At 38.6% G+C, this 65734-nt stretch overlaps 3 protein-coding genes across 6 annotated transcripts; 2 read left to right on the top strand and 1 right to left on the bottom strand.

The window, feature by feature from the left end:
* Positions 1-7095: 7095 nt before the first annotated feature.
* On the bottom strand, positions 7096-59188 carry LOC144660725 (uncharacterized). Of its 4 annotated transcripts, XM_078521464.1 has the most exons (5): positions 59045-59188; positions 58855-58946; positions 10601-10914; positions 9945-10094; positions 7096-9268 (listed from the first exon to the last, which is right to left on the bottom strand). In XM_078521464.1, exons 2-5 carry the CDS (start codon positions 58941-58943, stop codon positions 8730-8732), a joined length of 1092 nt encoding a protein of 363 aa, XP_078377590.1. In that variant the 5' UTR covers positions 58944-58946; positions 59045-59188; the 3' UTR covers positions 7096-8729. The 4 variants fall into 4 exon arrangements, with proteins under 4 accessions (XP_078377590.1, XP_078377583.1, XP_078377607.1 ...); XM_078521457.1 differs by having other exon boundaries at positions 58855-59188; XM_078521481.1 differs by lacking the exons at positions 58855-58946; positions 59045-59188 and adding an exon at positions 19357-19436.
* Positions 20801-35950, top strand: LOC144660716 (uncharacterized). Its single transcript, XM_078521445.1, has 5 exons — positions 20801-21247; positions 22318-22577; positions 22781-22895; positions 23866-24015; positions 35341-35950. The coding sequence occupies exons 1-5, from the start codon at positions 21169-21171 to the stop codon at positions 35877-35879; spliced, it is 1143 nt and encodes a 380-aa protein (XP_078377571.1). The 5' UTR covers positions 20801-21168; the 3' UTR covers positions 35880-35950.
* Positions 59189-60813: 1625 nt separating the features above from the next.
* Positions 60814-64700, top strand: LOC144645368 (uncharacterized). Its single transcript, XM_078504927.1, has 4 exons — positions 60814-60879; positions 61723-61821; positions 62242-63294; positions 64257-64700. Exons 1-4 carry the CDS (start codon positions 60814-60816, stop codon positions 64407-64409), a joined length of 1371 nt encoding a protein of 456 aa, XP_078361053.1. The 3' UTR covers positions 64410-64700.
* Positions 64701-65734: the final 1034 nt, after the last annotated feature.

The raw sequence follows: 65734 nt of genomic DNA, 5'->3' as shown, positions 1-65734 counted from the left end.
GACAAGCCCCTTGAAGTGTTTACATGCCCAAACTAGTCGCAGATACTTGTCCAAACGTTTTTGCCGAACCTAATTTTTCATTCAGGGGCAGGTCTCAGGGACCAAGTTTGTTCCTGAGACTAGATTTTCGACAATAGTGGATTGGACTCTTCTCCTCGAATTGTTGCAGGAACAAGTCGCAGGGACTTGTTTGGGAATTTTGTACCTAAGTATAACGTCGCGTGTTTTTCCTAGCTGTAGGATTTTCGTAGACTCCGTGGCGCTAAGTCAAGACCGCACTGAAATAAATTTAATTGAACTTTGAGGCGTCATACTGGTTCTTGTGAAATAAATAAAGATGGAAATGCAAACAATCAATGAAGTTTTGCAAACAACCTCAAACTCATGGCGTGAAACTTACGTTAACGTGACTCTTGCCTTCGAGCGATGTTGTGTTTCAAAGATGCGATTACAAGGGTTTGTGTAAGAGCTTAACGATTTTGTTTCGAAAGGTACAAAATTTTACGAAATGAAATCGACGTTGCCAGGCAGCGATGAAGGAAAGTGATGGTTGGAGCAATAATTGAGCATACTCTAGGTGTAATCTTGAAGCGACGGGAGCTTTTGAAGGTAATTTATAGTTGTTGTTTTAGTACTTTGCACGTGGTCTTCCACAAGAAACAAACACGTTGTTTCGCGGGATACCAGAACCGGCTGCAATTAATCGCATTCAGGTTTGTGACTATGATGTATATGACTACGATGTATCACATCGAACAAAATCGAGCTCAATCGAACTAAATCGAACAATCATATGGAATTTACAACGAGGTCAACCCGCGTAATAGTTGGTTTATTATCGATAGCAAAACAACTACCATCTATTTCGCCGTAAAAAAACAAACAAACAAACAAACAAAAACAAAACAAAAGCCCGGGCCAAACGAGGAAGAAAGTTGATGAGAGTTCAAGCTCTCGCTCTTGTTTGGCATCGAACTCTCACGCACTCTCATCGACTCTCGTGTGCTCTCTTATACAGAGTTTGCAAGGAAAACAAAAGTATCATGTTTCAAACTAACAAAAGTAACGTGTTACGGTTGTAAAGAAAAGAGTAATAAGGAACACTCGGGAAAGAACACAGCTGGTGACCTCTTAAGTGATCGATGCTGTTATTCTGTCGAAAAACACATGCGAAGAACTGGTGTCTTGGTCTTTACGAAAATTTAAACATTTCCAAATTAAAAAATAGTTCATATACTCAGTTAATTCGTATAGTGTGATCGTCCGGGTGAGAGTAGTTCTGAGAAGAACTGTTGTTGGTGACTGACGTTTCGACAACCTGAGCGGAAGTCATCTTCAGAGTCAAGTGAAAAGTTGTTGTCAGTCGATGATGTTATAAGTCTGGTCCGTTGAGGCTGATTGGTCAGTTAAGCCGTGATGTTATTGGCTGTAAGACTCGTGTAAAGTTTGTCATCAGTAATTGGTCAGTTTCGATCCGTCTATTGTTAGTCTAATTAAGTCATTCTGTTCCGTCTATTGTTAGTCAAATTAAGTCGTTCTGTTGGCGGTTCGTTTGTCGCTTTTGTTTACGTCGTGAATAAGTCGTTTGTAAGGTGCCGGTAGTTGTTGACATCTGTTGATAGGCGTCTGTTCTAAGTTTGTGTACCAGCTTTCCAGAGTCAGTCGTTGAAAATAGTTAGTACTGTAGGTTAAGAATTCAGCAGAGTCCCAGTCGATTTTGTGTTTAGTAAGTCGGTGGTGTTCAGAAATGTGATTGTTGACATCACCATTTCTCGTCGCTCGTTTGTGTTCAGTCAGTCTCGTGGTCAAGTTTCTACCGGTCTCTCCGATGTAGGAGGCCTGGCAGTCGGAGCATTTGATCTTATAAATCGCTCCCTGTCTGTTGTTAGGTTCGTCCCTGTCTTTAACGTTGGTCAGTAAATGTCGTAACGTTGTTATAGGTTTGTGAGCTACACGGATATTGTAGGGTTGTAGGATCCGCGCAATAGTCTCAGAAGTGCCCTTGATGTAGGGTAAAGTCGCTGTAGTAACAGATGTCAGATTTCTGTCAGTTTCAGTAGCTCTGTGAGTGTTGCGTCTAATAAAGTCAGTATTGTAGTTGTTCTTGTGGAAAACGCGGTCAAGGTATTTGTTTTCGTCAGATAAACTGTCTGGTGTGTCACAAACTAGTTGCGCTCGTCTCGTCAAAGTCTTGATAGTCGTAGCTTTGTGGGAAGTCGGGTTGTAGGATGTTTCGTCCAGTAATCTGTCGGTATGCGTCGGTTTTCTGTACACTGTAGTTCGTATTTCGTTGTTGTCGCGGCTTACCAGACAGTCAAGAAAAGGAAGTTTTCCGTTTTCTTCGATCTCCCTGGTAAACTGAATGTCGGCGTTCTGTTCGTTTAGGTGTTTGTGAAAGTCGTCGATTTCGTCTTTGTGTACGGCGGTAAAAGTATCGTCAACGTAGCGTAACCAGATCGGTATCGTTTGTCGGCAAGTTGCAAGGGCGCGTTCCTCGATGTTTTGCATCACAATTTCTGCGACAACAACGGAAACCGGCGACCCCATGGCTGTTCCGTGCATTATTATTATTATTATTATTATTATTATTATTATTATTATTATTATTATTATTATTATTATTATTATTATTAATACTCAGTTAAGTAAGAGCTGTATTTTGGTAGTTTGAAGACGCTTGATCGAGTTTAAAATCCGGATTCCTGTTTTGGTATTTTTTGTTCTAAAAGTATAATCTGTGTTAACAGAAGCCTTATAAACGTGTGTTGTTGTCGTAGTCTAAGCTACTGTGAGAGACGAAGTTCGCGTCTCTCTCACCCGAGGTAAGAGTTACGCCACGAGAAAACGACAGACGAGACGATTACATAAAATATCTTATATCAGTATCTCCGATTTTTGATCCTTCAGTTGTGCCGATCGTTTGACGATTGAACATACCAGTTTCCAGGGTTGGATAACTTGTTGAGTAAAAGTTTTGTCAAGCAACTTTCTCAATATGTTTAGTTTACTACTAAATAGATGTTGACTACTGTATCATCAGCTTTAAAATGAAACGCCGCGCCCTTAAATCACCCAACGACAAGAATTAAAGTTTTATCCATCAACCTGCACAATTCAATTGACGCAGTGCCAATATCAAAAGGAAACGAAATTGTTACTTTTGCTAGTTTTTAAGAACAGTTGCTTACCTTTTCAGAGACATTTTTCAGTGATAAAAGTACGGAGTTCCAAAAGCGTGTTAGTTATGATTTACCGCACCCAGTGAATTATTGCTGAGAGAATGAGAATATTTAATCTTCTTTACATCGAGAAAAGCATGAAATGACTTATTAAATATTTAGTGTTCGCGGAAGAACACTTATGAATAAATTTATAAATAAACATGCTAGAAAACGTGTTTCTTCTAAAGAACTGAATTTGGATAGTCTGATCAAAATATAGTCACAGCTTAAGAGTGGCGGAGTGATCCGCAGATTGTGGTGGTCCGCTAGATTATCATACTAAAATCTAATTCAAAGATAGTTGTCGATATTTTTGTTGACACACAGATAAACTTTGAGTCTATTTTAAGTTTTTTGTAATTCAGGTAAGAAGAAATGTAACAGCGTGATATTTCTTAAGCTCTGTAGTTGTTTATATTAGAGTTCGAGCAGACCACTATCGATTACGACTTTAGGTCTCCCGTTGCATCGTACGGACAAACTAGTGCTGTCTTTGGGCTATGCTCGTACGTTTGGTAGTTGAATTTCAGATTATTCAAGTGCAAGCTTTCGAATAATAAGACCGGATAAATTTCAAAGCGTATTTTTAGCTCTTAAGTTAACCTGTGTCCTATTCCATTTAGACATGAAATGCTAACAATTAACATGTTGGCGGGGGTGCAGGTGCACAAATACGAGACATTATCAAGAAGTAACACACAAACTGCGGTGATACGAAAAAACGAATTCTTGAAAGACATAGCCAGAAATTCCGAACCATAGTAGGCGTGACATACGTCATTATATCCAATGCGCTGATTGGCTCACGGCTGTCAAGAAAACAAGTCACGCCAGCGCCGGCGCTGACAAGCCAACTTTCAGCCGAGAAAATAAAGATTATCTGGCAAATATTATCACTTGTCTAAGAAGATTTCCCTGAAATAAGCTCTGTAGAAACTCTACTGATACGTTTCTGTTATCTCCGGTCTGATTTCGTACAATGAGAAGCCTTTCCAAGCGGTTTTGAGCCGCCGTAAATCAGATCGAAAATCATTTTCGATCCGTGACCGATATGTCACGCAGCACGAAAACCCTCAGGGGAATTCAAGTCCCAGGCTCTAACTCTTCCCTAAAAACGCCGAAAAGAGCCTGGAGAACAGCTTGAACTATTTTTCAAAATGGTGGCTAGATTTTGTGATGAAAACGGTGAAGAAAACAGCTCGCGTTCGTCAAGAGTTTCATCCGAGCGATTTTGAAAGTGTGCAGTCAAGACGGACAATTTTTGCGAGATTTCGGGAGTTTTAAAAAGCAAAAAACCGCAATGAATTCAACTCGAAGAGAACCAAAAATTATCGAAAACTAAAGTATTGGATGTGGTCTTCAAGTTCTGCATTGGAATGGAGATTCTAATCTTAAGCAAGAGAGAGCAACCCAAAGCAAAGATCAGTGGTTTGCATAAACAAGACATAATATACAAAGGTTAGTATGGCGGATCCTTGTTAGCATTCGTAAAATTTTCAAGTGGATAAGCCGAAAGAATTTTACTTCGCTAAGCTACAAAACTCTTTCCAATTCAAAACTATCATCACAACTGAAGAAATTTTTATCGGAACAGTGAAATTCAAGCACCTCGGTCTTTGCAGCGATCGACTGAAATACGATATCTATATATTTTTCTTTTAGAAACCTGAGAGCACATGCAAACACAATTGTCACGCTTCGTGGGGGGTCGCGGTTCGGTCGTGGTTCGGAATTTCTGGCTATGAATTTCTATCTTTTTACTTGACTTTTCGTATACTCTTAAATAACATCTTCAGAAGTGGCCGTTAAAAATGGAAGTAACGTACAACTAAATTTAAATAGACAATCATTTCTTAATTTGAGGAACAATAGGAATGAGAGATGACATATACAACAGTAATAAATGAGAAATACAGTTCATCAATCTCAGAATTCAGTAACATCGTATGTTGCAATACAATAATTATCTGATGAAATATTTGTTGTTCCTAGCAAATTTTGACTTAACCAAAACCAAACTAAGTCTTCAAATGATACAACATTGAACACAGCTATAGATTGTATTACGTGTAAATAAGTGAAAGGAGAAAGAAACTCATATAAAGGGAAAAAGGTGCTATGGTTTTGGGGGACCCTACAGTATGTCAGAATAACAGAATGTCTCTATTTTGGCTTGCAGCTAGCTTTTACTCTGGTGTGCTAGCAGAAAGCTGTTATTTTTGGTATTGGGCAATAATTAACAATTATTCACCGAAGTGGAGATGAATATTGGTAGATATTTACCGAGCCGCGAAGCAGTAAGGCAAATATCCACCACATTTACCAACGCTGAGGTAAATAATTGTTTTAATATGTACCACACAAGTAGAATAACTAGCAGACTAAAACATCACTTTTGGTAAACAAAGCAACGCGCGAAGGCAGTTTGTTTCTCTTTTGAAAAGTACTTTGCTAATCACCACCGAGTTAACCAACCAGCGCGCGCGAAAAGCACTACATTGTATTCACTTGTGTGGTATATACTTAGTAACCGTTCTATAACATAGGGTGCCCTTTGGGGGGGAAGGGAAGCTGCATGTAAAACTTTCCAGTTGTATGTTATGTGTACAGCTGTAACATACCAGCGGGAACTAGAACAACACTTTCTTTGTACTATCTCCTCTTTGAGAGTTAAAGCTCGGACGTACATCATGGGGGGGGGGGGGAGTGGATGCTTCCCCCCCTCCAAACCTTTTTTTCAAAATTTTGAAAAGAGGATTCAACGTATTTTTTGATTAAACGCGCAGGCAAGGGCGGCGTTTATATGAGGGCGGCGTTTATTTCAAATTCGATTTTATTCGTGCTATTAATAGTATTGTAACTGAACATTTAAATTTTAAAAACAGAAAGATGTTTTTAGTGCTCGTCTGAAAAGACATTAATCAAGGAAAATATTTCTTTTGAGGCTTGGTTCAAACTTGATAACTACTGCATCTGCTTTTTGACTCTTTTATTGGAATAAAATTAAAACGCCACGTCATGATGCAGCGTGTATTTGAGAGCGGCGTTTATTAATATTTGTGCCCTTATCTGTGGCGTTTATTTGAGGGATGCGTTTTATCAGTACTCTACAATGCTGAATTTTTCAGTAGTTGTTCATTCATATCTTGCAGAAATTTTCATGTGTCAAATCATATGCTCATGATATTTAACGTTGCCATGGCAATGCATAATTATGAGGTCTGGCGAAAAATCGTCATGTTTAACATTTTTCCTTATTTTGTTTGTTTTGTTTTTAAACAAAATGGTACGATTTGAATAGTTCTGCATTCCATAAGCATTCTGGCTTGGTTTTGTATGAAGATGACAGCTATATTGACGTCACAGCCAACGAAAATTATGTCATCTTGTCGAGTACGCTACGGGCTTTCTACTCAGTGCTCAAGTACATGTATTTCACTGCACCTTAATATGATGAAAACTCTGAGGAGGGTCTCCAAGCCCCCCGCCCCCAATTTAAACACTCGAAGATAAATTTTATATCTCCGCGTAACCATGTATAATCCTCACAACCATCTGTCTCTTCGTATACTTAGCTATTCAGCTTCAAACTCTAAAAGGAATACACTTTATTGACCTAGTCGATCGTGACCTGTTTTGTTTTACTAATGTGTGCAGTGACCAACAAATAGTGAATGGAAAATAAAACTGTGAATTGAAGCTATGTAAAATAAGCTAATAACCATGATAGACAATTGATCACATAGTCAAAGAAGATAACACACAATACACGAAACAGGCAAGTTTTTTTTACATGAAATAGGTAAATTAAATTTACAAAACCAACTTCATACAACCTATCTGGTTTATACATTTCAACATCGTATGTATTTTTTAATTTCTCGTGCTGTCGTCCTTGGAGAAAAACTTGGAGTTAAATTAGTTGACGTCATTGAGAACGAACGCTTCAATGAGCGGCGGCACAGTGGCTCTACGCGTATTCTTAGCCATCCACTAGAAACAGCAGTGCCAAATAAGAGAGAAAAAAAAAAGCGTTTTATCGATAACCTGAAGAAAGTCAGCGAAGTTTCCCTATTTCCATTAAGAACTTAAGCTGTATTTACATATAAAGCCGAGGATATATCTCAAACCGATAGACAAGCTAGATAAATGGCGTAAACCTTCAGTAGAGGACTAATGCATGTAATGTTTTAATCGACGCTCTCCTAAGGGTCGGAACTGATGCTTTACTGGTGCTGAGGTAAGATTTAAGTTTTTACGGAGTAAACCCTCTTTGTCTAAAAGTATCTTTAAACTATAGTTACCGGTACGTTTCATTGAAAAATTGGCTCACATATTTAGTTAGTGTTTTAAGCGATCAATGATGTGGTGATCGGGAAGATAATCGTGATGTTTTCGTTCTAGAGGGATCATTTTATACTGAATCAGATTTCCTTTCTATGCTATTGTTGACACTAACCGACCATCTGTGTCTCTGTTTCAAGAAATGTGAATTCAACTATGTTTAGTCCAATGGAATGTTTTTTTTTAGTATTCGATTTTTATCAAATAGACCACGCTTTTCCATGGTCTACACTCTTATAGATCATAAAAAGGACGTCTGAAAATGTTTAAAACTCAAGTGGGACCATGAGCCGTTAGGCAAGTGATTTTTTTATATAGAAGGCAAACGCGTGCTCCTCATTTTGCACTCTACTGTTCTACGCGGCAGCGAGCGGTTGGCACCCTTCCCACCTTACCCACGAAGAAGCTGGGTTTGAAGTCTCCGCCATCACTACCTAGTGGTCTACTAAGCCTGGTTTGGGCTATACCTTATCTACATGTCATGAATAACGATACCCAGAGCAAAATATTATAATTATACTATTTTAACACTAACGCCATTAACAAATTTACATTTCACATGAAAAGACTGTTTAAACTCAAACATGGTGTGACCTTTTGGGTGTTGAACAACTAAGCTATGTTCTGCAGTTAACGTTTTGTGTAAACAAAGTTACTAGTTTGTAAAGAAACAGTTGTGCTGCGCTCGGTGGGAAGTGGAACACTTAGTGCATTTTCAACGAGAAATTGATAAAAGTAAATTAACCGCCGTATTGAGTCCGGAAGTCTGTTCACAGACCCTCAATTTTCTCTAGTTTATCGATAGCTTAAATTTCAAACCCCGGAGGATTTGAACGACCACGAACGTATGGGCTCCAGCACGCACATTCCCACGAGCTCGCTGGCTGTCACTGACTAAGAGTTTTTGTTAACAGTTTCTCCAGATGAATCACACCGCATGAAATAAATTAATAAGACGTACTACCGTACGTCAACGTAATTGTGAATTCAACTTTGTCCGACAAAACTTTTTAAGGACTTTCCTTTCGAATTCCCTACAAGGATCGAGGGATCGTTAAAATCAGAAACGAAAACAAGCCGTGCCGAGAAATAGCTACCTGTAAATTCTGATTGTAAGCTTGTGTTTCACGTAAAGCTTTATATAAAGCAATGTAAGTAGTTCACTCATCTTACTAAAATCTGCCATATGTCACCCAGGGACATACCAAGCCTATTCAATTCGTCGTCACAATAGAGAACGCTACCAGTAAGTATAAAGTAACATTTGTATGGCCACATAAATGGTCTTCTATAGAGGCGAAAATCATTAAGCCTTTGTTGATGCCCCCATCGGTTTCTATTCGGATAACCCCAGTTAGCACAGTTGTTGGCCAGAGTCGAGTTGTCATCAGGGAGGCGTGTAAAAGAGCCACAAGCTTCAGGTATGGTGTTAGAATTGGTGAAAAACTTTAGCACGTTAGCTCCCTTGGTATCTTTGTTTGTCATGATGTGAAGCACTCGGCCTCTCTCCTTCTTAAAACAATAAAACCGGATCTGAGAGAAGCCCATGTCGATTTTTAACTGATTGAAACCATTTCGCAACAAGAACTGGCTATTGGAATTGTAGTTAGGAAGAATCTCTCTATAAGAATTGGATTCGACAACCGTATCTTGTAGAGAATTTGCATCCCTCATTAGAAAACGAGTGATGAGTGTCCATCCACCTGAAAGATTAATATTAAAGCAAAGGTCAAGGCTGCATCGGGCCAAAGTGACCCATAGGCGTCTCAGCTAATCCTGGTTTACAATACAATACAATAGTTTCTGTAACATTAGGTGACAAGAGTTTCCATTCCCATCTCAGATTGGATGCTAGTCTGTCGCAGGCCTACCCAGGTATTTAAATTCTTCGGTGCTGATATTCACCAGGGTCGAAAGAGGCACAGTAAGAAGTGTCTTTCCCAAGACCAGTGCACAGTGACACCGGCCAGGGCTAGAACCCGAACGCCCGATCCGGAAACCAGTGCGCTAGCCTTTAGGTCAGCACGCCTCACACAAAATAGTTATGTAGGAGGATTAAACATGAATCCTACAGCAGTTAACTTTGATTCTCATTGAAAATTTATTCATTTTGTTTGATTATGACACCCGTACAAGGCCTACGTACATTAATCGCAAAATAAAACAGACATAAGCGGAAGCGAGTCAAAATGGTTATTGTCTTCACTTTTTTCAACACCAAGTGAATTCAACGTTCACTCCAGAATATTGGGGTGTCTCCATTCTTAAAACCTAACTATAAAATGTGAAAGAAAATGACGAGAAAGACAGTGAGCAATTCTGCGAGAGAAATAGAGACATGATTGCAACTAAACAATTCTTAATATCCGTTTAACGAACCTTGTTCAGTTGTCATGTCACAGAACACTGTGAAGGGCTCCCCTGAGGCGGCAGGGTCGATCCAGTACTCACCATCTCCCTCAGAGTCACCACTTAGCAAAATATCTTTGCAGGAAGAGCCTGGGACTGAGTATTTTGACCCTTTCTTTTCTGCAAGAAAACAATATCAAAGAATTATTCAATAAAGCAGAAACGTTGAGGTGAATTTCAATGTTTTAAACATGCAATCTACAGTCTTGCATCTAATCACGGCTCTCACAAGCAAATCACATATTTTGAAGGCTACCGGCCAGTGCTAGTTCTGCAATGAAACAAATAAGTACTTAAACAAATATGACTCAGATGCATAGGTAATTCATAGGCATCGGGTTGCGTGTTTGCCAGTTGACTGTCTGTAAAAAAGAGCATCAATAACAAGTGAGTCGTAACTCCGTCAGTATTAGTTGGCAAACAAAAAGCTTGGTGGCTTTCCAGATGTCCGTTAAAAGTTAAGCCGTTTAACGTTGTCGGTTAAAAGTTTGGTCATTTATTAGGTAACGTTGTCAGTAGTAAGTAGTCACTTAAAAAGTGTTGGCCGTCTGTTAAAACGTCGCATCAGTTGTCAGCTAATACTCTGCAAACCCTTTTTGGCTGAAACCCTGGCTGAATGAACAAACCTCGAAAGTTATTTTCCATATAAGTGGCTGCTGGATTTTCCACAAAATCTCCAGGTTTCGACTTTTTTGTTTCTTTCTTCATTTGACATTCTTTATCATTCCAGAGAAACGTCACACTTTTGCATGTTTCCTCTAGACTGCATAGAAAGTAGCAGCGAGCAAAATTGTCAGCGTGCAGAGTTCTCAAGTCATGCCCAACTAAAGAAAATCCAAATTCTTCTCTGTTGTCCTTGCATGCACCACCACCAAAGACGTGTACGGGGTGGACCAAGAAGTGGAACAGGGCACAAGGGATCAATGATGCGAATGACATCCTAAAACATACAAGACGATAAGTGATAACTTATTAGTTATCTCTTTGTAAGGGGTTAGAGGGTGGGAAGCATCTGTTGTGTGTTGAACTGGCTAAAAGGATCGACAATTTCCATGTAAAGTGTCCGCGAGTAGCCAACACGCGTTGGCATTTGAACATGAACAGCCCTGGCTTGCTTTGTTTTTTTCTTTCTTTATAGGCCACTACAGTTCAGTGAGACCAGGGTTGGTTAAAAAATAATTTTTCCACATTTCCTTTGAGGCAAGCCGACCCGGGCTAGTAGCCAACCCGGGATCGTGTAAAGAGGCCCTCAGTCTACGTTATGTACTTAATCCTTTAAGAACATGGCGTGTTTCGTCTTGCGGTAGCATTCCTGTAGGCTCCGTGGCGCCAAGTTAAAACCGCAAAATAATATGAATTAAATTAGACTTACACGTCACAGCGGTTCGTGTGAAAGACTGATTCTTGATGTGAAATTTCAGTGCTGTTTCCTTAGAAAAAGTGACCTTTCATGTCTTGCAATTGGTTTTATTATCGAAAGCAAAGCAACCAATACATATACCATCAATGTCGCCGTGTTTGCAAAAAAGAAAAACACAGAAATAGAAAAGCTCTGTCATTACATATGCAAAAACTTGCAACTGGTTTGACCGTATTCCAGCTGTTCTGCGCTCGAAAGAGATGTTTTTTGAATGGATTCGTTTATTACTTTTCGAGAAACGACTTTCGAGCATCTTAAATCAAAACATGGCGGTTCATTTTTTATATGCAACGCCTGCTCTTTAATACAAGTCGCAATCTGATTGGTGTGATGAGCATGCGTCACTCGCTCAGAGCCGCTGTGATGCCTCGGTCTAATTAAATCAATTAGTGGTTAACCTTATCGCCATAGAGTCTACAGCAATATCTGAAGAGTTTCTGTACCAACAGTCTCTAAAAAATTCCCGGGAAATATTAATACTTTGGAACTCAATATTCATGTCTCGCTGATCACGATAGTTTCTCCGCGATCTTCTTTCTAAATTACCACAACAAAAATTTAACCACACTACCTGACGGTTGTCTCACGAAGCACTCTTCGCACAGTTAAAAGGAAAGTATCACGGGGATCCCTATTAATTTCAAAAACTAAGAAATATTTCATTGTTAACGGAAGCCTTTAAATAATGATCCAGGCTCGTTTTAAATTACCACCTAGTGTACTAAAACTGTCGACGAGTGTCTCTGGCCATAGATGGAAAGGGTCGAAATGAATTACAACTTGAAAAATTCAGGCGGAATTTTTCAAGTTCTCGGCAAGTTCTCGCATTATTGTTTCCAAATTACGCTTGAACCGATCATGTTTTGTTCTTTTTTAAGAATTCGGTTGATATCTTTCTTTTAGTGTTTTAGGATTATTTTGTAAACAAGTAGAGGTATTATACATGTAGTACGATCAAAATTTAAATCCCCTTGATCCTTCACCTGTAAGATTTCACGCAAGTAGCTTCAACACAAACGAAGCCACATTATATTCCGAAAGATATTTCTTACCGTTTCTGATATTATTTGTAATAATATCCTTCAGTGTTTTCGTAATTATAGCAAGATTATTCTTCAAACATGCTTTGTGCAAGTGCTGCATGTAATTTTTACTTAGGTCAAAAAGCTAGCCCGTCCGAAACAAAGATAAAGATACGGTGTAAATACAGAATGTGATGGACTCCGAATACTTTTCGGCTTTAACCCACACGCAAAGTCCTCGGCCTAACCTACATAAAATCCACCGCCGGCTATGGCGACACAAGGACAATACATGTACATGAATACCTCCTCCTGTTTTTCTCTTCTACGAAAGAACAAAGATCGCCCTTCTCAAATGCGAAGCAAATATTCTTAAATAAAATACGATGCACCTTTACAAGTAGCAATTTGATTGATTCTTGATGTACCGTTGGCTTATCTAATTGGTACTACATACTTACATGACTGTCCCATTCATTCACTCACCACATAGTCCCTCACGACAACTAATAGGTATTTTTTTGTTAAAAGTAACTAAAAAGGATAAGACAACCCATAAACACTTTGCGCTGATAAGCCTAAATTTGGCAGATCAGACACCCGGAAAAAAACGGGGTGTTTGAGGTGCGGCATTCAGAAGTCTGCAGGTCAGCACAAACAAAGAGACAAGACACCTGGGACAAGCCATTTGAAGAGAGTAGGCTTTTGTACATTATGCTTTTGTTTCCCCACTAAAATGCTCCACCTTAATGCTCGATTTTTCCCACTAAAATGCTCGGTCTCCCCCAAAAAGTCACTAAAATGCTGGGATAATGCTCATTATACGAACGGTTTTTTTAAATTTATTTCAAAGTTTTTAACATGGTGTTTTCTGTTAACACTTACAAAAACGTAGAAGTGTTGCAAATAACAACAACAAGGTATACAAGTTCATAAATACAGCCAAAAAAATAATACTCAAAATCATCTACGAGACTATGAACAAAGAGTAGCTGACTATCTCTAGAAAGTTATTTGTTGTTGAATTTTCAGTTTTAGTCTTCAATTTCTCTAGAAAAAAATTAATTTCTTCTTTATTTTCTCGGAAAAGGATCAATTTTCCTGGAAAATGCCACTAAAATGCTCGATTAATGCTCAATGCTTTTGCCTCACTAAAATGCTTGAAAAAATGCTAGCAAAATGTACAAAAGCCTATTGAAGAGTTAACATGACCAAACTAGTCGCAAATACTTGTCCACACGTTTTTGCCGAACCTTATTTTTTTTTATTCAGGGGCAGATCACAGGGACCAAGTTTGTCCCTGAGACTAGATTTTCGACAATTATGGATTGGACTTGTCTCCTGGAATTGTTGCAGGAACAAGTCGCAGGGACTTGTTTGGGAATTTTGTACCTAAGTATAACGTCGCGTGTTTTTCCTAGCGGTAGGATTCTTGTAGACTCCGTGGCGCTAAGTCGAAACCGCAAATAAATTAAATTAAAAACTTTGAAGCGTCATACCGGTTCTTGTGAAATAAATAAAGATGGAAATACAAACACTCAATGAAGTATTGCAAACAATCTCAAGCTCAGGTCGTGAAACTTACGTAAACGTGACTCTTGCCTTCGAGCGGTGTTGTGTTTCAAAGATGCCATTTACAAGGGGACTCTGTAAAGTGCAGAAACGGACGGCGCATGCGGACGGCGGACGGCGAAAAACATTAAAAAACTATAATAATAAATTTAAAAAAATAAAAATGATAATAAAAATGAAATAAATGAAATATTAAAATTACATTACTACTAGTCGAAGCATCTTCGGATCACCGCGCTGGAAACTAAAAATAAAAGTTTCTCACCTGCTCACTAACGGACAGTGCTTGGATAATTTTCAGAAGGCTTCGTTGCACAAATACTATTCGCGCACTCGTGTTTAATCTCTGTATACTAAGTTTAGATACTAAATACTGGACTAATAACTCAAGGGAGGATTTAAACTCGAACGAACAATTTATCTCTTAAACCATCTGGTTCTATTTTCTTTGTAACAACTTCCACTATTTCTGTTATCTCAAAACTCTTCCTTGATATATCGAGTTTGTTTTTGTACTGGAAACAAATATATTGTGCTGTAAATTGTATTTCGACACTTTAAAATTTCGGACGATTATATTTTTGGACAACCTTTTTGTCCGAAATAAAAATCGTTCCAAATTTTTTGCAAGTAATGTAGAACCTCAGGCTGTTGATCGGTTAGGCCCGGTTCAGACGCCGATCTTTTCATGAGCCGAACCTAATTCCTTGAATTAAGTACATGAAAAGATCGGCGTCTGAATCAAATAAGAACGGCTATTTCAATTTGAAACGGCTCACCCGTTCTTCCCGCCTGGCTTGGCCGAGAATTTCGCCTGTGGAACGCCTTTGGAACGGCTTTGATTCAGACGCCGTACTTTTCATGTGCCGATCCTAATTCAGAAATTATTATAATTTATTTTGCCAGCAGTTTACCTCAATTATTGGAACTGTATTATGTACGGCCTCGGAACGGCCAAAAAGTACGGCGTCTGAATCAAGAGACGTACTTTTCTCAATTTGGGTCGCTCCAAATTCGAATTGAGTTCGGCTCATGAAAAGTACGGCGTCTGAACCGGGCCTTAGAATAGATCGTGTAAACTTAAAATGCCTCAAAGGAAGCATTTGGCTTATTTGTAGGTTGGGAAACCAATCGAATGCAATTCAGTGTATGTGTTGTCACTTCCCTGTCACATGTGGTTAGCTGGAAATTCACTTCCATAAATGGGCACAGTGTGCAAAATTTGCTCACGGCATAAAGTCTGTGTCTAAGAGTACAAGAACATGGACGAGAGAAGTAATCTTGTAACCCCTTTTAGTTTTTGTGACCTTAAGTCTAGACCGCAAAAAGATAAAAAAAATCTGGCATATAAACCATTAGCCGAGAGAAAAAATGACTTTTCGTTGGCGTCGCTAGCTATTCCGCCAAAACATGTTTACGAAGCAAGACGAAAATGACCAAGACGTTTTTCGGAACATTCAGTAAAGTGATGAAATTTGCCTTTATAGAAGCTAGAACTTGTTGTTGTTGAACTTCATGAAAGCAAGATGATTGCCTTTAATACAACAATTTTTGATTTACTTTCTAAAAACTGATTTGTCGGCGTTTCGATTTATACAACTACAAAGGAATTAAATTCACTGACGTCTTAACTTACTAGCAGTACATAGTTTGCCTGATACGATAAAATAAACTGATTCGACAAAGTGAGGTGGCAGAGAGTTCGAGCTTTTAAAAATCCTCCCTTGAGGTATTAGTCCAGTCCGCTGTCCGCCGTCCGTATCCGCCGTCCGTTTCTGCACTTTACAGAGTCCCATTTACAAGTACTGTACAAGGGTTTGTAGTCGTTGTAGTACTTTGTACGCGGTCTTAGTAAAATACTTCACCGAGAAATAAACACGTCGTTCCGCGGGATACCTGAACCGGCTGCAATTAATCACATTCAAGTTTGTGACTACGATGCATATGACTACGATGTTTCACATCGAACAAAATCGAGTTCAATCGAACTAAATGGAGAGGTAAATAAAATCTTATCTTATCTAAATCGAACAATCAAATGGAACTGTTACAACGAGGTCAACCCGTGGACTAATTGTTTTATTATTGAAAGCAAAACAACTACCATCTATTTCGCCGTGAAAAAAGAAAAAGAAAAACAAAAACAAAACAAAAGCCCGGGCCAAAAGAGGATGAGAGTTGATGAGAGTTCAAGCTCTCGCCCTCGTTTGGCATCGAACTCTCATGCACTCTCATCAACTTTCGTGCGCTCTCTTACAGAGTTTGCAAGGAAAACAAAAGTATCACGTTTCAAACAAACAAAAACATCGTCTTACGGTGACCTCTTTAGTGATCGATGTTGTTATTCTGTCGAAAAACACAGCTGACGAACTGGTAAATTTTCTTAACGAAAATGTAAACATTTCCAAAAAATAGTACATATACTCAGTTAAGTAAGAGTTATATTTTGGTTGTTTAAAGATGCTTGATCGATTTTAAAATCCTGATTCTTTTTTTGGCATTTTATACTCTAAAAGTAGAAACTGTGTTAACAGAACTTATAAACTTGTGTTGTTGTCGTAGTCTACGCTACTGTGAGAGACGTAGTTCGCGTCTCTCTCGCCCGAAGTAAGAGTTAAGCCACGAGGAAACGACTGACGAGACGATTACATAAAATATCTTATATCAGTATCTCCGATTTTTGATGCTTCAGTGTTGCCGAGCGTTTGACGATTGAACATACCAGTTTACAGGGTAGGATAACTTGTTGAGTGAAAGTTTTGTTAATCAACTATCTCAACACGCTTAGTTTGCTACTGAATAGATGTTGACTATTGTATCACCAGCTTTATAGTGAAACGCCGCGCCCTTAAACTACCCAACGACAAGAATTAATGTTATATCCATCAACCTGCACAATTCATTTGACGCAGTGTCAATATTAAAAGGAAACGAATTTGTTACTTTTGTTAGTTTTTAAGGACAGTTGCTTACCTTTTCGGAGGCGTTTTTTTCAGTGATAAAAGTACGAAGGCCCAAAAGCGTGTTAGTTAGGATTTACCGCACCCAGTGAATTATTGCTGAGAGAATGAGAATATTTAATCTTCTCTACATCGATCGAGAAAAGCATGAAATGACATTAAATATTTAGTGTATGCGGAAGCCCCTCATGAATAAATTTAGAAAAAAAAAACATGCTAGAAAACGTGTTATTTCTAAAGAACTGAATTTTTGATAGTCGATCAAAATATTTCACAGCTTAAAAGTCTATTTTAAGTTGTTTGTAATTCAGGTAAGAATAAATGTAACAGCGTGATATTTCTAAAGCTCTGTAGTTGTTTATATTAGAGTTCGAGCAGGCCACTATCGATTACGACTTTACATTTTGCGTTGTACCGTACGGACAAGCTAGTGCTGTCTTTGGGCTATGCTCGTACTTTTGGTAGTTGAATTTCAGATTATTCAAGTGCAAGTTTTTAAATAATAAGACTGGATAAATATCCAATCGTATTTTTAGCTCTTAAGTTAACCTGTGTCCTATTCCATTTAGACATGAAATGCTTACAATTAACATCTTGGTGGGAGTGCAGGCGAGGTGCAGGTGTAAAAGTTATCAAGAAATAACATGCAAACTGCGGTGATACGAAGAAGCGCATTGTTGAAAAAAATTCTATCTTTTCGCTTGACGTGTCGTATGCTTCTACATAACATCTTCAGAAGTGGCTGTTGAAAATGGAATTAATCTACAACTAAACTTAAATAAGCAATAATTTTTTACATTCGAGGAACAATAGGAATGACAGATGACGTATAAAAGATGATGAAAAAAAATGCATATCCGTCTGTTCTCTTGCTAATATGCATAGGTGTACGGGCAATTTTTTGCTAGAAGGTAGTGAACCATTTTCATAGAAAATTCTCGCAAGTTGCCCAATTTTTTACAAATCAGTCGAAAAGGGATGGGGGTCATAAGTACCACTTACATAGGCAAACATATGAAGTGAAAATATCCTCACATATGAATATATTATATAACACGTTAAAAGAAATAGCTGTCTTTGCCATTTCTACGGCCTAAGTTATCAATGATACGATCCATGTCATTGTGGACTACATTTTCATTTGGTAACAGCAGTGATTTTAAAATACCATTGGTATATGTGAAAAATGAGATAGGATATTATTTGACGGGAGCTTATGAAGGAAATTTATAGTTGTTGTTTTAGTACTTTGTACGCGGTCTTAGTAAAAATGCTTCCAAAAGAAACAAACACGTTGTTTCGCGGGTTACCAGAACCGGCTGCAATTAATCGCATTCAGGTTTGTGACTATGATGTATATGACTACGATTTATCACATCGAACAAAATCGAGCTCAATAGAACTAAATTGAACAATCAAATGGAATTTACAACGAGGTCAACCCGCGTAATAATTGGTTTATTATTGAAAGCAAAAAAACTTCCATCTATTTCGCCGTGAAAAAAACAAAAATCAAAAACAAAAACAAAACAAAGGCCCGGGCCAAACGAGGATGAACGTTGATGAGAGTTCAAGCTCTCGCTCTTGTTTGGCATCGAACTCTCATGCATGCACTCTCATCGACTCTCGTGCGCTCAATTACAGAGTTTGCATGGAAAATAAAAGTATCACGTTTCAAACGAACAAAAGTATCGTGTTACGGTTGTAAATTAGCGCTATAAGGAACACTCGGGAAAGAACACAGTCGGTGACCTCTTTAGTGTTCGATGTTGTTATTCTGTCGAAAAACACCTCGGCGAAGAACTGGCATCTTGGTCTTTACGAAAATTCAAACATTTCCAAAAAAGTACATAAACTCAGTTAAGTAAGAGTTGTATTTTGGAAGTTTGAAGACGCGTGATCGATTTTAAAATCCTGACTCTTTTTTTGGTATTTTTTGCTCTAAAAGTAGAATCTGTGTTAACAGAAGCCTTATAAACATGTGTTGTTGTCGTAGTCTAAGCTACCGTGAGAGACGTAGTTCGCGTCTCTCGCGCCCGAGATAAGAGTTAAGCCACGAGAAAACGATTGACGAGACGATTACATAAAATATCTTATATCAGGATCTTCGATTTCTGATCCTTCAGTGTTGCCGAGCGTTTGACGATTAAACATACCAGTTTACAGGGTGGCATAACTTGTTGAGTGAAAGTTTTGCAAATCAACTATCTCAATACCTTTAGTTTACTACTAAATATATGTTGACTACTGTATCACCAGCTTTAGAATGAACCGCCGCGCCCTTAAATTAACCCAGCGACAATAATTAATATTCTATCCATCAACCTGCACAATTCATTTGACGCAGTGTCAATATTAAAAGGAAACGATTTTGTTACTTTTGCTAGTTTTTAAGAACAGTTGCTTACCTTTTCAGAGGCCTTTTTTTAGTGATAAAAGTACGAAGGTCCAAAAGCTTGTTAGTTAGGATTTACCGCACCCAGTGAATTATTGCTGAGAGAATGAGAATATTTAATCTTCTTTACATCGATCGAGAAAAGCATGAAATGACTTATTAAATATTTAGTGTATGCGGAAGCCCCTCATGAATAAATTTAGAAAAAAAACATGCTAGAAAACGTGTTATTTCTAAAGAACTGAATTTTTGATAGTCAATCAAAATATATTCACAGCTTAAAAGTGGCGGGGTGATCCGCAGATGGTGGTGGTCCGCTAGATTATGATACTATACTCTAATTTAAAGGTAGTTGTCGATATTTTTGTTGAAAAAAACATTAACTTTGAGTCTATTTTAAGTTGTTTGTAAAGTGGCGGGGTGATCCGCAGATGGTGGTGGTCCGCTAGATTATGATAATATAATCTAATTTAAAGGTATTTAAAGATTAACTTTGAGTCTATTTTAAGTTGTTTGTAATTCAGGTAAGAATAAATGTAACAGCGTGATATTTCTAAAGCTCTGTAGTTGTTTATATTAGAGTTCGAGCAGACCACTATCGATTACGACTTTACATCTTGCGTTGTACCGTACGGACAAGCTAGTGCTGTCTTTGGGCTATTCTCGTACTTTTGGTAGTTGAATTTCAGATTATTCAAGTGCAAGTTTTTAAATAATAAGACTGGATAAATATCCAATCGTATTTTTAGCTCTTAAGTTAACCTGTGTCCTATTCCATTTAGACATGAAATGCTAACAATTAACATCTTGGTGGGAGTGCAGGCGAGGTGCAGGTGCAAAAGTTATCAAGAAATAACATGCAAACTGCGGTGATACGAAGAAACGCATTGTTGAAAAAAATTCTATCTTTTCGCTTGACGTGTCGTATGCTTCTACATAACATCTTCAGAAGTGGTTGTTGAAAATGGAATTAATCTACAACTAAACTTAAATAAGCAATAATTTTTTACATTCGAGGAACAATAGGAATGACAGATGACGTATAAAAGATGATGAAAAAAATTGCACATCCGTCCGTTCTCTTGCTAATATGCATAGGTGTACGGGCAATTTTTTGCTAGAAGGTAGTGAACCATTTTCGATCATAGAAAATTCTCGCAAGTTGCCCAATTTTTTACAAATCAGTCGAAAAGGGATGGGGGTCATAAGTACCACTTACATAGGCATACATATGAAGTGAAAATATCCTCACATATGAATATATTATATAACACGTTAAAATAAATAGCTGTCTTTGCCATTTCTACGGCCTAAGTTATCAATGATACGATTCATGTTATTGTGGACTACATTTTCATTTGGTAACAGCAGTGATTTTAAAATACCATTGGTATATGTGAAAAATGAGATAGGATATTATTTGAATAACGGAATGGAAGATTTATATGTCTCTGATATTTTATTAATGTGAGTAAGGTCTAGTTTTATTACAGACCCTGGTGCTAAAAATAAAAACAATTCCAGAAATTTGCTCCAACTGTTGACTTCGAAAAATCTTCTGTCAAATGGTTTTTGTATAATGTGTTCATTACAGTGATACCTCTATTCGCCGAAAGCCTCAGTCAAACAAAAGGTAGATCATTATTGTTTTAGCAACAAAACAATGGCTTGAAAGTTGCTTGGTATATCCTTTATTTATGTAGGCTCCCAAGATGCATAATTTATAAGTAATAGGCAGAAGAAATTAATGTAAGAAGTTAATGTTTTCAGTCAGCGTAGCTTTACTACATCCAATTCATAGAAGACGTCTGTTCTCGCTTCAATCATGAACGCCATTTTCATTTGCTGTACTGGTATTTTCAGCTTCTTGTTTTGTCTGGTTCCCAAGGCAAGAAGTTCTAAAGGTTAGTTCTGTTTTAATCAATACACCTTCGTGCTTGCCTCATTTAAACTTGTGCAATTGTGTAAAAAGTTAAATCTTCGGACTACTCAACTTCTTATATAACCTTTTTCGACCTCTTCTAGTACAAAATTAAAAGATACACATTTGTCCGTTAGTATCTTGAAGTGTTTAATAAAAGGTACTTTTCAACTATCACCTGAGTAAAGAATTATATAAAAAAGAATTTTTGTCGAATTTTGTTTTGTCTAATTTGGAATAAAGTCCTATACATAGGCAAAAACGGTTTCTATATTTCTAGGGCCTGTGTAAATTGTTACTGTTTGGTATGTTGAACACAGTTATAAACATAACCTCGCATAAGAAACTCGGCTTAGTTCCCAGAATGTGTTTTGATGCAGTAAGTACACGTCTTATCATTATCATATAGGCGCTTCAGTTTCTGATCGAGCTACAGAAATATCAGTTATGAATATTGCAAGAGCATGACACGATTAACTTTCGCTACAAATTTGAGGCTGATGTATTAAATACTTTTTTTACGCGGGCTTGAAAACTCAAAATGTTACAAAGAATGTATGGGCTCATTAGCGCTTTTGCCTCCAGAAATTTTGCAGTTTTTGAAAGCTAATATTTTCTTCAATATTACACGTAAAGAGCTGCAAATGTCGCCGATTATTAAGCTTCACAAACGTTTTAAACTTCTTGAGTTATTTTGGATATAGCAGGACGCCTTCTCTACGCAAAGTCGTATGTTAATAGGGCAAAATGTAAACAATGACATCAGCAAAGATCGCCCTACATAAACAGAAATAGACGAATTCACTTGATCTCTACATATCCCAATTCGTCCAGAAAAATCCAGTTGTTCTGGTTTAAAGGTTTCAGTACAACCACAGAAATCTTTGCATGTACGTTTCGATCTGATAAGTGGAGAAACTTGTGAAGATATCAGTCAGATGAAGAACTCGGATATATTAACATTTTTCAGTGCTGAGTACCATAAGTACTATAAAATAGATCTAACAAAAAGTACAATTTAAAATTAATTTTGATAAAATTAATCTTTTCCAGACAAATGCCGCCAATTGGAGTTTAGATCAGCCCAAGTTTTTAAGGGTAAACGTCTTATCAACCACATAATCCGCAGCGCTGATGTCATGGACAAGAAATTCTGTGGTGCGCTGTGCTTCATGGAGCCCAATTGTTTGAGTTACAATTTAATGACCAAAAGTGAATCTGGAAAACACAAGTGTGAATTGAATAATGCTACACATGAAAGAAACAAGAAAGACTTGAAAGAATACCCAAAATATTTGTACCGCGGAGCAAAGGTAAGAGCAAGTTAGAGAAAAGGGGATCAAAGGATTCTAAATTTAGGATTTCTTTCTTTTTTTGTTGGAACCCTTTTAGTACCAACTTGATGTACCCTGTACAAAGATATATTTTTTAGGCCTTTTGTTGTTCTTATATGGAAAGCATTCGCGCAGGAATAAAGATTTGATTCATTCATATTCAGTTTCCTCTCCTATTTTAGAACCATTGCGACAATGACCCTTGCAGTAATAAAGCGACCTGTCAATACGGCTTTTCTCACAAAGGATATCGTTGTCTGTGTCCTGCAGGATTTAAAGGCCAGGATTGCAAGAGTGGTAAGAAACACGCAGCCACAACAGCATTGTACGTGTTGACTGTGTCGTTATATGACGCCATATAACGTTATTAGAGCCGCTATCTTGGATTCGTCATATGGATTTCACCATTTTTTTAGGAAGTCAGAAAGAGGGTTGTCCAATATTAATTGTCGACATGATACGAGTCGAAAAATACGTTTTACGACTCGTACGTTTGTCGACTGGAAAAATGGAGATACCAAGTGAAGAAATGCATCTCATTAAGATTGTAGTAAGCAAAGGACCTTGCGATGAGTTGTCGAGTCGTACGAGTGGACAAAATCATTGTCGACTAGAAAAATGGTGTCGAGGGGAGAAATGTATCTCATTATAGAGCCATAGAGGGTTGTCGAGTAAAGAACGCGGTTTATTCATGTGTTGCGCGCGTGTTTCGGTTCTAGTATCAAAGAACGAGGTATATTCATGTGTTAGGTGCGCTTGTTAAGGCTCATGGTTAAAAAACGAGGTATTCGTCTCTTGGCTATTGAGATACATTTTTTCAGTCAACAGGCTATTTTGTTGAGTCAACAATAATTTTGTCCATTCGCACGATATGAGTGAATTGTTGTGTCATCTGACAGAACACTGCAGGGGAGTAACCTGTGATGGACTAGCGTCCCGTCATTCAACAGAAACGGAGTTAAGCGTCGATAGTTAATTAGAGCCCAATTGTGCTTAAAAGAGTTAACTTACTTTTCAAAAAGCAACTGACAAACAACCAACGGCTTTCCTGTGCAGCTTAGGTGTGCAAAAATTGAAACAACGCAATAAAGAATGTCCCGGGTTCATAAAACGAAGGAACTAACACTGGCTGGTTATCCTTCAAAATGTGTTGTGTATGTGGAAGCAGTGATTAGATGTATGACTGTAGACTGCAGGTTTAAAGCAACAAAATACGCCTCAACGTTCTTGCTTTAATAGATGATTCTCTGATATTGTTTTCTTGCAGCAAAGAAAGGTTCAAAATCCTCGGTCCCAGGTTCTTCCTGCAAAGATATTTTGATAAGTGGTGACTCTGAGGGAGATGGCGAGTACTGGATGGACCCAACATCCTCAGGGGACCCCTTCAAGGTGTTTTGTGATATGAAAACTGATCAAGGTACAGGGCGTTAAAATAATAATAATATTTTAAATTATTTAGTTGCAATCATGTTTCTTCTTGTAAATGTCGTCCTCGTCATTTTCTTAATTTTTACTTTTTTTACATTCTAAAAGCATATTTAACTACTTAAGTTATCAAAAAATAGAGAAAATCGGAAATTATGGTCCAATGTCCTGTTGGCGAAAAATCCCTCAAATCGCTTTGTCGACGATTCGTATTTTCTAACTCGCGCTCATTTTTTATGCTGGCGTTGACATAGACACTGCAACCGCATCAAACCAGACAAAACGACTACATATTTCAAGCTAGAATGATGAATATGTTTTTTTTATTTTAAGCCAAAGTAAGTAATTGGACTTTGCTCCGCAGAGATATTTCAAGTTAAATTTTTTTGGCCTGTATAATCGTAGAGCGCTCGGAAAAACTGTCGGAAATTTTCTTTAACATCAGCGTAGCCTGCGTAGCAGCAGCGGGGTTGCACAAAACATCAATTATAGCGTCACTGTTGTTGTGCAGTTAGATCGCGAAGCATCTTAATTACTTATAATTAATATAATTACTTATTGATTATAAAACGTTTTGTGTTGTGTAAGGTTAAAAGGGGCAGTGACCATGCAGGTCCTTGCGGTAATTGCTTGATACCCTATTCTAGACCAAACCTCGCTGTTATCTATACCCTTTCCCAGACTAAGCTGCTTGAAACCCATACCCTTCACAGCGGAATATATGGGAGTACCCCCCCCCCCCCCCCCCGAGGGCACTGTGTCGTGTTCTTCGCCAAGACACTTAATTATCATAGTCTATAAGATTCGAACTTTGGCCGGACACCGTACCTCACCGATTTCGCTGAAATTTGGCATGCAGTCTTGTTTTAGGGTCCTAACTACCAAATGGATATTAAAAAGTTTCAATTCTTTTTATTTTGGAAAATATCGAGAAGGCCGATTTGAAGCGTCCGTGACGGCTCGCCAACATGGCGGATCGAAGGTGTTCTTGTTACTTCGACACTGAACCTGCCGTCACAGTTTCTCGATCATACTTGGCATAGTTATATAGAGGATATTACATAGGGCTTTCCACAAGTTGCTCGAGATTTCCTAAAAAATTGCTCGTAATTTCTCAAAAAGTTGCTTAAAAGTTGCTCCAAAAATCCAAAAAAGTTGCTTCTGATAATAAAAGTTGCTCGAAAGTTGCTCCAAAAAATCCAAAACACTGCTTCTAATCAAGAGAATTTCTCTAAATATACGCTAATTTCCCTTCGAGGGTAAGATTTCTAAGCAGTTTTATGCAATTTTACAGCGAAAGGAGTAACATATTAAGGGGAAAATTTGTTAAATAACAAGGAATTCATAATTTAACTGAGAAAAATCGTGAAGATATCGATGACGTCATGTTTGATGAGGAGTTTTTGTAAAGCCAAAAGTTGAAAACATTGAAACGTCTTCAGATGTTTCTCGAAAATCTTCGGCAATCTTCGTAAATCTTCGAAAACGTTCGTATCGCCTCTGAACAATACTCGGATAATCTTCGGAGATCTTCGGTCTGGAAATTCGCTCAGAATGCATCAAGTTGCTCGAGAGGAAAAAAGTTGCTCGAAGGGGAAAAAGTTGCTCGAAATGTGAAAAGTAGCCAAAAAGTTGCCGACAACTTGTGGAAAGCCCTAATATTACATGGTTGCGCGGAGATATGAAATTTATCTTCGAGTGTTCAAATCTATATCTCACGAGTGAGCGCAGCGAACGAGTGAGATATCGGTTTTGAACACGAGAAGATAAATTTCATATCTCCAAGTAACCATGTAATATTCTGTTTATTATATAGACCAACTAATTACGATGTTTTTGGCGATTTTCCGAAGATTTCCGAGGATTTTCCGAAGATTTCCGAAGATTTTCAAAATGTTGTCTGAAGGTCGTACGAATGTTTCCGAACATTTTCCGAAAAAATTCCGAAGATTTCCGAAGCTAACCGAAGATTGCCGAGGAAGATCCGAAGATGTTTCGACTTAATATCGATAAACTTTGGCTCATTGAGCTATGAACCGTGGCAAACTGCGAGATGATTGGTCAAAAATGATATCCACACATGTGTGGATACCATTGATATCAACACATGTGTGGATACCATTTTTACTCGTGAATGCATAATGAACGAGTATAGTGGGGGAAGTTGAGCCATCCGTCCTTCCTTCCATCGTTGTTAACATTATGCAAATTAGGTATGCTCACGTGCGCTTTCTAAATTTCGTTTCCCTCGGCTGTGGATAAAAATACAGCTTTACAAAGGTATCATTTCAAAGAAATAAGTGTAGAAAATACTTTACCCTGTACGTGAGAAACAATCGTTTCCCAAACGATGAAATATTGCCTTTTCGTATATAATAATCGCGAACATTCGGAAACGACCAGTGACTTTATGTATGTGTTATTAAAAGACTGGGAAGGTTAAATCACGGCACGATTTATTAAAGGATAATCAGTAAAAGAGTAACGAAACTCTATACAAGACAGATGTGTATAAAATATCTGTGAAAAAAAATAAGAAGAAAAAAAGAATCTTAGCCACAGGGTATGAGAGTCGATCCCGGGTAACACGCTTCAGAACGCAGAACACTACCACTGAGCCATCAGTTTACTGAGCAATTAAGATAATGAAAAAAGTAATTCTTATACCTAAGCGACTTGTTATATGTTCACCCTCTCTAAATAAAGTTGATTAATATTATTAATCATTATAATATAGATAGGAGTCTACGCGCGCTCTGATTGGCTAAAAACCTATGTTTTATCAGAGTATAAAACATAGAAAAATCATGTTTTATTGTTTTTCGTCAGCTTTCCTTGAGTGCTTCGCGCGTCGTTGACTGTTCGTTGGCTATAACCACTCGTATCCAACAAGGGCGAATGGAATAATTGTTTTATTAAATTCCTTTTTAAGTATAAATCCACTGGACATTTCATTTTGATGTAAACGAAGTGAGGCGGGAAAAATTGTGGCGCGGTGTCCACTGCTTGAGTTGAATGAAACTCGCAAGGAAAGCGAGCGAGAGAGTTTTCTTTCGAAGATTATCTTCGACAATCTCCTCTTAAATCGTCTATTCATGCTGGAACTTGATTGTGACAACAATTAAGGTTTACGGGAATATCCGAAGCAATAGCTTTTCTGGAAATTACACGCCTTGTTCAAGTCGAACGAAGCAAGGGACGGATGTCATCGAGACTACTATATTATGCTGAGACGAAATTGCACTCGGTGCAGTCGGTGAAGTTTATCGAAGTTCAAAAAGACAAGATCAAGATTAAAAGGTAACAAACTTACCTGAAATGCTTAGCCTTATTTTACGTCGAATACTGAATGAAATTGTGTCAGTTTTCTGGTCTTCCCGTAAACTATTTTCTGCTTTTCATCTTTGTTTACTCGCTCTTGTTGTACATATTTTTAATTAAACTTTTTACTCGCGGTGTCTAAAATCTATATCATAAAGCAAAGAAAGAAGCCTAAGCCATGTTTTATACTGTCATAAAACACTCCGGGCATTTAAGAACACTCGAGAAATGTAGAAAACATTCGCCTGCGGCTCATGTTTTCTACATTTCCCTCGTGTTCTCAAATGCCCGTCGTGTTTTATGACAGTATAAAACATGGCTTAGGCTTCTTTATTTGTTAACTATAATGAATATTTTCCATCGATACTATACTGTTCAAAGGAACGATTCAAATATATCTAACGCATTCACGAGTAGGTCATAGACCTCTTTGATTCTCGATTTGCTACCACTCGCTAAAGCACTGCATTCTATATAATAAAAAGAACTATCTTTCTTCTTTCTATATATCAAAATAGATTCGGCAAATGTTGAGTTTGGATGATCAACGGCCAAGAAGTTCGAAGGTATGTTAACGATGTTTTGAACAGTCTAAAATTTACTACAAAATGAAAGGCTAATAACTCCACTGTTATCTCGATTTAGAACTAGCCATTTACCATGAACAAAGCTTGTTCATTGGTGAATTGATTCCATTAATAAAAAAAATTGGGGAAATGTAACCGTTAAGAATAAAAAATTATGGAACCTCTAGTAAATTGGCCATTTCAGCGCCATTTCAGCGGATCAGCTCATTTAACAGCAAATAATCGGGAGAAACATGAAAGGGTTACAGTCGTTTATAATAAGCAGTTTCCATGTATTCTTTGCTTATCTTAAACAAATACATGATCTTTGCCAAAGATATGGCGATTTTTGAGCGTACGATCGTTTCTCCAAATTTTTATGTCGGCAACTTTATATTTGTTGTCGAGATTATACGCTGTTGTTATTCAATATTCGTTTCACAAGAACTTCTGTCGGTCGGTATAAAACGCAGACCATGCAGACTGCAGACTGCAGTACGGTGGCTGGTTAGGGCCATGATAGAAACATGATTTTATTTAGGGACTGACTTAATTTAATTTAGCAAATTAAAAAACGATGTTTTAAAGCACTAAAACTTAACCGCAGAATCACTGTTACTTATCTTCATTACACTTGTAACTTTGAATTTACAGTACTAGCTCTAAATTGACACTCACAACAAAATTTAATTTTCACTTACAACTGAAAAAAAAACACTTGTAACTGTAAATTCTACACTTATAACTGTAAATTTACACTTATAATTCTAGGTAACTGTAAATTTACAACTGTTTTACACTTACAGCTGCCAATTTACACTTATATAACTGTAAATTTACACTTATAGCTGAAACTTTACACTTAAAATTGTAAATTTGCACTTATAACTGTATATTTACAGTTATAAGTGTGAAGTTACAGTTATAAGTGTGAATTTACAGTTATAACTAAATTTACACTTATAACTGTCAATTTACACTTATAAATGTAAATTTACAATTATGACTGTAAATTCACACTTATATACAGTTATAAGTGTGAATTTACTGTAAATTTACACTTATAACTGTCAATTTACACTTATAACTGTAAATAGGCCTTATTCGTATTCCCCGACGGCCCTGGGGCGAGAGCCTTCTAAACATGAATGCGAGGCTAATGCGGGGTACTTTGCTCGAAATTGCAAAGAAACGTATGGAAAATTGCAACTGGGTTGCCGAAAAACCTTAAAAATTATAAACGCTTTGAGGATCTTGAGCTAGGAGGTGATCTGCAGGCTAGAGAGATACCAGTGTCAATCAGAAAAATTAGAAGAACTGATAGAATTGACCGAGAAGGCTAACAAATTTTCCTTGAAGTAGTCGAATCGGGGGAGTGCAAGTCATTCATCGAGTCGCAAGGTAATAACCCCAATCTGTTAATGTTTGTTTTGATTGTACATCCGACTCACCAAAGGCAATAGACTTAACTTGGAGAGATTTGTATTGCTATTATTTAAAAAAATAAGAATAAATGTCTGAAGGCATGCTGCGTATTGACTACATATTTTGATCGGCATATTGACAAAAACAACTGAACGAAATGGCGCATTAATTATTTACAAATTCGTTTGCTGTTAAATGCTCTCACTGTTTAGTTAAAAGAATAGCTTTTAATTTCACTGAACTGATTTCTTTCACATTTTGACTGCTATTTTTCTTTTCTGCTGCCAAAACGTCTTTAAAAGAACTAGTAAATTTAATTAATGTTCTCGAACACCGGTACATGCAAACTGGCTAGAAAGACCTAAAAATCACAAGATCTAAACTTCCAAATTCATTTCGCCCCTAAATCATCGAATGTTCGAATAAAAGATAATTTTCTTAGCTCAGTTAAGTGAGAATGTCGATAGTTTAATGATCATTTAATATTCTTTCACGAAAATGGTCTGAAACAGAACTGGATGTTTCAGATTAAAATCTCGCACGCACATCAAGATCGGCAAACTCACTTAATTACAAAGCAATAAAATACAAATTCGTTTTGAAGCTAACTACACACAATTTTTGAGTAAAAGGCTAGATTTTCATTTGGCTCAAGTGATGCTGTTAATCGTTTCACGCTCATTTCATGCTCTTGCAGTGAAAAAAGTTATCACAGCGCTACAGTAGCTATTGTTTAAAAAAATAAACAACTGAGATTGTGTGCGTGATCAAATTTAACCCCTTTCTAAAATAGCAATATAAATATCCTCAAGGAAAGTTTAATCCCTCACTTAAGTCGGATATACACTGAAAGTAAAAATTACAGATTAGCTGGAAACATATCCTGGTGTTGAACATAGGCGTACGGGCAATTTTTTGCCAGGGGGGGCGGTGAGACATTTGCCCAAAAAATTTTCGCAAGTTGCCCAAATTTTCGCGAAACAGTCAAGAAGAAATAAGGGTCATACGATTTACTAACATAGGCTTACAGACCTTACAAATGAAGTGAAAAATTCTTACATAAGAATCTATCATATCAGCTCATAAAACATGTTAAAAGAAATAGCTGTCTCTACCATTTCGACGGCCGAAGATGTCAGCAATACGATCCATGTCACTGTTGACTACAGAGTTGGAATATGCCCATTTAATGCTAATAAGTGCGATGACAAGTAATAATTTAGGCCAAGTAAAAAACAAATGTTTCTCTTACGGATTTTTATAAAAGAGAGAGCGGGCGGGCTTATTTTTTTATTATTATTATTATTTAGTTGCATTCCATACCTGTGTTGTTCGAATATCAATGTTTTATCTTCCATCGTCAAATTCTCTAGGCCAGAAAATAAATCCTGCAAGGTAATTGACCTATCCAGAACGGAACTAGCGTAACACGGTTTAAAGTTTTTTTGTTCTTTCTAACTTTTCCAAAACAAATAATAAAAAAGAGGAGACGGCCCCAAATAATGAAGCGGGCGGGGACAAAAACATTTGTTTTGTTTTTTTACTTGGCCATACTGAAACGTTGTCGCCCCATCAGGTGCTGTTTTCAATCTGCGCAACGCACTGAATGCGGATCGTTCTGCAGAACACGATGTAGCAGGTATCATTGCATGGATATGAACCACGTAAGGAAACTCTAAAAACTTATCAAATAGATCATTCCCTTGCATTGTCTACAGCATTTCTGAAACAGTTATGTAGCCTAATCCGCGCATACGACGAAAACTCACGCACATTTTCTGCTCGGCGTCCAGAATCTCACCGTCGAAAAAACTACAAATATGTATATCAACAAATGGTTCCTTTCACTATTAATCAGAAGCTCATCAGGTGCTAAGCAACCACTGTCTCATGTGAATTTAGTTAACTGGCTTAAACACGCCGTCTTTAGGTTAAAATAGAAAATATTTATCTCTTCGAAAAAAAACTTCTTAAAAACTGGCTTTGCCCAAATTTTCTCTTGCTGCCCAAAAAATCTGAGTTGCCCAAAATTTGGGGGGGCTGCAGCCCCCCCTGCCCCCCCCGGCCCGTACGCCTATGGTGTTGAAGTTTACTTCGCAAGTATTGCTGACTCGAAACCGTTCCCGACGATTCAGTGTAACTCAGTTGTTAGCCTTCTCGGTCAGTTCTACCAGATCTTCTAATTTTTCTGATCGACACTGGTATCCCTCTAGCCTGCAGATCACCGACTAGCTCTAGATCCTCAAAGCGTTTATAATTTTTAAGGTTTTCGGCAACCCAGTCGCAATTTTCCATATGTTTCTTTGCAATTTGTGCAAAGTACCCCGCATTAGCCTCGCATTCATGTTCAGAAGGCTCTCGTCCCAGGGCTGTCGGGGAATACGAATAAGGCCTATTGACAGTTATAAGTGTAAATTTACAGTTATAAGTATAAACTTACAGTTAAAAGTGTAAATTTACAGATATAAGTGTATATTTACAGTAATAGGTACGTTAAAAGTGTAAATTTACAGTTATAAGTGTAACTTTACAGTTATAAGTGTAAATTTACAGTTATAAGTGTAAATTTACAGTTATAAGTGTAACTTTACAGTTATAAGTGTAACTTTACAGTTATAAGTGTAACTTTACAGTTATAAGTGTAAATTTACAGTTATAAGTGTAAATTTACAGATATAATAGAATATTAACAGTTGTAATTGAAAATTAACAGATATAAGTGTATATTAACAGTTATAAGTGTAAATTTACAGATATAAGTGTATATTTACAGTTGTGAGTACGTTATAAGTGTAAATTTACAGTTATAACTGTAACATTTACAGTGATCAGTGCAAATCTACAGTTGTGAGTGTAAATTTCCCGTTCGAAGTGTAAATCACGGTTACAAGTGTAATAATACAAGTGTAATAAAGAAAGAAAGTGCTTTAAACATCGTTTTTTTATTTGAAAATTAAGTCCGTCCCTAAAAAAAATGATGTTTCTATTATGGCCCTAACCAGCCACCGTACTGCAGACTGCAGACCGTGCAGACGGTGCAGACCGTGCAGACTGAGTAATCTTTTTTCTTCTTTTTTTACATTGTGTTTCACAAAACTTTTCACGAACGGTTTCCGAAGTTCGTTTGAAATTTGCTAAGTTCGCTACGAACTTTAGGGGGAATTTCATTATGTAGTTGTCAATCAAATTAAGAACTTCGAAACGAAATTGTGAATTTCACGTGCAGCGAAGTTGAAAGGTTGAGGAGTTCGCAAGTTGAGAAGAAGTTCGTCCAGTTTGTTTAATTTGGTGAAATGAATCCGTTCACGATACAAGGAAAGGCAATTTCAAGTCCAGGAAGGCAGGAAATCATCTAAAGTTGGCTTCAAGGTCAGGGATTATTTTATTTAGCTTCCAGCTTGTTGAGTTTTCTTCTACGTCAGAGAGCGCGTTACACTGTAAACATTGGAACATTTTAAGTTATAGGTAAAACGAACTGGTCGGATATAGCAGTTTATTTGTTAAGTTCAGGTTTCTAGTTCAATTTTATAACGTAAACAAATGCTTCGGTTGGTAGTTATGCTTTGGGAATACAGTACAGGGTTTTCTTGAGAAATCCCCCAAAAATTTTTACACTGTCCTTAATAATAAAATATAAGTAATTCGTAAATAAATACACATTTCAATTGTTCCAAAGAAAGTGTTGTTTATTAGTAAAAAAAAATTTAACCAAAGCTTATTTTTTTGCAAATATAAATTATTTCAGAGGAACAGAGTTTCATATCACGAACAGACAGATGGCGTGACTTGCGTGTTGTGTAAACACAGAAGTATAACATACACGGAATTGAAAAGTTCTGGTTTTCCGCAGATTTTCCAAACTGATGTGTATTCAAGAAGGAAAACGTTTTTTTCTCTTAAGAAGATTTTTACGGCACACACAAACAGTATTTTTATATGTAAACCGGTTCATCTGTTGAAATTTTTTCCTTCGAAACTGCACACGGCAGAACTTGTAATCTATTTTTAGTCGGGTGTCGGGTGACATTGGGAAAAACTTTGTTGTAACATTCACAAACCATTTTCAGCGCAGCCTTGCTTTTTGACCTTTTTAGTCCGTTGATGTCCTGCCTTCTGGACTTGGGATTGCTTTTTGCTGTACTGGGAACGGATTCATTTCACCAAATTAAACAAACTGGACGAACTTCTTCTCAACTTGCAAACTCCTCAACGTTTCAACTTCGCTGCACGTGAAATTCACAATTTAGTTGCGAAGTTCGTAATTTGATTGACAACTACTTAATGAAATTCCCCCTAAAGTTCGTAGCGAACTTCGCGAATTTCAAACGAACTTCGGAAACCGTTCGTGAAAAGTTTTGTAAAACACAATGTAAAAAAAGAAGAAAAAAAGTTACTCAGTCTGCACGGTCTGCACCGTCTGCACCGTCTGCACCGTCTGCACCGTCTGCAGTCTGCATGGTCTGCGTTTTATACCGACCGATATCTCGACAACAAATAAAATAAAGTTGCCGACATAAAAATTTGGAGAAACGATCGTACGCTCAAAAATCGCCATATCTTTGGCAAAGATTATGTATTTGTTTAAGATAAGCAAAGAATACCTGAAAACTGCTTATTATAAACGACTGTAACCCTTTCATGTTTCTCCCGATTATTTGCTGTTAAATGAGCTGATCCGCTGAAATGGCGCTGAAATGGCCAATTTACTAGAGGTTCCATAATTTTTTATTCTTAACGGTTACATTTCCCCAATTTTTTTATTAATGGAATCAATTCACCAATGAACAAGCTTTGTTCATGGTAAATGGTTTGTTCTAAATCGAGATAACAGTGGAGTTATAAGCCTTTCATTTTGTAGTAAATTTGAGACTGTTCAAAACATCGTTAACATACCTTCGAACTTCTTGGCCGTTGATCATCCAAACTCAACATTTGCCGAATCTATTTTGATATATAGAAAGAAGAAAGATAGTTCTTTATAACTATGCCAAGTATGATCGAGAAACTGTGACGGCAGGTTCAGTGTGGAACTAACAAGAACGCCTTCGATCCGCCATGTTGGCGGGCCGTCACGGACGCTTTAAATCGGCCTTTTCGATATTTTCCAAAATAAAAAGAATTGAAACTTTTTAATATCCATTTGGTAGTTAGGACCCTAAAACAAGACTGCATGCCAAATTTCAGCGAAATCGGTGCGGTACGGTGTCCGCGAATTTTAAAAAAAAGCTCGAAAATTATGGAGTATTACACTTAACTCTCACGGTGCCTAGGCTTTTATAGATTGTGCTCCTAAAAGTGGCATATTATGCTACTAGCAGTGCTCAAAATTTTGCCAAATTATGCAAAAATTATGCCAGAATTCCCAAATTATGCTTCTGATTTCCGAAATTATGCTCACAAAATGACGTAGATTCTATACATAGAGGTGCGCAATAACGACACCAAATTATGATGTTTTTTAAATAAACTGTTGTTGTAAATTTATTTGTGTTTATGGCAGTTTATCACGGCCGTCAGCTGTCCAAATTAGCTGCTCGCATCTCTAAACCGTTTGTAAAATGCCTCCAACGACTTAACAATCACAATTGTATAGCTAAAACACGCATTGCAAGAACAAACTACCTAAATTTCATTTATTTCTGTAGAAAGTACACCATATTTACTACATTTTATGAATTTATGCTCCAAAAAGTGCTAAAAATTGCTAATTATGCCGTGGCAGTGCTCGTTTCACAAATTATGCTTTTTAGCTCCAATTATGCCAAAAATTATGCTAGCACAATCTATAAAAGCCTAACTGTGCCTCCCTCTACCCGGGTGTATAAATGGGTACAGTCCAATCCAATGCTGGGTATATACGCCTGTGATAGACGAGCATCTCTTCTGACTGTGACTGCGGATACTCCTAGTCACTTCATGCTACAGACACCTTGATGGCTGTGGCGCCTTTGGGTCATTTTGGTCTAATACAGGCATAACCATTTCTTTTAACTTTTGTTTCTCAGGTGGATGGGCACTTATCAGTCATTTTCTTATGAGGGATGCAAACTCTTCACAAGATGCGAATGTCTATTCCGATTCTTATAGAGAGATTCTTCCTAATTACAATTCCAATAAGCAGTATTTAATGCGAAATGGTTTCAGTCAGTTGAAAATCGACATGGGCTTCACTCAGATCCGATTTTATTGTTTTAAAAAGGAAAGAGGCCGAGTGTTTCACATCATGACCAACAAAAATGCCTCAGGAGCTAACGTAGTGAAGTTTTTCACCAATTCTGACACGACGCCTACAGCTTGTGGCTCTTTTACACGCCTCACAGATGATAACTCAACCCTGGCCAACAACTGTGGTAAATGGGGTTATCCAGATTCGAATCAATGGGGACATCAAGGAAAGCTTACTAATAAACGCCTCTATTTAAGACCACTTCTGTGGGCAGGCAAACGTTACTTTGCACTTATTGGTAGCATTCTATATTGCGACGACGATTTGAGTGAGTTTAGCATGTCCCTGGGTGATATATGGCAGATTTTCGTACGCTAAAGGAATTAGTTTTATTGCTACATATAAAGCTCTACAAGGAGCTTAACCATGCGATTAGAATTCCACAGGTAGTTATTCGTGAGCGGTGAAAGGGGTAGAGTGGGGGCCGGGGGAGAGAGGGGTATTTTAGATTATAAAACAGGCGCCGCACATAAGAGGTGCAAGATACTGTTTAAAGTTGATTGATATCTTCATAACAGTACCTCTCAAAAACTTCTTAAAAACATTACCAAGTAAATTTTTTTGTGGGAGGAAAAATGAAAAAATATGTAAATAGTTAATCTTAACGTTTTTCTCGAGTTCATCAATTTTCTTTGTTTACTGTCTTGGGAAGGTAACGGGGTTAACAGAGAGACTCTAGTGGGAGTGTGGGCTTATAAAAGAAGGGTTTTTAAGGAAGACAGGTGGCTTGAGAGATATGCATTTTTTTTATTTTATTATTTAACAATTATATACAGAAGTGGAAGTGAATAGTACTTTGCTAATCACCTCCAAGTTTACCAATCAGCGCACGCGAAAAGCACCATTTACTTGTGTGGTATTGTAATAATTATAGCATGATTCCTACTATTCTTGTGACTTAATATTTTGCGTAAAGTTGATATTATTGGTGGTAGATCCCAGCAATATTTTTCTCAAACTTTTCCTAGGAAATCCTCTTTAACATATGTATTTTCTATTGTACATGAAAAAGTCCTGCTAATAACATAACAAGGACCCGACTCTTTATTAGCTTGGCTTATTATAAATAGTGGAATTCTGATTGCTTCAACCTCCCGATAATTAACTTGAATCAAAAGTTGTTTTCTTTAGATTCAGTTCACTCACTCGAACACTTCAATTTTCAATTCCGGTTTTTCGAACCCCCGATTTCTCGAACCAATTTTCGTTTCCCTTAAAAGTGAGAGAAATTGGGATTTCACTGTTCCGTAGTTTTATCGTGTACTTTTTGTAGAGTATACCTTCTAGATGTATAGTTACTTCTCTATACAATGTACAATAATTTGAAATACGAGGGGTTTATCCGATGATATCCGATTTTAGTGCATGGTGTTGTAATTTAGCTCGAAAATGCCTACTAACTTGATATCTTGTTAGCTCTGAAGTAATTGACATGATTCTTTAATTGTTTATATCATTATTTTTAATCTAATGCTAATACTAAGACATTTCATCCATTTGACTTACCACAAAAGATCAGGTATTGGCAACAATGAAGTGAATCAGTATAAAAATGACCTTTCTCGTACGGAAACATAACTCCCCGATCAACACATTATATATCGCTTAAAACACTAACTGAATAAGTGAAAAAATTTCTCAGTGAAATGCAACTCTAGCTTTGACATGGTTTTAGACAATGGGGAGTCAAAAAAGGAACGACGCCGACGCCTAGGACTCACAGCGTCAATTAACATCACATCACGTCACCGTTAGTTAAGCCTACTAGTAGTAGTAGGATTAAAAGAATAGCTCAAGGTAATGGCTGCGGTCACATCTAGACTGCTAACTATAGTTAAGACGGCGTTAACTATAGTTAGCTATTTCGGTAATGTGACCGCTTCTCTGTCCACCCTAACTATTGTTATAAAATTTACGCCTGGCTGATCCAAAACAATACAGACTAACTATAGTTATACCCAAGCAGGGTTCATGGGTTAGTCTTAAGTTTACAAACGAAAAACCAATCAGAATGCGACAATTCTTTTCGCACGTGCGAGATGAACATAAGTATGCAAAACAAAGCGTGAAGGGAAGGAAAAAAACAACATGCCAAGAAATTACATATCACCAATGTTAGCAAAAGTAAAGCTTGAATTCTTCGGCTACTAGCATCCTTACTTCATTATAATTTTAATCAACGCCGAGATGCAGTGCAAAAATAGAAAAAAGAGAGAAACAACTAGACACAGATCAACAACAAGGACTGTCATGAACTAATTTAAATTCGAAATTATTCAAAAGCTAATCAGAACTAACTATAGTTGTAGTATCCGTAGGAAGAACTCAGAACTAAATTGTTTAATCAACATGGCCGCTGGTGAAAGCACGAGGTTCCAGCACGCATTGCAAAGAGCATGCATAACAATAACAAATATGGGGATAACCGTACACCTCCCTTCCTAGTACAATCAAGTGAACTGATAAACAAAGACACAGGTAATTGCATGTCTGCAACATTGTTCTTTCCTTAAGCCTTGAACTAGAGGTAACTTGAACTGTATCAGTAAGACTATCAAATGTTCAAATGTGCATAGCACAGTCTCTGAAAGACATAAACGTAATAGCAGTCTCTTAAACTACTCTAACAGAGTCCAAGACAAGTCTAGAGATCCAATCGATCAGGTGGCTTAACAATTCTCCCTGAATGTGTTTGCAATGGAGCTGTTTGACTGCAAACAGGCTGCATTGGAGCTTCAGTTAAGGTATCCGCGAGCTGAGATGGTAAGGGAGCTGTTTGACTGCGGGCAGGCTGCATGGGAGCTTCGGCTATAGTACCTGGAAGCTGAGATGGACCAGTCTTTTCTTCTGTCTCCTGAAAGGCATGGTAACTGGCAGTACCAGTGGAAGTGGCTTGCTTGTCCGCATTTGAGGGGGACTGTAAGTATGCTTTGATAAGAGCAGATCTGTTTCGTCGTATTGTGCCCTTCTCTGTTTCTATGAGAAAGGAGCGAGGATGCTGAGTGCGCCCCTGTATCTTCCCTAGGCGGTTTTGGTCTCTGATCCATACTGAATCACCAGCTGTCACAGCTGGAAGTTCCTTTGCTCGGTGTCGTTGGTTAAAGCTTTTCCTTTGGTTGGATCTGTAGGTCTCTTTTTTTTCACAACTTCTTCACGTTCTCTCCTCAAATCTCTGGGTGTCTATGTCTTTTCGAGCACAGGGAGCTGAGTCCGGAGTCTTCGTCCCATGAGTAATTCGCTTGGTGAGAGACCAGTTTGCAGGGGAGTAGATCGGTAGGCGAGGAGTGCGAGATAGGGGTCATCATTCTTCTTTAACAGTCCTTTAACAGTTCTTACAGCCCTTTCAACCTCTCCGTTGGCTCGAGGATATCTGGCAGAGCAAAATCTTGGAAGGATACTGCACTAAAACAGGGCCCATTGTTGGAAATCACAATGTCTGGGATGAAATGGGTTGCGAGTAGCTCCTTGGAAGCTGCAATCACACACTTTGCGGTTTGTGTTGTGAGGCGCTTGATTTCAACCCATCTGGAATAGTAATCAACAGTGATGACGTATGTTCGTCCCCCATACTCAAACAAATCCATGCTAATTCTCTCCTAAGGGTGACTGGAAAAGAACGACGGCATCAAGGACTTCTTGGGTTATGTAAGTTGCTTTGAACATGTGAAGCATGCTTTGACCATGTCTTCGATGGCCGCAGAAAGCCCTGGTCACCAAACCGACATTCTGGCTCTAGCTCGGCATTTGCTAATGCCAAGGTGACCACGATGGATGCAGTCAAGTACTTCTAATCGTAGGGCTGGCGAGATTACGATGCGTTCGTCATAGAGGTGAAGATCGTCAACGACTGCTAAGTAAGCTCTGCTCTCCCAGTAAGGCCAGAGTAGGGGTTGATGGGGTATGTATACTGATCAACCATCTTTGCAGTACCTTCTGACTTGCATGCATACTTCATCATTTCTTTGGGATTCTATAATCTCTTGGAGGCGCTGAGCGTTTGCCGGAAGTTGGTTCACTGTGGAGCTAGCAAAGATTTCAACCTCCTCACGTGACAGTGCGTCAGCTGAAATCTGACACTTACCAGGGACGTGTAAGACTTCAGGGTTGTATCGCATCATTCGCAGACGGAAGCGCAATATTGGACAAGTCAGTTGTTGTGAGGAGTGGAACAAGCGGCTTGTAATCTGTTTCCAGGGTAATCCTGGTACATACTCTTCAAGGCGTTCGCATGCCCAGGTTGAGGCAAGCGCTTCCTTCTCGATGACTGCATAGTTCTTTTCAGCATCACTAAGGGACCTGGAGATGTAAAAGATAGGACGGCGCTGTCCATTATCTTGGATTTGAAGGAGAACTGCTCCTAGTCCTGCTGATGACGCATCTGCAGCAATAACTGTTGCACGGTTAGGGTCGTAATGCGCAAGGACTTCAGGTGAGGCAAGCTTCTCTTTGACTTGCTGTAATGCTGTCTGCTGAGCTTCACCCCAGTACCAAGCACTATCTTTGCGAAGGAGTTGGCGTAAGGGTGCATTGATGTCGTCTAAGCCAGGTACAAACTTTCCCGGTTGGTTAGCCATGCCCATGAACCTCTGTAGTTCTGTCACATTCTTGGGAGTTAAAAATTGGCCAATAGCATTTGTCTTCTCTGGATCTGCATGGACACCCTGGGCATCGACAATGTGTCCTAGGAACGTAAGTCTTCTTCCTTGAGAAAACTCACACTTTTGATAATCTTTGGATGTTTTCCTTCAGTAGCATGTTCAATAAAAAAATTAAAAGTTCAACTGAGGCCTAACACTACTGTGTTAAAAAGTTGTAAAAATCGAAGCTTTCGCCAATCTACGGCATCATCAGGGATAATTAGCAATTATTGGGAAAAAAACATACACAGTTTCCGAAATCTGATGCTCTTCATATGTCAACCTGGCTTGAAAGGTGCCGACAACTGATAGAATGGTGCCTCCTGGACCCCTTAGAATCTGCTGGGATTTCTTTAGATGGTTGTCTTTAAGCCAAGGCTCCTAATCACTGACAATGGATACAGCTGCTCCAGTATCCAACTTAAAATGTGTTACGTGGCCATCCACCTTCACAAGGGCGGTCTAGAAATCTGCGTCGCTGCTCTAGACTTCACCGAGGAAGGGAACTTCAACTTCTTCAAGGTCTGCTACTTCGTTGACGGATGAGCGCTTTGATGCCTGTTTTTTTGGAGAGACACTAAGCTTGGAAATGAATTCTTTTGTGACAGCTGTTACAAGTTACATCCTTCGCAGGGCATTATTGCCGCTTGTGTTGCTGTCCGCCACACCACATGCATTTCCGTTCGGGCTTTGACCCTACTCCGGGATCCGGTTTCGAATCTCGCTTGTGCTTTTCCACTAAATCCTCACGTGTAGGGTCGGTAGCCGTTTCAGAGATGACGTTCCCACGGATGAGATCCTTGTTTGGCCTTCGTGCCTCCGCCTGACGACTCATCTGCACTGCCGTTTCGAGGGTTAAATCTGCTTTGGCTTGAAGTCGATCTGATAACGAGTCGTCAAGAACGCCTACAACAATTCGATCTCGGATTAAGCCATCTTTTAGTGAGCCGTACTCGCAGTCTTCGGCAAGCCTGTATAGTTCTTGAATGAATGTGTCCACTGACTCGCCTGCCAACTAGTGTCGCTTGTTAAAGTGGGCTCGTTGTACAATCAAATTGCGGCGAACATCAAAATAGCCGTTGAGGGCGGTGCGAACTTCGTTATACGTAGCTTTGGTTTCATCGAGGCGAAGGGTGGCTAGAATGTCGTCTGCACAATCTCCCATGGCATACAGTAAGGTACTCACTTGTTCGTATTCGGGCTTATTTTTGAGGCCAGAGACTATCCTGTAACGTTCCAAACGTCGGCTCCACCGAATCCAACATTCGGCTTGTTTTGGGCCGTTCGCGCCATCAAATCGTGTGGGAAGTGGAAGTTGACTCGGTTGTTGTGGATGAGTTTGGTTTTGCCCTGCTGCTGGGAGCAATTCTCGATGTTTTCCTTCTTCTAAATCAGGCATTTTCAGGGTCTACAACCGCTGCCACCATGTAGTATCCGTAGGAAGAACTCAGAACTGAACACAACACATGTTTAATCAACATGGCCGCTCGTGAAAGCACGAGGTCCCAGCATGTACTGCAAAGAGCATGCATAACAATTACAAATATGGGCATAACCGTACAATAGTTAACTGCATTGATGTGACCGCAAAGACGACTGAAAGCACTATCTATAGTTAAATATGATGTCACGTAAATTGAGACTTACTATAGTTAAACTTTAGTTACGTCATAGATTTGACCACAGCCATTATCTCTGAGAAAGAGCAAAAATGTATAAATAAATAAAAAATAAAAAAGTTAATTATAACATATACAAGCTTACTTTTTCATATATAAGCGGGACATTTTTGTCGAAAAGAAATTTGGGCACTTTAAATTTTCACTCATTATATCTAAATTATCACAACTGTTAAAATATCTACTTGTATTAATCCTCAATCGAAGATTAACCCACTTAAATTAAAGATGTTTTAGTTAAACATTTTAGAATAAAAATTAGCGATATAAATATAGGACAGCGTTTCGCTGTCTTCATGACAGCATTTTCAAGTTCAGTGTAAATGTCAAGTGCGATGCCAATTTATGAATATGATTTTATAGTTGAGCGTGAAGAATGTAGTAAAGTATTGAATGTAATTAGAGGTAAAGAAAAATTAGGAGCTCAAAATTTTTGCTTGTCTATCGGCTTAAGAGATATACTCGGCTGTAAAAAATACAGCTTACAATTCTAAATGGAAATAAGGAAACTACGCTGTCATGGTTGAAGTTTTCGATGAACCGCAGAAATTGTTCATTTATCATTTTTGTTGTTAGAAGATGGCTAGCAATGATCGAAAAATAACGCACGTGCAGAGCGTTAAACGTTCTCGTTGCCGTTGACGTTGTTATCTGCTTAAAGGAGCTACATTGTATGTCACGGGGATTTCGCAGATTTTTGGTTTAAACTGTTCTGAAATAAATGATAGGCAATTTAACTCATGAAAAACATTATCTTTGAATATCTTAATTGTCATAGTCTATAAGATTCGAACTTTGGGCGGACACCGTACCTCACCGATTTCGCTGAAATTTGGCATGCAGTCTTGTTTTAGGGTCCTAACTACCAAATGAATATTAAAAAGTTTCAATTCTTTTTATTTTGGAAAATATCGAGAAGGCCGATTTGAAGCGTCCGTGACGGCTCGCCAACATGGCGGATCGAAGGTGTTCTTGTTAGTTCGACACTGAACCTGCCGTCACAGTTTCTCGATCATACTTGGCATAGTTATAAAGAACTATCTTTCTTCTTTCTATATATCAAAATAGATTTGGCAAATGTTGAGTTTGGATGATCAACGGCCAAGAAGTTCGAAGGTATGTTAACGATGTTTTGAACAGTCTCAAATTTACTACAAAATGAAAGGCTAATAACTCCACTGTTATCTCGATTTAGAAGTAGCCATTTACCATGAACAAAGCTTGTTCATTGGTGAATTGATTCCATTAATAAAAAAATTGGGGAAATGTAACCGTTAAGAATAAAAAATTATGGAACCTCTAGTAAATTGGCCATTTCAGCGCCATTTCAGCGGATCAGCTCATTTAACAGCAAATAATCGGGAGAAACATGAAAGGGTTACAGTCGTTTATAATAAGCAGTTTTCAGGTATTCTTTGCTTATCTTAAACAAATACATGATCTTTGCCAAAGATATGGCGATTTTTGAGCGTACGATCGTTTCTCCAAATTTTTATGTCGGCAACTTTATTTTATTTGTTGTCGAGATTATACGCTGTTGTATTCAATATTCGTTTCACAAGAACTTCTGTTGCTCGCATTTCCCAAATCACTGTTTAAGAAATTGCCCATCCGTAACAGGGTCATTCTTACTTTTTCTTTAAAAATTACTAGGAAAGCAAGAATGTCATAGAACGGTTTTATACTAGTAAAAATACCTGTCAGACAAAAATTCAACTGTTTGTGTTATCTGGCTGTTTTCACAAATATGCAAATTTAGGAATTCTTAAAGTGCCTATCTTTAACTATTTCACGCTTAAAGATTCCTCTAAATCTTTTCGCCTACCTTTAGGACAAACGAAGTTTTGTGTCTCCAAGCAGAATGCTCGTTATCAGCAATGAAAGTCGAAGAGATACAGAAGCTCGAGTAAAATTCTAACTGCTGTGAAATGAACATCGTTTGAGCTTGACGTGTATTTATAGATTGCTCATTTAACAGCAAATAATCGGGAGAAACATGAAAGGGTTACAGTCGTTTATAATAAGCAGTTTTCAGGTATTCTTTGCTTATCTTAAACAAATACATGATCTTTGCCAAAGATATGGCGATTTTTGAGCGTACGATCGTTTCTCCAAATTTTTATGTCGGCAACTTTATTTTATTTGTTGTCGAGATTATACGCTGTTGTTATTCAAGTATTCGTTTCACAAGAACTTCTGTTGCTCGCATTTCCCAAATCACTGTTTAAGAAATTGCCCATTCCGTAACAGGGTCATTCTTACTTTTTCTTTAAAAATTACTAGGAAAGCAAGAATGCCATAGAACGGTTTTATACTAGTGAAAATACCTGTCAGACATAACTTCAACTGTTTGTGTTATCTGGCTGTTTTCACAAATATGCAAATTTAGGAATTCTTAAAGTGCCTATCTTTAACTATTTCACGCTTAAAGATTCCTCTAAATCTTTTCGCCTACCTTTAGGCCAAACGAAGTTTTGTGTCTCCAGGCAGAATGCTCGTTATCAGCAATGAAAGTCGAAGAGATACAGAAGCTCGAGTAAAATTCTAACTGCTGTGAAATGAACATCGTTTGAGCTTGACGTGTATTTATAGATTGCGCTCGAGCTCCGTTAATTAAGTTTATTCATTTGGCGATCAGATAAAAATCAATGAATGATCAGAGTTATTAAAGTCCATTTCTAAGCACGAGAGACACGGAAGTTTGTTTCAGAAGCATTTATGCATAGAAATGCCGGTTTATTTTTGAGAGGTAAATCTGCATTTATAATAGCTGGGAGTTTGGGGTGTTTTTTAGTGTTGTTGTTTTTTTTGAGGGGGCTCGGGGGGGGGGGAGGGGGGTGTGGAAGTGGTGCCTTCGTATCCTCTTTTGTTCTTTTACACAGTGGCCTGAATTTGGAACCGTTCGGGGAATGGATTATCAATTACTCTTCGTTATGCCATGTCACCCCTTAATGTGGGAGCGCCGCGCCTCAATTCACGATAAAAAATTTATGGCCGCCCGGTCCATTTATGTAGTTCTCCGCCAGGTCTCTCAATAGGCAGGTTACGAGCCTAGTGGCCCATCCGGCCGGAGCTCATACCGGTTTCCGCAACGTGAAGCGACAACGAGTATTTTTTACTCCACCCGGATGGGATGCTATTCCATCACAGGGTTACCTCCCTTCCCGAAAAGCTAAAGATTGACTGGTAATCATTTTTTAACCTGGGTAAGGAAAGGGACTCTGGGAGTTGAGAGGCTTTCCAAAGAACTTAACTTAAAAGCTCTATCCAGGACTGTTTGGTCCAGAGTCCAGCGCAGTGACCATTATTAGGCCATCACGCTCCCCAACCGTGAAAGAAAGTACAAAAATCTGCTTGTATAAGCCCTGGGGTTGTACAGTTTGGTACGAAATGTGGGCTTTTAAATGTGTTAATTAAGTTTATTCATTTGGCGATCAGATAAAAATCAATGAATGATCAGAGTTATTAAAGTCCATTTCTAAGCACGAGAGACACGGAAGTTTGTTTCAGAAGCCTTTATGCATAGAAATACCGGTTTATTATTGACTGACGCGGTTAAAAAATACTCGGCTTCTAGCGGTAAATCTGCATTTATAATAGCTGGGAGTTTGGGGTTTTTTTTTGGTGTTGTTGTAGGAAGGCGGGGGGAGGGGGTGGAAGTGGTGCCTCCGAATCCTCTTTAGATCTCTGACACAGTGGTCTGAATGTTGAACAAAATAGCTCATCTGTTAATAAGCATAATGCGAGCTGATTTTGAAATGAACATGACTTTACGTTTGTGTCATCAGTAATTATCGTGTTCGAAGAAGGCGTGGCTTACTCGCGGCAAGAACAACATAACAGTGAAGCTAACACATTTTCCTCATTGATTTGAAATGAATTTCGAATCAATTCTTTTTAGGGCAAGTTAAAAGATACAAATTTTTTTCGTCCAGATTTTTACAAAAAAAGCAGGTGAGAACTTGGCTGTTTTTGTTATCTCGGACTTTTTTTTTATTAAAGTCGAACCTCTCGAGCTCCATAAGGACACCTCTCGTGATGCGTCATGACTTACATCACGTACGTCCTTATCGCCGACCTAGCTAGGTGAAGAAAGGGACTACCGTAATTACTCGAATAAGCGCCGCGGCGCTTATTAAATTTTTTACGCCTCCAGTGCGGCGCTTATTCGAGGGCGGCGCTTATTAAAAAGTTTGACGCCACAAAGAATCTAATCCTTTACATTTAATAGGGTCCCCTGATTGCCAAAAGTCGTCTCTTGCTGAAGATTGTACTGAAGAATGTTCAATAGAAAAACTGAGCGGTAAAACAAGCACTTTGAACTGCAGAACGTCGCTTTTGATGGAAAGAAATGTCCAAGTTTGTTTAAGAGTTGCTTTGTAGTTCTGTTTCTAGTTAAACAGATTTCCTTGAATAAGCGCCGCATCGGGACTGCGGCGCCGGGGGCGGCGCTTATTCGAGGGCGGCGCTTATTCGGGGGCAGCGCTTATTCGAGTAGATACGGTATGATAGTACAGAGGCTTTCCGAAGAACTCAACGCAATATCCCCCCAAAGCTCGAACCGGGATTTAAAAATCTCAAAAAAGTGTTAATATGAATTGTAAATCCACTCATAGCGGTCTGGCCTTACTAAAACCTGGAGAGAGAAAAGACAGTGGGCAGATAAATGAAAGCTGTTCGAGAGTACGCTGTTGAGCAGATTCTGTGAAATTCCCATTTTTATCCTTTTCTCTCATAAGCCCTCCCAATTCAAGGCCCATATATTTCTTCCAAGTCAACTGTCAAAGTTTAAGGCCACTTTTTTCCTACCAGGTTACCGTCTTGAGAGTTTTAAATTTTATTAAATCTTGGTGACACTGTCCCTTTAATTCATTAATGTAATTCAAATCAGTTTATAAAAACGTTTTTCAGAAAACAAGAAGTTTTTTTAATTTCGCTTTAAGCCACCGCACCCCAACCACGGATATAATACCTACCACATTTAAAAGCCCACATTTCGTACCAAACTGTACAACCCCAGGGCTTATACAAGCAGATTTTTGCACTTTCTTACACGGTTGGGGAGCGTGATGGCCTAACAATGGTCACTGCGCTGGACTCTGGACCAAACAGTCCTGGATAGAGCTTTTGGGGGACAATGCGTTAAGTTCTTTGGAAAGCCTCTCAACTCCCAGAGTCCCTTTCCTTACCCAGGTTAAAAAATGATTACCAGTCAATCTTTAGCTTTTCGGGAAGGGAGGTAACCCTGCGATGGAATAGCATCCCATCCGGGTGGAGTAAAAAATACTCGTTGTCGCTTCACGTTGCGGAAACCGGTATGAGCTCCGGCCGGATGGGCCACTAGGCTCGTAACCTGCCTATTGAGAGACCTGGCGGAGAACTACATAAATGGACCGGGCGGCCATAATTTTTTTTATCGTAAATTGAGGCACGGCGCTCCCACATTAAGGGGTGACATGGCATAACGAAGAGTAATTGATAATCAATTCCCCGAACTGTTCCAAATTCAGGCCACTGTGTAAAAGAACAAAAGAGGATACGAAGGCACCACTTCCACACCCCCCTTCCCCCCCCCCCCCCCCCCCCGAGCCCCCTCAAAAAAAAAAACTACACCAAAAAACACCCCAAACTCCCAGCTATTATAAATGCAGATTTCCCGCTCAAAAATAAACCGGTATTTCTATGCATAAATGCTTCTGAAACAAGCTTCCGTGTCTCTCGTGCTTAGAAATGGACTTTAATAACTCTGATCATTCATTGATTTTTATCTGATCGCCAAATGAATAAACTTAATTAACGGAGCTCGAGCGCAATCTATAAATACACGTCAAGCTCAAACGATGTTCATTTCACAGCAGTTAGAATTTTACTCGAGCTTCTGTATCTCTTCGACTTTCATTGCTGATAACGAGCATTCTGCCTGGAGACACAAAACTTCGTTTGGCCTAAAGGTAGGCGAAAAGATTTAGAGGAATCTTTAAGCGTGAAATAGTTAAAGATAGGCACTTTAAGAATTCCTAAATTTGCATATTTGTGAAAACAGTCAGATAACACAAACAGTTGAAGTTATGTCTGACAGGTATTTTCACTAGTATAAAACCGTTCTATGGCATTCTTGCTTTCCTAGTAATTTTTAAAGAAAAAGTAAGAATGACCCTGTTACGGAATGGGCAATTTCTTAAACAGCCAGTTGGGAAATGCGAGCAACAGAAGTTCTTGTGAAACGAATATTGAATAACAACAGCGTATAATCTCGACAACAAATAAAATATATAAAGTTGCCGACATAAAAATTTGGAGAAACGATCGTACGCTCAAAAATCGCCATATCTTTGGCAAAGATCATGTATTTGTTTAAGATAAGCAAAGAATACCTGAAAACTGCTTATTATAAACGACTGTAACCCTTTCATGTTTCTCCCGATTATTTGCTGTTAAATGAGCAATCTATAAATACACGTCAAGCTCAAACGATGTTCATTTCACAGCAGTTAGAACTTTACTCGAGCTTCTGTATCTCTTCGACTTTCATTGCTGATAACGAGCATTCTGCTTGGAGACACAAAACTTCGTTTGTCCTAAAGGTAGGCGAAAAGATTTAGAGGAATCTTTAAGCGTGAAATAGTTAAAGATAGGCACTTTAAGAATTCCTAAATTTGCATATTTGTGAAAACAGCCAGATAACACAAACAGTTGAAGTTATGTCTGACAGGTATTTTCACTAGTATAAAACCGTTCTATGGCATTCTTGCTTTCCTAGTAATTTTTAAAGAAAAAGTAAGAATGACCCTGTTACGGAATGGGCAATTTCTTAAACAGCCAGTTGGGAAATGCGAGCAACAGAAGTTCTTGTGAAACGAATATTGAATAACAACAGCGTATAATCTCGACAACAAATAAAATATATAAAGTTGCCGACATAAAAATTTGGAAAAAACGATCGTACGCTCAAAAATCGCCATATCTTTGGCAAAGATTATGTATTTGTTTAAGATAAGCAAAGAATACCTGAAAACTCCTTATTATAAACGACTGTAACCCTTTCATGTTTCTCCCGATTATTAATTGCTGTTGAATGAGCTGATCCGCTGAATTGGCGCTGAAATGGCCAATTTACTAGAGGTTCCATAATTTTTTTATTCTTAACGGTTACATTTCCCCAATTTTTTTATTAATGGAATCAATTCACCAATGAACAAGCTTTGTTCATGGTAAATGGCTTGTTCTAAATCGAGATAACAGTGGAGTTATAAGCCTTTCATTTTGTAGTAAATTTGAGACTGTTCAAAACATCGTTAACATACCTTCGAACTTCTTGGCCGTTGATCATCCAAACTCAACATTTGCCAAATCTATTTTGATATATAGAAAGAAGAAAGATAGTTCTTTATAACTATGCCAAGTATGATCGAGAAACTGTGACGGCAGGTTCAGTGTCGAACTAACAAGAACACCTTCGATCCGCCATGTTGGCGGGCCGTCACGGACGCTTCAAATCGGCCTTCTCGATATTTTCCAAAATAAAAAGAATTGAAACTTTTTAATATCCATTTGGTAGTTAGGACCCTAAAACAAGACTGCATGCCAAATTTCAGCGAAATCGGTGAGGTACGGTGTCCGCGAACTTTAAAAAAAGCTCGAAAAATATGGAGTATTACACTTAAGAAAGATACAATCTACATTTCCAGATAGAAATCAAGCAACAGCTATAAATATCGATTTTTTTTTGAAAAAGCGAGGAAACAACTTGAAAACTTAAGCCTTAATTTTACAAGTCGCAATTTAATTCCATCCGAGCTATCCGAAGCCAAAGACGCTCGTTAACAGTTTCAGTGCTCTAATAAAGCGTTTTTTTTTATTATAAAAATGGACTGTTATGTTTAGGCTTCCTGCGACACCAATTAAAGTTTTGGCTGTTTGAAAATCTGGTAAAATCCGTGACAAACTCCAGGTGTTTTTTCCAAGTGCCACAAGGAAGTGGAAACTTAAATACGATGTTCGATATTAAATTTATATATATCAGATGGTTTTTAAGTAGTAGGTTTGTAGATTTAGTTAATCTTAATATTTAAGTTATTTCAGGTGATTTGTTAGTACAGCTGTAAGTAGTTGGTTTTATGCCTGAATAACTTCATGTTAATAAACTAATTAACCTGTTTTATGCGCTGTGTTTTTTGCCTTCTGGGGAGTTGGGGACGTGGTCAGGCTGTGCTCCATTGCCTTAAAAATGTCAAATCTTCAAATGGCTGAAATGGAGATAGTGGAAATACTATCTAATTAATTACGGTGTAATTGATTCCTAAAAAAAGTCAAACGGAGCTATATTTTAAAATGACTTTATTACAACAGTAAATTTAAAGTTAACTGTTTAGTTTACGATGTGTTGCCTTCTCTAAAATCACAGATTGTGCATTTTTAGTAGGAATATAGGGATGAATCCCCGTAATGGCGGTTTTGCGTTTCTGGAGTGAAAATGAGCTGTAATTTATGTGGTGGCATTTCAACAAAATGACCAAAAACTTTATTTTCAGTGGCTCATGTAGTACTTTCTTATTCGATTGTTTTCGACCTGGAGTGAAAAATAGGACGAATCTACGATAATCGCGGATTTTCAAAAAGACCCAACGTGTACATTTCAAGTCTCAAACTGGCCGGTTTTGCTGGATCTGGAGTGAAAATGAGCTTTAATATATCTACGAGGTGGTGTTTCAACACAAGGACCCAAAGTCATCATTTTTAGTGGATCATGAAGCATTTTTCCATTCGATTCTTTCGGACGTGGAGTAAAAATAAGGATGAATCGTGATGGCGGTTTTCCATAAAAGACCCAAGCTGTACATTTCTAGTCTCAAACTGGCGGGTTTTGCTGGATCTCAAGTGGAAATAACCTTTAGTTTACTTGGGGGTATTTCCACACTATGGCCCAAAATCTTCATTTTCAGTGGCTAACGTAGCACTTTCTTATTAGATTCTTTTGGATCTGGAGTAAACTTTAGGGTGAATCCAGGTTATGGCAGATTTCCATAAAGATCCAAACTGTACAGTTCAAGTCTCAAATTGGCCGCTTTTGCTGGATCTGGAGTGAAAATAAAATTTTAATCTACGTGGAATCGAAGTGTTTCAACAGAAGGGCCCAAAATCGTCCTTTCCAGTGGCTCAAGTAACATTTTCTTATTTGATTTTTTCCTGACCTGATGAATTCACTGGTTTTCCAAAACGACACAAATTGTAAATTTCAAGCCTTAAATTGACCGCTTTTGCTGGATTTTGAGTGAAAATGAGCTTTAATCTACGTGGTGGCATTTCAACAAAACGATCAAAATCTTCATTTTCCGTCGCTCACGTAGCACTTTCTTTTTGGATTCTTTTGGACCAGGAGTGAAAAAAATACGATGAATTTACGTAATCGCGGATTTTCAAAAAAACAAACTGTACATTTCAAGTCTCAAACTGGCCGTTTTTGCTGGATCTGGAGTGAAAATGAGCTTTAACCTACCAGGTGATATTTCAACACAAGGGCCCAAAGTCATCATTTTTAGTGGATCATGTAGCATTTTTCCATTCGATTCTTTCGGACTTGGAGCAAATAAAAATACCAATTTTAACAATCTCTATTGTAAGAGTTCATAGTGCTTTTTATCTTTTTATCATTGTAACAATTTAAGCAATTTATCTATTTTTAGCATAGTTTTAATGTTTTTTATCTACTAGTAATAATGTTTTATTTACACACGACCCCACAAGCTATGTAGCTTTTTATCCCATCGTGTCTAAATAGATGTTTTGTTGTTGTTGTTGTTGTTGTTGTTGTTGTTGTTAATCGTGATGACGGTTTTCCATAAAAGACTTAAGCTGTACATCTCTAGTATCAAACTGGCGGGTTTTGCTGGATCTCAAGTGGAAATAACCTTTAGTTTACTTGGGGGTATTTCTACTCTACGACCCAAGATCATCATTTTCAGTGGCTAACGAAGCACTTTCTTATTGGATTTGGATCTGGAGTAAACTTTAAGATAGATAGATGATCTTTATTTAAAAACACGGTCAAATTCATCAGCTACAATTAATACAACAATCTAATTATGAATATATATACAAGAAAGAGGGGAAATTTAAGGAGGCTCGATGTAGTTTTTTTAGTCGAAGGGTGGTTGTTTTGAAAATTAAAATTATCTAGGAAGCCAATGTTCGATTTTTGCCAAAATACACCATAATTATCAAATATGACCAAATTTTAATTTTTTTAACCGTCACTTTGTCACAAAGGTTACCATAGCAACGATTGACGTTTTCTTTTGTTCTCAAACAAGCTTGATTTTCTCGAAATCTAGATTGATTCTTGGTATTCATTTTTTGATATGTTCAAGTATAGTAGATTGACTACCTGTACACAAAATTTTAGGAAAATCTGTATGAGCGTTTTAGAGTAAATCAAGAATGAAGTTTGTGGTATTTTCTTTTAATTTCCTACAATAGGCAGTCAATATATTTTAACAAATTAAAGCAAAAAGTCTCTCGCTTTTAGTTAATGGTCTTTGATGGTGTAAGTATTTATTTTTCAGTGAGAGTAACTGTGCTCAAATAATACGAAACAATTTTAAAGCGCCTATTTTATATAAAAACGGTGTTTTTCTGAAAATGGACTAGCATCCCATTCAGGGGGGAGTAGAAATATTCCTAGCCGCTAAATACTACGGAAACCGGGATAAGCTCCGGCAGTGTGGGCCGCTTGGCTAGTGGCTTCTCCTTTTATATAAAAAGCTGCTTTTCACGAATGCCGTGCCCTAGAGTACTTGTTCAATTAGTTTTAAATTGCCCAAGGGACTCTGCTTGTCTTACGTTAATAGGAAAACTGTTGTAATAGTTAGTGCGCGGTAATGGAACGTTGAGTTTGTTTTCCCTTAGGTTGTACGCGGTTTCTCGTTTTTCAAATTTAGAGGATAGATAGTCCGGAGCCAATTCGTGCAGAGACCTGTAAACCATCGTGGCTCTTTGAATTTGCTGCTGGCGAGTTAGATTTTTCCATCCTAGAATGTAAAATAAATCACCAGCGTGCGCGTCATAGTTTGAGAAGGTCAAAACACTGGCTGCTCTATTCTGTAGCTTTTGTAGCTTGTTTAGCAAAGTAATCCCACAGTTTTCCCAAACAGTACTACAGTAGTCAAAATGCGGTTGTATTAAAGCTCTATATATAAGGTGTAAGGTTGCTTGAGGGACCAGGTGCCTTACTCGTTTTAAGGCCCCAATCCCAGAAGCAATTTTCTTTGTTAGTTTCTCGATGTGACTACTCCAATCAAGTCTGTCGTCGATGATCACTCCAAGTGATTTTGCAGACTTGACCTGGCTAACTTGAAAAATATTCATTGCAACTTTCGGGGAACCTGTAAGATTACTAAGCCTCTGTCTAGATCCAATAAGTATAAGCTCGGTTTTAGTCATATTTAGAGTAAGTGTGTTTGCTCTCAGCCAGTTGTGAACGTTTTCTAGATCTTGGTTTAGGCGTACCTGAATTTTGTCTGTGTTGTCACTTGCGTATGTAAGGTGGGTGTCATCTGCGTACATCCTTGGCTCACAATTTGAGAGACAATTCGGAAGATCGTTTATATATAATAGAAATAGTAGTGGCCCTAAAATCGTTCCCTGGGGGACACCACAACATAATGAACAACTACTGGAGAGCGAACCATTGATAGAGCACATTTGTGTGCGGTTTTCTAAATATGACCTAAACCATTGTCGTGAATTACCATTTACACCGCAATGACTTAATTTAGACAAAGAGGATCTCATGGTCAACTGTGTCGAAGGCCTTTTTTAGGTCTAGGAAAACAACAGCATTGATTTTCCCGTGATCGATATTATATGCCCAAGTGTCTGTGGCCTCGAGGAGAGCCGTTACAGTTGAGTGAATGGCACGAAAACCCGATTGGTGTTTACAAATGATAGCGTGTTCTTCTAAATAAGAATATAGTTGGTCATAAATAATTCTTTCAGTTGTTAAGGTCGTTTCGATCGCCTTGTTTAAAGAGTGGGGTAACGCTCGCGCATTTCCAATCATCGGGAAATATACCTAGACTTATTGATTGGTTAAAGATATCACCAATAGGAATGCAGATGAGATCTATCTTAGCGATCAGTTCACCACCCCCAACAAAATCACCAAACGAGCGACCCGGAACTGCCAGCTTTTAAATATTCCCCTTTTTAAATCTGCCTCTGGTCAAAGAACATTTCATTTTAGTATAAATCTACTAGCGTTCTATCACGAATGCTGTTCTCTGATTGGCTACGCTACTCACCTTCTATTCTGTTGTAGAAGGTGAGTAGCGAAACAGCGTGCGGTTGTCAACAGAATGGTCGCCGCTTTTTCGCTTTTCTGGCTTTTAAATTGACCGTAAAGAAGGACTTGGATTATTTACTATTCCAGCCGATGTTGGAGAAGATAAAGACTGTACCGAAATATGTACTGAAGATTTTACACGGTAAGAAAAGCAATTAATATTCGTTTACGCTTTTAAAAGCGGGCGAATCTATAATTTTATAACATTCAGAGATGCGTTTCACCGAGACATTTTGTGGAAATAAAGTTTAAAATGTCTGGCAAACTAACACAGTTTCATCGTCCCATCAAGGAGCAGTAAAAGAAAGGCTAAACAGATTCGACCTGCAAGTTTTTTAATGCATCAATAAGACTTAAATAAAACAACAAAATTAAATGCGAATTCAAGGTTGCGGGCGAATCGTTCAACTTTTCATAAATTTCTTATCGTTCAAGTTTCCTACATATAAAACAACTTGACTTCCTAAGGGCCTTTGTAAGTCAGTCTAACTTTAAATTGTCATTTTACAATGAAAATCCGGCTTTTAGTTCAATTTCGAGCAAACGACGGTTTAAATAAATCGAGAATGAAATGCAAAAGCGCACACAGAAGCTAAACAGTGCAATGTGGTTTCTTCCTTGCGAACAACTCGCTTAACTTTTTTTTTATCTTTTACGTTTTCGAATTTTAAAAAAACTTGACTTCCAAGGGCCCTTGTACGCCAGTACATCTTTCAATCGTCATTTTACAATAAAAAACTTGGCTTTTCCTTCAGTTTCGGGCATATAACGGTTTCAATAAATCGTGAATGAAATGCAAACGCGCACACAGAAGCCAATGCAATGTGGTGAAGTTGTCAATTATCCGCGTGTTGTGTGACTTATTTGCATCATTATTTAATAAAAACGAGAACCTGTTTTGTTGTTAAGTTTTGAACATCTAGTAGATTTATACTAAAACAATTAGATTATTCGCTCTCGATTTCTATGTGTGATAGTTGATTCGGGCTTCGCCCTCATCAACTATCACACGATAGAAATCTCGAGCTCATAATCTAAATGTTAAATAGAATAGTGAACATTTGGAAAATCGAACTTAAAAACTCTTAAAACTATTTCATCTTTTAAATTTCATTTAAAATCAAAATTAATGGAGGAGTTTTTAACATAGATTAATTAGGAGTAATTCATTTTATCCAAATTTTTATCATTGTAATTTTTTATCATTGTAATGTTTATCATTGTAATTTTTATAATTTTAAAATTGTTTTTTCTATTGTAATTTATTGTCACTGAAAAGCCCCGTAAGGGGAGTTTCAAATTAAAGTATTGTATTGTGTCCGCGCAGTCTCGGATGAGCCTAGTAGGTATCTTGTCAAGGCCAGTTGCCTTTGAATTGTTTAGTTTATTCAAAAGTGAAAGGACCTTATTTGTACTGGTCGGACGGAGCTGGAACCGTTTATCTGTGCTGGTGATATACTTCTGATAGCTGTCATTCCCTAAGGGATCAAAGTTACGGGCAAGTTTCAGACCGATGGTGGCAAAATAATTGTTAAATTCGTTCGATATCTCCGTTGGGTTAGTAACAGACGCCCCGTTCACTTTTATAGATGTAACTGATGTTTTCCCAGATTTTCGTAAAGTTAATTCGTTAATAGTCTGTCAGGTCTTCTTAGAATCGCTAACATACTCGTTAAAACTATTTCGATAATAGACTTGCTTGGCTAATCTAATTTCGGTATTAACTGCATTACGTTGTTTTTTAAATTGCGTCCAATCATTGAGATCACTGGTTTTCATTGCTTTAGTTTTTAGAAAATCGCGATGACGCATCGGTTTTTTTAGTTCGGAGGTAATCCATGGGGAACTGCGTGAGCGAACACGCATTGTTCTCAGTGGAGCATGCTTGTCGACAATCAAAAGAAACAAGCATTTCCATTGTGACCACATTTCATTGGGATTAATTGAGTTATATACCGGATCCCAATCATTTCGAAAATGATTTCGATTGAATTTTCGAAAGTTCCTATAAGTTCTAGTATTGTGTCCACCAGATATTCCATTAATGGATAATTTTCTATAGGCAAAAACTAGGCTATGGTCGCTAATACTGATGTGGCAGACTCCCGAGCATACAATCTTATCAGGACAATTGGTGTAGATTACATCAATTAAAGTTGAAGAGGTCGGAGTTATCCTCGTTGGTTCAGTTATAAGATGCTGAAGTCCATATACATGCGTGATACTCATTAGTTTGCGCGTGTCATTGATGGCGGCTTTCCAAAAAGACCCAAACTGTACATTTCTAGTCTAAACTGGCCGGCTTTGCTGGATAAGGAGTGAAAAGAAGCTTTTATCTACGTGGTACCTTTAGTTATTGTTACTAATTTTCGGGATTTCAAAATGTGACCCTCCACGGGAAAACAGTGAAAAAGGTGAACGCACGGGCACGCGTGTCATGGCACGGCACGCTAAGCGTGTCACACATCGCACGGATATGCGCATATTTAATAAGTAAAACAAAGAATGGCACGGTTGATATTGTTTCGCATGCTAAAGCTTTTATCTAAAAGAAGTGTGCTATTTGGCACGCTTAACGAGCGATATGACACTCGTGCGAAAGGACACGCGTGCGATATGGCACGCACGCGTGCGATAAGACACGCTTCCCAAACCATCCTTCGTTTGTAACTTTTACATCCGTTTAACTTCTTCATACTAAGACAAACAAGCTCGCATAACTTACGTACTCACCCGATGAACGTGCATAACAGTTAGCTAATTCCAGATCGTACGAGGCTTATGCATAAGGCGAAAATAAAATAGAAATAACTTCGATTGAAACCACGATATTTAATTGTTCTTTAAAAATAATTTATAGACTGCTCGCAAGAATTCAGTTCGTCGAAATCTGATTGCAAGTAAACTTTGCAAGCGATTTGTAAACCCACGCCCAGACCACTCGCGGTTAACAGGAGGAAACTCTGGGGCTAATGGACGGGGGAAAAAGAATTCGCGGGCGAAAAAGGTGAATGCGAAACGTTATAAATTTTAATCTTTGAAACGAACGCAAAATTAAAGAACAATCGATCGCGAAGCTCGCTGCTCAAATGCTCGCGCTCGATCGCTAGCTATTTCTAGTAGCTCGCCGCCCGAACTACACGCTCGATCGCTCGGTTTTTTTTGCGTTCGTTCCACGGATTTAAAAGAAAAACAGAGAGAATGCTCGCAGTCTATTAATCCCATCCCGATTATCTGCCTTGGGCGGGAAGAGTAGTCATTTTTCCGTTTCCTGACCAGCCCATGCGCGGCCGCGAAACACTGGGACCAAGGACTATTTTGTCAACATGGCGGGTCAGTCGGCGGGTGAAACGTAGCGACAACGTTTGTGACAATAAATTTGGCTTTAGTTTCTAACGTAAGCTTTCGCTGGTTTTATCTCCGATTTTCTGTCGTTTACTTTGAAATTGATACTAAATTAAAAGGCTCGGTTCGTCGAAAGTCTGCGATTCAATGTTTGTTTGTTTCGAAAGTCGGCTTATACGGCTGCCGCTACAACTACGCTTATTGAGCACCGACCTTGCAAAGCTTGTACGTGTGATAGTTTTACAAGACGAGAGAACGGTAAGTTAAACGTTTCTCTTGGACACGGCTAGCGTGTCATTTTGCACACTTGAATTGCGTACTATTTGACACGCTGGCGTGCCATTTCGCACAGTACAGTGCTCGACACGGAACATTGTTCGATAAGACACGCGCCTTTGTTTTTATCATGCGATACTAACAAAAGAAAATTTTTAATTAGGCGTGCCTTCTGACACGCTGCTCGGAAGCCGGCGTGTCATTTTGCACACTGTCTATTGTTTAGCGTGCCATTTTAGCGTGCCCGTGCGTTCACCTTTTTCACTGTTTTCCCGTGGAGGGTCACAAATAGTCGCGAAATTTAAGAGCGAAGGCACAGATTTTTGAAGCAAACCTTGTCCACGGTCAAAAATAAAAAACCTCCTGTATTTTTAATTTTTAAACAGGTTTAAGTGAGTTTTCAAAGGTTTCGGGGTTTATTTTTCAAAATACCGCCGACCGGAAATATTTGAAAATCGATTTCGCACTATTGAAGGCTAAAAATAGCCGAATTAATGCAAAATTAAGCATTCGCAAAAACGTTGTCGCGTTGTTGATAGAAGTTATATCATCGAGAATTAGAAACATATACTTAAAGTTGAAGAAAAAATCAATGTTTTTATGCCTGTGTTTCGGTTTTAGATTATACTTTTCACAGCGAAAGTAACGCTCTTTGATGACAATTTTATAACTGCTTTAGTAAATACAGTTTCACTTCATAATAACAACATTAATTTTCGATATGTGGCCATTCTTTATTCGGCTTCATTTTATGGCTATAAAATGCCCAAAGACTCTTCTTTATCTATATATAAAAATTGGTTTGGGTTTTTAAGCAAGCGCGTTTTAAAACGCCATCGAAATCTGGGTAATTTAACTAAAATTTGAACTAATTTGCATATCACCGTTTTGATGACATGTTACATGTAACGGCTGCATTCGCGTAAAAGCTGCAAACTCTGGTTTTCCTTAAATTTGTGCTTAACACTAAATTAAACTTGAAATCCTTTTCTATCGCTACTGAAAGGATCACTTACCTTTTATATTGCTGCGGTAGATACAGTAAAAGCGGTGAAAGGAGCGTTTGATTTATAAACAGTGGAGACTCACAGATGCCACATTTCATTCTCTACAAAAATTTACGATCTATAATTACATTTTCTTGAATCTGAACAAGATCATCTTTTACGCAGCTATGAATTTTTTTTAATATCTTCGCGTACTTACCCGAAATTAGCTGCAAGGGACTAAAAGGCCAGTGTTACGATTTGTTTGAGTATTACGTGACGATTCAGATAAAGTTGTAACGCATGACCGGTAAATGGAATTTCAAGAATGTTTTGTTGTTGACGGGTAGTTTACTATTTTTATTTTTTTTTTTGGGAGTGAAAATATCTTTAAATAGTTAGAGCTATTTATATTTTTAAATTGCTATTATTTATATTTCTTATAAGTTTTCATTTTATTTTAGAATTTTATTTTAATTAGATTTTAGGTTAACCAGGCAGGGCCCCTCTGGATACTACGCTAGCCGCTGAACGTGCCATCCTCGATCAAGCTACAAGCCGTATTCATTGCAGACGCGTGTGCGGATAGCTCACTATATTGATAATAAATTAGTAAAAGAAACTAAATCTCCCCGATAAACATTGAAAATTTCACATATCAAAAAGCCAAAAAAACCGCTGCCCACGAACACTTCTGTCGCACAAAATTTGCGCACTACAACACCTGTGTAAACATCCAAATTAAATTATGAAATCTAATTATAAACTTACAGAAAATATCACGAAATTTTAATTTCGGAATTGAAGTATGTTTGGTTAAGTGTCAAATTTTAAGCATACAGAATTTACAGAAAACACATTTGCATCCATACAACAAAAACCTTTTTAAGAAGATAAAAAGCGTTCTCTGGTGAAATATTTAAAAATTATAAGCTTTCGACAGCCAGACTGCTGTCTTCGACGGATAAAAATGAAGTAGAAGACGAAGACAGCAGTCTGGCTGTCGAAAGCTTATAATTTTTAAATATTTTACCAGAGAACGCTTTTTATCTTCTTACAATGAATCCTGGTATCGGATCTTCAATATTTTTATAAAAAACTTTTTGCTGGCATTTGAGAATGAATACAAAAAAAGTTTAAGAATGGGGCGGTGAGTGGTGGGTGGTGAGTGGATTATACTGGATCCGTGCTCGGCCTGTAAGCAAACTCTGAAAGTAAACAATGTTTGAAATACTTTTCTTTCTCATGGGCAGAGATTTTTCCTTTTCAGTTCGTGCTACTGGTCAGTTGCAAGTAAGACTCACGACAAGTCAGTATAATGCGTGACGCTTATGCCAAGGTAAAAGGAATTGTGTGTGTGGGGGGGGGGGGGGGGGGAGGGGGGCAGTACGAGTGAAATGAACATCAAGGTATTTTTATACGCATTTCACTTTTTTCAGTGGGAAACAATGGAGGGGAGCGCTTGTTCGTTTCTCGCCATTGTTGGCGGTCGCTGCGGTTATGATTCAAAAGATAGGACAAAGTCAGTAGAAATAGTTCCTTTGCTCACCTGTCATCGAGATATATCAGGACACAAGTCAGCCTTTTCTATTATCGGGATTGAAGATGAAGTAGAATTATTGTTGGCGAGAGCAACAATTTTTGCGCCGCCTCGAAACATAGAAAACTGGACTATATGGCCACAACATCGTGCATGCCTTGGCGTCAGCTGGAAGCGCAGTTCTACTAAGTGTGCCATACCAGTGAGCTTGTCGAGGCACAACACTACTACCAGTAAAAAGCCAAAAGCAGAGAGAGGCTTAAGTAAGTTGGGCTCGCAGTTTGTAATGAAAGAGACGGGAATCTTTCTTCCAGTCGGCACGGGTGAGTCAGTTTGTTTTTATTTAAACTACAGTAAAGTTACTTAACAGGTATTTCTTAAAACCGTTTTTCATTTAAATTCTAAATTCCGATCTGATCTGAAGACAATGGATACCCCCAAAAAACAACATGCCTCAGCTAATTCCTATCATCAGAAACGCGCATGCTCCAGTTAACCAGGCACAAGTCAATCTCGTACATCGCGATCTCGTTCCCAGAGCCTGCGTTCCCCTTGACCAGCGATTGAGAAACCCAACGGCTGTGCGCTGATCCAAAACCGGAATAAGAACCTGGTTCCTGTTTGATGTGCGCCGAAGACTGTGGTGAAACGAAAAAGTTTTCAACAGCCAATTCTATTCGGTCGACTGTTTGGCGGGCTAGCTTTCAGATTACCTCAAAGATCCCGATCCCTGGCGCAGACCAGATGAATCGCGGCCTCTGGGTACGAGACTGCGTACATCGAGTCTCAGTTCCTTGCTGCGCAAGTTTAATGCGACAAGTGAGTCGAAATATTCGTTGCAAGATCAATTTTAATGGTTGTGAAAACAATAAAAACTGGCCGGTAGTAAAAAAAACCAGAAGTTCGTCGAACGTTGCTTTCAAAAGCTAGGCATGCTCAGTGCAAGCAGAAGTCCGATATTTTCGGACTTCGTTTCACAACTTTCCATGGTCGCTCGTTTCCCGACCGCTTGTCAAGAGAAACGAATCATTTGCGCACCCTCGGTTTACATCACCCCTTTAGACAAATTTGTGGCCATAGTTCAAGTGTCTTGGTATTGCAGGAGAAAAAAAGTATTCTCTATGCGGAATTTGTTCTTGCTGCAGCATTTGTTACCTCTTACCAATCTTTTGCGCAAATAACACTTCAATACTTATTTGTCATGTCAATACCGTTACTAGAAATCGGTTGAACGGCACATGTTTAAACAGATTTGACTGTTATGTTCTAAGTCAAAAAAAAAAATTTATTTTCGGCAACTTCGCATAGGTAAAAGCGTGAAACCAACAGTTGAAATCAATTGCATTTAATTTTCACAGGCGTTTGTTCTAATTGTCGAAAGCTTCTTGTGGATGCTGAAAACAAGGCGCGCGGCAGTAGAAGACGAAGTCATTCTGCAAATGGAAAACATGTCGTTGGTAAGTGTAAACCATCTCTTGTAATGTACCACTTCAATAGCCGGGTTATAAAAGAACGGGTATATTGCTTCTACTTATTGCTTGAGTCACTAAAAGCTATCAAGATTAGCCTCAGGCGTTGGATATGAGATGGTAGATAGCCAACGAGGCGCGTAGCGCTGAGTTGGCTATAACGATCTCATATCCAACAAGCGCGAGTGGAATAATTATTTTTTTAAAATTGCCCAAAGAATTGCAATATTTGAGCTCTCCAGCTGTTTCCGTTGACGCGTATCGGCTACCATATTTTGTGGTCCATGGTATTTGAGCTCATATACCATTGCCTGTTAACTAATCAAAACTCAGGAGCTGCAATATACCATTGCTAGTTTTTAATAATAGGTGGTATTGAGTAGGTTTGAACTTTATTATTCGTTACAGAACACCTCTATTGGCGCTGCACCAGTGACTCAAAGTACGCCAGCGTCTCTGTGTTATCCTTCCAACGTCCAGACGCCAGGGGGGAGCTTGTATTGCCCTTCAGACACTAGCGTTGACGTCACACCTGATTCCCACAGCAGGGGGCCTACGCGCGAAGAGTCTACACCGCTGACCAAACTGAACGAATTCTTAGAAAGCAGGGATGTCAGTCCAGTCAGGCATACTGTTATTATTCCATGGAATGAAGCTAGTGAAAGAACGCGTCGTCGCCATCTTCGCAAGGCACAACAGGCAGTTGGTGCTGTTTTAGATGAGGTAGCACCAAATCAACCAGACGAGTTGTGGCACTCCCTTGTTCCATCGTTGAACAAGCAATTCTCAAGTGACAGCGAAAGCGAGGATGAAGATGTGGATAACGTACTCATGAATGCCCCGACAGAGTGCTACAGTAATGCAAGCACCTGGGATACCCGTCGACAAATACTGTCGATAATGGCAGACAAGGTCACTTTCCGAACTCTGAAAAAGTGGATCCCTGGTCTTACCCGGTATAGATTTACTACTGCAAGAAAGCATACATTGCTTCATGGGAGAGGTGTTCCAGTGCCACAGTCATCGCAGACAAAATTGTTCGTGTCGCCAAAACAGCTCGACCACTTCTTGGATTTCATAACTAGTCCTCATGTTATCCAGGACTTGCCATTCGGAGAGAAGACTATCAAGTTATCAACACATGAGGTTGTGACTGTCCCTAACGTCATCCGAATGTTAATCCCAGAGTCTATTGTAAAGCAGTACCTTGCATATGCAGAGGAGTCCAAGTTTACCCCACTCAGCCGCAGAACTCTGTTAAACATCCTTTCAGTCTGTGCAGCATCTACTAGAAAGTCGTTACAGGGTCTCGACTATATTAGTGCGGCCGGAGCCCAGGCTTTTGAAGATCTCATCAATGTCACAGAGCGCTTGGGAGACCATTTAATGGGAATGACGTGGGCCAAAGAACAGCGGGAACGCCTCATGTCTGCTAAGCGCTACTTAAAAAGTGACTACAAGGTAAGACGGTATTGATAAACGCCTAAAGTTCCCATTCATTAGAAACCTTTATTCTTTTGCTGCGAAACTGCGTAGCTCCATGCTGGGCCTTTAAGTAGGCGACTGTGGGCGAGATTTACATACACCAAACGACACGGGCGATGCGTACCGTAATGATTCGATTTAGCGCTCTCCTTCCAATAAGCGCCCCCTTCCGAATAAACGCCCCCCTTCGAATGTGTTTTTGTAAATAAGCGCCCCTATTCCAATAAGCGCCCCCATTCTAATTAGCGCCCCCGTTCTTATAAGCACCCCTATTCTAATAAGTGCCCCTATTGTGGATAACTGCCCATACTGAAGTCATTGACGTCAACTAGATAAACTCCTGACCGTTCGCCGTACAGTTCATGTATATATAAAAAAAACCAAACTTCATAACTATATATATTTACTGCTAAAATGAACAATTATTTTAAAAGTAACTGAACTTTAAACAATTTCTAACTGTTACAGTTTCTGTTATTGTTAGATACATTTGGTTGTTTCTCAAGAAATTAAATAAGCGCCCTTTCCCGAATAAGCGCCCTGTCTCGAATAAGCGCCCTCCCTCGAGGTGCCAAAAGTAAATAAGCGCCCCGGGCGCTAAATCGAATCATTACGGTATGCGCACTCGCGCTCAAACGAAATCGCGCCAAAAATGTGGACATTTTGGGCGCGATTTCGTTTGAGCGGCTGCGCGGCTGCAACCAAGCTAACCCTTCGATAACGCTCATTAGTCCCCAATCCGTAGCCTGTAAACAAAGCCCGCAATACCATTTTAAAAATAGTCATGACAAATGTTATAATTAGCTAGCTAAATATGATGGTTATTTGTCTTGTCATGAGCCAACGCTCGTCAAACGAAAGGGATCGAGATGCAAAGCTGTTTTAAAAAAATGTTTCTTTTGTTTATAATAACTATTTGAATTTCACAATTATAACAGGTGCACGTGTCAGAAGAGTCCTGTGTAGCAGACCATTGCCGGCAGTACGCCTTAGTGACCCAAAGGATCGAGATTTTCAAGCTCCTTGTGACCACCAACATACAGATCACTGTGACCGTTGTGACGCATTGGCAACAGCTCTTTCAGACATAAAAAACGCTCTTGCAATGATGACAGAAGAGAACATCGGCGAAGATGCCAAAGACGAATTGAGTTTTATTGCTGACCAAGCGATCTCCAGCATTCAAGCTTGGAAATCCCATCTTTTACGTGGCCTCCATCAGGATCAGGCGCGACTTGATGTTGTAGACGAGCTTGACGAGTCATCTGTTTTTCTGGTTGAAGACTGGGCAATGAAGTTCTTGCCACGAAAGTATCGTGAGAGCCAAAAGGATTGGTTCGGTAAGCGTGGTCTCTCTTGGCATGTCACCGTCGCTATGCGGAAGATCAATCAGCAACTACAAATGATGACGTTCGTCCACGTTTTCCAGTCATGCAACCAAGACAGTTGCACTGTGTTGGCAATCATGGAAGACGTCATCGGCAAGCTTAAAGCAATTATGCCATCTCTGAAAACTGTCAATTACAGACAAGACAACGCTGGCTGTTACAGAAGCGGAGAAGTAATAATCGGTGCCTCGAAAGCAGGAAAATCCCACGGAGTTTCAGTTAAACGACTTGACTTCTCAGATCCCCAAGGTGGGAAAGGAGCGTGTGACAGGAAGTCGGCAACGATAAAGGCCCATATGAAGGTTCACCTAAATGAAGGTAACGACATCGAAGATGCTAGCCACATGGTAAATGCAATGCGGTCTTCTGGAGGTGTACCCGGCCTAAACGTCACATTGTGCGAAATGGCAACCCCAAACATTTCTGTGAAGTTTGATGGCATAAGTGGTGTGTCTAACGTCAAATATGGCGAAGACTTCCTTACAACCTGGAAAGCCTATTGTATCGGGCCTGGTAAGACCATCAAACTAAGCCAATTCGCTGGTGAAAACAACAACGCACCACTTCCACGGCTGTCTAGCACTGTGACCGAAGAAGTATCAGATAAATTCACTTCTTCGAAGTCTCGATCGACCAAACCCGAGACAAAGTCAAGTTCAGAAGAGTCATCAGACCCTCCAGCTACTTCCCAGCTATTCTTCTGCCCTGAAGAGGGGTGCATCAAATCGTATGAGCGGTTTTCTGCCTTACAGCATCACTTGGATTGTGGAAAACACGAACGTGCCCTGGAACGCGAGACCTTGTTGGACAAAGCTGTACGTGGCTATGCCGTTAGACTTGAAGAGCAGTTCGAAAGTGTTCCACAGCTGCAGCAGTCCACCGGAAATCAAACGAGAGTAAATCAGCCTTTGCTTCCAATGGGATGGGCACTGAAAGCGAGTCAAGCGTCGAGAGTGCGATTTAACGACAACCAAAAGGACTATTTGATGAGCAAGTTCCTTATCGGAGAGCAAACGGGGCAAAAAATC

Source organism: Oculina patagonica, chromosome 1 (assembly GCF_052425735.1).
Source record: "Oculina patagonica isolate OP01 chromosome 1, crgOcupat, whole genome shotgun sequence".
NCBI lineage: Eukaryota > Metazoa > Cnidaria > Anthozoa > Scleractinia > Oculinidae > Oculina > Oculina patagonica.
Note: the sequence above shows the minus strand (reverse complement) of the source record. Positions and strands in the feature narration are given on the sequence as shown.

Excerpts from the sequence above, each read along its gene's own strand:
- LOC144660716 (XM_078521445.1), top strand. The coding sequence starts at position 21,169 with ATGAACGCCATTTTCATTTGCTGTACTGGTATTTTCAGCTTCTTGTTT. Across the intron at positions 21,248-22,317 it reads CAAGGCAAGAAGTTCTAAAG|ACAAATGCCGCCAATTGGAG; the intron begins GTTAGTTCTGTT and ends AATCTTTTCCAG. Across the intron at positions 22,578-22,780 it reads ATTTGTACCGCGGAGCAAAG|AACCATTGCGACAATGACCC; the intron begins GTAAGAGCAAGT and ends CTCCTATTTTAG.
- LOC144660725 (XM_078521457.1), bottom strand. The coding sequence starts at position 58,943 with ATGAAATGTGGCATCTGTGAGTCTCCACTGTTTATAAATCAAACGCTC. Across the intron at positions 10,915-58,854 it reads CTACCGCAGCAATATAAAAG|GATGTCATTCGCATCATTGA; the intron begins GTAAGTGATCCT and ends TGTATGTTTTAG. Across the intron at positions 9,269-9,944 it reads TGACATGACAACTGAACAAG|GTGGATGGACACTCATCACT; the intron begins GTTCGTTAAACG and ends TTAATCTTTCAG.
- LOC144645368 (XM_078504927.1), top strand. The coding sequence starts at position 60,814 with ATGCCTCAGCTAATTCCTATCATCAGAAACGCGCATGCTCCAGTTAAC. Across the intron at positions 61,822-62,241 it reads AAATGGAAAACATGTCGTTG|AACACCTCTATTGGCGCTGC; the intron begins GTAAGTGTAAAC and ends TATTCGTTACAG. Across the intron at positions 63,295-64,256 it reads ACTTAAAAAGTGACTACAAG|GTGCACGTGTCAGAAGAGTC; the intron begins GTAAGACGGTAT and ends CAATTATAACAG.